At 46.6% G+C, this 71,457-nt stretch overlaps 1 long non-coding RNA gene across 1 annotated transcript; it reads right to left on the minus strand.

The window, feature by feature from the left end:
• Window positions 1–35,993: 35,993 nt before the first annotated feature.
• On the minus strand, window positions 35,994–54,866 carry LOC146768849 (uncharacterized). Its single transcript, XR_014950100.1, has 2 exons — window positions 47,324–54,866; window positions 35,994–46,463 (listed from the first exon to the last, which is right to left on the minus strand). It is a non-coding gene; the product is annotated as an uncharacterized LOC146768849 (long non-coding RNA).
• Between the last annotated feature and the right edge of the window lie 16,591 nt (window positions 54,867–71,457).

Consider the following 71,457-nt stretch of genomic DNA (forward strand, 5'->3'; position numbering starts at 1 on the left):
GTGGGCAAAGCCCAGTCCCCGGCTGTTGGCCGGTCCCGCCGTGGCTGCCGGAGCGCACAGAGCCAGCCCGGGTTCCGGGGGCTCGGGCAGGAGCCGGCCGGGAGCATCCCCGGAGCGGTGTCCTGGCGGGCCCTGCTGTGCCCCGAGCCCTGCGAGGCTTTGGCCCCGCTGGCCCACGGCAGCCCGGCCCCGCAGTGCCGAGCCCTGGCCGTGCGGGCTGCGCTGCCCAGGGCACGAGGAATTGGCCGTGGGCAGCTCCATCTCTGCCCTCCTGCTGAACTCGGCTCCCCCGGCTTTGTCCCAGCTGTGGAACCAGGAGAGCACGGGAAGGACTCGTGTTTCTCATCCCCTTCCCCACCACAACCCCCAGGTTTCAGGCGGAGATAATTCGGAGGGGTTATCAGTGTTCGGCAATAAAGGAAGCAGGGACTGACCTGCCTTTACCAAAGTCAGCCTGTCTGGGGTCAAGAGTGCAAAAGACTCATTTGCACTTGTGTCCAACAATACAAAAATTGATTTGCCCGTCCAGTGGATTCCATTTATCTTTTTGTCCAGGGGAAAAGCACCTCTGAAGATTTAAGAGGGATTTCTGCTCTGGGTAATGCTCCTTCCACAAACGATCCTGTTAAAATATATGATTATTGCCCATGATTTTTGAGTACTTAACTTAAACAGCAGGATTTTTACCATACAGGCTGTTTTGCAGGATGCCAAGCTTTTAAAATGTCTCTCCTTTAACTGGAAATAGAACTTTCTAAAAGACCACATTCAAAAAGAATTGGATCAGCACCTCTGTGTTTGCAGCCAAATCTGAATCAGCAAGATCCCTGTTTTCTTTGGTGACCTGATGTGTCTTTCCATGTTTCAGCCTCAGAAGATTTTATGGTGGCAGTTCAAAATCAGAGAGTTTTCCCTTTTGTTTCTCTGTAACTTGGGGAAAAACTGACTTGGAGTTCTCAACCTGTGTTTCTTGGAAAATGAGACATGAACTCCACTACCAACTCACCCTGATGGAGCACTTTGAGAAGAGCTGTAGTGAAACCTTTAGATTTGATCAGGAACTCCTTGAGTTTATATCTGGTCCTGCACAGATTGAGAAGAGCAGATGAAATAATCAATTCAGACACATTTCTTTAGCAATTGAAGATGCTTTTGCCACTGACATTTGAGACTTCAAGAAATCAGTTTCAAAATGGAAAATGCACTTTTCTTTTCCAAATGGGAGAGGTGTGGCTGCATCAAATCCATTCTCCAGTGATAACATAGAAATTAGCTTTTAGTAGAATCATCTCTGCAGCACTCCCCACCCTTTTCTTTCCTTCTCTCTGTCTGAAATGACCACAATATCCTAAATTAATACTGAACTCAGTCAAACCACACATTTAGCTGTTATCTTGCCTTCAGTTTTCTTCTCTCATTCCCATCCTGCTGCCACTTCTTAACTCTTAGAAATTATTGGACTCTCAGTTGGCTCTGGAGCAGCACTTCAGAAAGAAAGTCGTCTGGCATACATTTTATTATGATGTTTTCTCTTAGATTTTCCATCAAATCACAGAAGTTTTAGGTTGGAAGGGATCTTAAAAATCATCCAGTTCCACCTGGACACCTTCCACTATCCCAGGTTGCTCCAAGCCCCATCCAACCTGGCTTTGAAGGTTTTGGATGAGGAATAGCAACAGTTCTCTGCACCTGTGACAGCTCCACATCCCCCACCAGCACCCAAAGGCAGGGCAGAAAAGGAGGAAAACTCATATCAACAGCAATTAAATAAACATGGAATCCTGCACCAAAATGCTGGCCATGAACTCCACCTCCAGTTTCATGCCTGAGGTTTGTTTGCCTGATTAGCCAATATGGAAGTTTGGCTTTTTCGTGCTTCCCCTTGGGAGAAGTTTGGCTTTAAGTCCAAACCTTGTGGTCACTCTCACTGTATTTCCCCTAGAGCTGTGCTGCTGTGGTTGTCTTAAAATAAATGGAGTTTTAAAGGAAAAAAAAAAAAACCATAAAACAACTGATTTTCTTTTTTATCATGGAAGGAGAGAATTTTTTTTCCCAAAATCCTCCTTGGAAAGGCTTGAATGGGGTTGTGTGTTTACAATTATATCTGAATGTTCTTGTGACTATTTAGAAGGGACCTCGTGGGATAAGTAAGAAGTGGAAAATATGATCTTAAACCAGGAAAAATCAAGGAAAATCTGCAATGTTGCCCAGAGAAGTTGTGGATTTCCCATCCCTAGAAGTGTCCAAGGCCAGCATGGACAGGGCTTGGAGCAACCTGGGATAGTGGCAGACGGAATGGGATGGGCTTTAAGGTCTCTTCCAACCCAAACCTTTCTGGGATTCTATGGATGCTCCTCCTGCAGCATCCTGAACTTGTCCCCACTCTTCAGCACACATATTTCCAGTCCTACCCCCTTAAAACAACTCATTTCCCTGTGTTTATCTTGGCCTGGGTGGCTCAGAAACATCCTCTGTTTTTCCCTAATAATAAAAAAATGACAGCGCACAAAACGTGTGACAGAACATTTGTCTTCAAAACTCTCTCAGAGTTCCAGCACGAGCTGTTTACTCTCTTTACCGCAGTGAAAAACAGCAGCTGGTTGGTTTGATTTTTTTTTGGTGTTTTTTTTTTTTTTTTAATTTTGTTTGTTTGGTTTTTTTTGAGGGGGGGGTGTTGTGGGTTTTTGTCTTCGTCAGGCATTTAACAGTATTTTATCTGCAACAGGAAACCAGGGTTACGATTAGGTCAGGTTGTAGGGTCTCCCAGATCACCGAGGAAAACAATAAACATGCAGACAGCAAACCCTTGGAAAAGGAGAAGGGAAACATCCCTCCGTAAAGAATAAATCAAGGGCTTTTCCAGGAAAGAGCAAAGGGAATGTGTGGGGATGCCAGAGGGATTTCAGGCATGACAGGGAGCAAGGATCTGAGCTCGTGTGCAGCTCCACGAGGGATGCTGTGAATCATCAAATCAGGGAATCGTGGAATGGTTTGGGCTAGAGGAACCTTGAACGGTCCCACGTTGCTCCAAGCCCCATCAAACACCTCCAGAGATCGTTTGGGAAAAGGGGAGAGGAAAAGGTGGGAGACAGAGAATTGTTGGCAAAGCCCAGATTCCTCCCCAGCACCCTCTGAAATCCAGGAAGGTTCCTTCCTCCTTCAAAGTTGGGGTGAATCCAGCATCCTGAGGAGGGAGCCAAGGCTCCGTCGGTTCGGAGTTTAGGCATTTAATCCCTTACAATTGTTGGGAAAAGGAAAAAGGAATGGAAAAAGGGGAAAGGAAAGGGGAAAGGAGAGGAAAGGGGAAAGGAGAGGAAAGGAGAAAGGAGAAAGGAGAGGAAAGGAGAAAGGAGAGGAAAGGAGAAAGGAGAAAGGAGAGGAAAGGAGAAAGGAGAAAGGAGAAAGGGGAAAGGGGAAAGGGGAAAGAGGAAAAAGAAAAGAAAAAGAAAAATAAAAAGAAGAAAAAGAAAAAGAAAAGAAAAAGAAAAAAAGAAAAAGAAAAAAAAGAAAAAAGAAAAAAAGAAAAAGAAAAAAAAGAAAAAGAAAAAAAAAGAAAAAGAAAAAAAAGAAAAAGAAAAAAGAAAAAAGAAAAAATATAAAGAAAAAAAAAAGAAAAAAAAAATGAAAAAGGAAAAAAAAATAAAAAGAAAAAAAAGAAAAAGAAAAAAAAAGAAAAAGAAAAAAAAAGAAAAAGAAAAAAAAAGAAAAAGAAAAAAGAAAAAAGAAAAAAAGAAAAAGAAAAAAAAAAGAAAAAAAAGAAAAAGGAAAAAAAAATAAAAATAAGAAGCTGTTCCGTTCCGTGCCTATCCCGCCTCCCTAAAACCAGGATGGGACAGGGATGCTGTGCCCGGAGAGGGAAAAACCGACTCAAACAACACCTTAAAGAAAAGCTGTCAGTGCTGAAGGAGGAGGGGGCAGCGTTTTGGTGCTGAATAACCCCGAGAGCAGCCTGGCTCATCAATCCCGGAGTTAATCACCCTGCTAATGAGGTGAAGATGTGGCCCAGCTGATAACGGCCCTGATAAAGGAGCCAACAAGGGAAAGTATTGATAGCTTATCTAAAGCTGCTGAGCTGCCGCGGCTGCCTGGGACAGCTGACTGACGCTTTATCCCATAAAAACACAGTTTGAACGTTCCCTTTCGTAGAGATTCCCCCCAGGAGCGGGGAATTCCTTTAAGAATGAGCACAAATTTAGCCCCCTTTCCTTGCTCTGGGTGAGTGCCATCAGTGTCTACACAATAATTGGTATATTAATTTAATTAATCGTTATATTAATTTAATCGCTTCAATATAGTGCAATCTGTCAGTAGCTACCGTTACTACTCTGCAGTAAATAATTCTGATTAAGGTTTTTAATCTAATAATTTTCATGATATTTTTATATTAATATATTTGGATTGCCATTCTTAATCTGGAGGGACAAAGTTGTATAAAAGTTCAATTACATCTATATAATCATTTAAATATAAACTGTTTATTATTCTGGGGCTAAGATTGGGTCCATGTTCACCCAGCTTCCTCTCTGAGAAGGAGTTTAGAAAGTCAGGGGCTGCTTTCTGCACCTCGTAATTCTAAAAACTTTGTCTGAAGTTCCCATTCTGCCTGTGTCATCAATTGTGATATTCGATTTTGGTTGGTAAAAATAACATAAAGAAATGCCACTCGCACCAAACCAAGCATGGTATGTCCCAAAGCTGATGTTTTCAGGCTGTTTCCATGTCAAGGATTTGTGGAGAGCAGTGAAGCCCCCCCGTGCTCCTCTTCTCCAGACTGAACCCCCTCAGTGACACCTCAGGAAAGTTGGAATGTCAGGACTGAGGAGCCCTTCAAGGCTGGGCTGCATAAACATGGAATAAAACAATGATTTATTTTGATTTTTATCCTTATGTGCTTGGCCTGTGGATTTATCAACCCAAATTCTCAGTTTCTCCATTGCCACGGTATAATCACAGGTGTTCATTGGAGTTAATTCCATGTATTCATGAGGAATTGTAGTGATATGTCCTGAATTTTATTGAATAATGGCTTAAAACCCACTAATAACTTGTTGTTTTTCACCAGAAGATGACAACTTCCTCAGGAACCCAATCTTGTAAAGAAGAAGCTGATTTACTTCTCCAAAATATCCCAAATTTTACACGACTATCAGAGTTTGTACATTTCCAAACCCACCAGGATGGTCCTCAAACTTCCCAGATCCTGTTTTTCCTTGCAGCTGGGGCCGAAATTGCTTGAGGCACTTGATTTTCCTCATGGAAATTCTTCATTTCTGTGGAATGCTCTCATTTCATGAGAACTTCTGTGGAATTTTCTCATTTCATGGGAAGTTCTGTGGAAATTTCTCGTTTCATTCTGTGCTACAGAGCCCACAACATTCCTGATGGTTTTCTTGGTTCAGGCCACAAGGAAAAAAGAAAACAGAGCTGGGCTTCATCTCTTTGCAATAGGGAGCATTTGGTTGCAGGACACAAATTATTTTCCACCTGCTCATTGCATGGGTCAAACACCTGGAAAATAATTTTGAATCATTAGTAAATATTTATAATTTAAAAATAATTTTAAGGGTTTCCTTCTAAGATTGTTTTTGGAGTTTCATGAACATTCATGGAATGCCGGAATGGTTTGGATGGGAAGGGATCTTAAAGTCCATCTTGTTCCAAGCCACTACCACAGGCAGGGACCTCTTCCATTATCCCAGGTTGCTCAGGGAGTATTTGGAGCTGGAATTATTTCCAGAGGGAGCCAACCCTTAGTCCATGAGCTCCATTCCAGGTGTGCAAGGATGGAGGGAGGGATGCTTTGCCTGCACATCTGGGGCTGCTTCAGGTGCCCCAGGGTCCCTTCCTGGATTTTTCTGGATCTGAGCTGTTCCTCCAAATTCTCTCTCCAGCTCCTGCCAGGAGAGGACAGTGAGGGGGGTCGGGCTCTGCTGCCGTGTCCCAAAGGAAAGGAGGAGAGGAAATGGCCTCAAATGGCACCAGGGGAGGCTCAGGTTGGAGATTGGGAAAGAAAATTTCCTTGGCAGAGTGGTCAGGCCTTGGGATGAGCTCCCAGGGAGGTTTGGAGTCACTGGAATTGTCCCAGAGGAGTCTGGATGTGGCCTTGGGGACAGGGTTGGGGTGATGCTGGTGGGGCTGGGTGATCCCAAAGGGCTTTTCCAGCCTTGATGTTTCTGGAATTCTGTGACCTGAAGCCTGGTTGGGCTCTCACAGAGCCCTCAGTTCCTGGGGTGGCAGAGCAAGGGCTCAGCTCCTGATGCTGATCCCCTGGACTTTTGGAAATCCTCTTGCCAGAGCACCAAGGCAGGTGGAATTTGCTTTCTCAGGGGTGCCAAAGCTCCTGAAAGTCAGAAAACTGCTAAAACCTGCAGGTTATTTGTGCTAAATCGAATGAGGCAGTTCCACAGGCACTGGAACCACTGGGAATCCCTGCTGCCACATCCTCGGGGAAATGCCCTGATCTGACCAGGATCTGGGGCTGATGGGGCACCTCTTGTCCTGTCACTGCATCACAACTGGGATTTAAAGATGCAAAAATGTCTGGAAGGAATTATAGGCACGATTTGGAAAGGGCTTTGGGGTATCCAACCCCTACAAAAACACATTGCAAAATACAATATTAAAGCTTAAAAACAGAAGTGGGTTTGAAGTGTAGCTCAGCTCAATAGAGCCCATTTAATATCCCATATCCTCAGTTACCTTATCCCAATTTCATGCTGGTATTCCCTGCTCTGTGAGTGTCTGGCTGTGAATCCCTTGAGCCTTTTCCCACTCAGTGTTTATTCCAGACAGAGACTCATGAGGTCCTGATGGGATTCCCGATAGCTCCAGGGATGGAGCTGCTGGATTTCCATGTTGGCAAGATAGATTTGTGACACCTCACCCATTTGGGAGAGAGGAATTTGCCTTATTATCCATGAAAAGCGCTTTAATGAGGATTAGTAAAATTGATTGACAAGTTTTCTCTCTAACTAACCTGGGAAGCCACAAGATTTATTTATAAATTCCCACCAAAACCAAGTATTTTCTGTCTGTCTTTAACTGGGAGCAAAGTAACACTAGGTATTCAGAATATCCAATTTGGGGATGTGATTTAGGGTGATGATGATGGCACTGGCAGAGCTTGGAGATCTTTTCCACCCTTGATAATTCTGGGATGAGCTGAGAGAAAGGGCAGATTTTCTCTGTCACCAGTTTAAATACACTTTAAAACCATCCAACGGATGATTTTTCTCCCACAAAACACGAGGATTTAGGAGATGGATACAGCATTTCCCAGCTCCAGAGGGCTGTGGGTTTTCCAAGCCCATGTGGAAAAGCTGTTGCTCATCCTGGTTATCCAAAGGTGTTCCCACAAGAGCTGCACACTTTGACCATTTGAACACTCGATCCTCACACCTGGACAGGAAATTACTTGTGGAGAAATGGAGTTTGTGGGAATTACAGAAGCTTCATGGAATCATGGAATGGCTTGGCCTGGAATGGACCTTCAAGATGATCTCATTCCAATCCCTGGGACACCTTCCACTGTCCCAGGTTGTTCCAACCTGGGCTTGGACTCTTCCAGGGATGGGGCAGCCACAACCTGTGCCTGGTTTGGAGGTGAGGGAGGATCCCCTTGGATTTGCCTTCCAGCAGATCCTCCTGATCCATGACTCTGCCCTGGCTGTGGGGCACTCGCCCTGAGTTTGCATAGAAGGCTCTTCAAACCAAACTCAAACCAAACTCTTTGCTGTTTCAAAGAATCAAGATTTTTTTTTTTTTAAATTTGGGCAGGATACAAGATCTCTTTCTTATCTCTGTAGGCAGCTCCTCTGACTTGTGAAGCAGGACAAAAAAAACAAAAACAAAAACGAAAACCCTCTGGGAATTATTCTCCCTGTTATTCCAGAGCAGGAATTAATGTTTCACTTTAGTGGAACACGACAGCTCTTGTTCTTCCTGCCATCCCACAAACAATTTTACTCCTGGCTAATTAGGGAGCCAACACGGAGTGAAACACCTGTGTGCTGGAAGAGTTTCCCTGGAGATCCATCCCCACTCCTCATGGACAACTGGAAGGGGAATCCATTAAAAAGAATAAGGAGTGGGGGGGGGGGGGAGGGGAAATCAATAATCTAATTAGAAAACATTATCTGAGGTAATGATGCCAATTAAAGAGCGCTGCAGCCATTTCCAGGGCTTGGAGTGTCTGATGAGCGTGGGCCCAGGAGGGCACAAATCCTGCTCCCCTGGCATGGGGCTGGCACTGAGCCCTGGCATTCCTTGGGGCTGTGCCGGGAACTGATGGGTGCCCAGGAGGGGAAATCCTCTCTCCTGGTCTTGGAAGGTCCAGCTGGGCACAGGGACTGAAGGAGAAGAGGGAGAGGTTTTCAATGCAAGTAAAGAGCAACGCCCCCCAAAACCTTCCCAGAAACAGAGGAGAGCCCAGGGAGAAGTGAGGAGAGGTTTGGGAGCAGAGCTGCTGGCTGGGAAGGGCCTGGAGCAAGGATTTAGGAATTTTTGGTGGTGGCTGATCTGTTTGGTGCTCAGAATTGGAGGCAGTTTTCCTGCTCTCCTTCCAGGACCAGAGCTGCACGGAAGAAATTAATTTTCCTTTTCTTCCAGCACCTCCACACAATCCCAAGATCCCAAGGAGCTGGAACATCCTTGGGAAAATGTCAGTTTTATCCCACACTAAAAACACCTTCACATTTTTAAATGTCTTTAATGTTTGAGGTGTCCCTGCCCACAAGAAGATGATTTTTAAGGTTCCTCTTCGAAGCAGGAACACCTTTCCCTATCCCAGGAGGCTCCAAGCCCTGTCCAACCTGGCCTTGGACATTTCCAGGGATCCAGGGGCAGATCCTCTGGGAGATCCTATTCAGGAGTGATTAAATACAACTGGAATTGTGTAAAATTTGATTATTTGTTATCAATCAGGAGTTTTTTACATTTTGAGCATTTTTCATTTTATTGATGCCACTTTTCTTGTGCTTTTTTTTTTTCTCCTTCTTTCCTTCGGTGGGAGAAGAGGGCTGGAACAAATAATGGGAATTTGGTTTGTGACTCTGGGGCTGCTCTTGCTTTTTCACCCACTCTGCAAGGAAAGCTGCTGTAATTGGGAGTGTTTCATGTGAAATCCCAGACTCATCAAGGTGGGAAGGGACCTCCAGGATCACCCAGCCCCACCAGCATCACCCAAACCCTGTCCCCAGGGGCACATCCAGACTCCTTGGGGACAATTCCAAACCTCCCTGGGAGCTCATCCCAAGGCCTGGCCACTCTGCCAGGGAAATTTTCTTTCCCCATCTCCAACCTGAGCCTCCCCTGGTGCCACTTGAGGCCATTTCCTCTCCTCCTTTCCCTTGGGACAAGGCAGAAACCTGAGCTAACCTGGCTGCACTCAGGAGGTGAAGCTGATCAATAAATCCATGTTTTCAGGCTTAAAATCTTCATTTTGACTTGTGGATAAGTTTCTTTTTTCCTTCACTATTTTTAATGGAATATTGTCAGGAGCTGGAAGCATTGAGAGGGTGAACCCCATCTGTTGTGTTGCTCTATTCTTGTTTAAGTTACTTCTTCATTTTTATGGTAGTTTTGGTCATAACTGAAGTTAAAAGCAACTCCCAGCATTCCAATGCCAAATCCCAGTTTTCCCTCCACCTATTCCTATAAATTGTGTCTTTTCAACTGAAGTTTTCCCCTTGATTTTGAGCTTGAACACGCCGGTAAACATTCACAAACACAGCAGAGAGATTTGGTTCAAGGAAATACATCCCTTGCTTGTGTTGTACAAAAAAAACAGGAATGTGGGGCTTTTCCTTGCTTCCAGATGTTTCTTCTTCTCTCTCCATCCCTCCTTGCAGCTCCTGAGCTCCAGGGAAAGCAGCACTTTATCCTTTGTTTCTCTGAAGCTGCTGCTCCTCTCTCCTTTTCCTCTCTGTGATGCTCATGGGGGAGGAAAGCACTTAAGGGTCTCTTTTGGGGCTGAGTTTCCATCCCTTTAATTTCCCTCTAAATTCTCCAGGATGCTGAAGGAGACCTGAGGGGGCTTCCCATAAATTAAAGGTGTTTTAGTGTTCATTAGACACCTCCTGTCCCCTCCTCTCTCTCTTCATCTCGTGTTCTCATCAAACGAGGATTTGCAGCTGCTCCAGTGATGGTGTTTGGAGTCTTTTCTGCTGAGGAAAAACACACAGAATTCCACAATCAGATGGAATTTCCCCATGGAAAGGGTGCTCAGGCCCTGGCAGGGGCTGCCCAGGGAGCTTTGCAGTGCCCATCCCTGCAGGTGTCCCCTGGAGGTGGCACTGAGTGCTCTGGGCTGGGGACAAGGTGGGCATGGGGCCCAGCTGGGACTCCCTGGGCTGGGAGGGCTTTGCCAGCCCCGGGGATCCTGGGAACAAAAAGCAAGTTTGCCTTTGTCACCACAAAGTTTAGGGAAAAACGACAGGAAAGAAAGAGCAAAGGAAAAGTGAACAAAAGGGAATCCCCAAAAAAGCTGCAGGAGGACTTTTCACCAGGGCAAGGAGTGACAGGAAAAGGGGGAATGGCCTTAAGCTGAAGGGTTAGATGGGATATTGGGAATTGGGAATTGTTCCCTGGCAGGGTGGGCAGGGCTGGGATGGAATTCCCAGATTCCCCTGGATCCCTGGCAGTGCCCAAGGCCAGGTTGGACATTGGCACAGTGGGAGCTGTCCCGGCCTGGAACAAAATGACCTCTAAGGTCCCTTCCATCCCAAACCCATCCATGATTCCATGCCAATATTCCCATTTATCACAGTGGCAGGACTCTTGCCCTGCCATTAAACACAGCCCTTCCACCAGACCAGGCTGACCCAGGTGTGATCCTGGCCTTTTCCTCCCTGCAATCCTCATTTTCAGCTGCACCTCAGCTGAAAGATGTCCTGAATTTCTCCTCTTTGTGTTGTCCAGCCCAAACCCAGCTCTGCTGAGCTTCCTCACCGAGCCCAGCTTGGCAGGATTGCTTTGAAAATCAGATTTTGTTGATTGTGCTGCACTAATAAAGTTCCCTCTCACATCAGATTGCTCTGCCAGGAAAACACAGGGATCCTGGGAGTTCTCTGTGCTCCTCTTCTGAATTTTCTTTAAAAGGTCTGACTGAAAATTCAGATTTCATTCCCAGTTTTCCCTGGCTGCTCTTTGCCATGCCAGCAATGGGAATCAAGCACAGACTCCAGGAGCTGGGGAAATCAGGTGTAAAGTTGTTTTAAGTCTAAATAAATGTGAAAGATGTCAGGGAGTGTGGCTGGGTTAGTCCCTGAAATTCTTACAAGAGATTTAATCTCATAATTAAAGTCACTCTCTGATAATACCAAAGCTCCAGGCTTAAAATATGATTTAAAACCAATTCTGACATCAAGTTCTTGAAGAGTCATTAAGAATGTTTGGCTTGGAGTCAGCCTGTCCCCTTGCCTCCCTGCAGAATGTCACTTTATAATTTCCTGTTTTATTTCACACCCAATCCTCCTCTACTTAATGATTTTATCAGGCAGAGAGGGGGAAATGAAGTGCTGGAAACCACCAGGAAAAAAGTTCCTGCCTGATGGAACAGCGTTGAAATCACTGACTTAACACCAGGTGGAAAATGGGATTTACAAGGCTGCAGGACAATTCCTAAGGGTCATGAAATCCTCATTTTTTGAACGCACAGGTTATGGATTATGGAATATTAAGTGTTATTTTCAAAATACTTCATAAACACTGGCTAATCCTTCTCTACAGCTCCTCTGTGAGCTCCATCTGTTGTAGGACTTCAATTCTTCAGTAAAATTCTCATTTATAACAGCCCTGATAATTTATTTGTATGATTTTTTCTTCAAAGAATATTCATTTGGAAGAGAAAAATGAAACTTGAGGCAAAGGACAGCAGCAGCAGAATTTTGTGGAAAGCCTTGGGAAAGCAGAGAAAACTGAAGGGTAAGGTGAAACCTTTACCTGCAGCCAAATTCTGCCCAAAAATTGAGTTTTCCTGACTTGAACACATCCAAGTGAGTCAATTTTTCTCCTTCTTTATTCCCCTCTTTAGTATTTTTTTTAAATTTTTTTGTCCCTAATCAGAACAAAACGTTGCAAAGCTTTGTTTAACATTTTGAATCAGGGCGGGAAAAGAAATAAAAAACCCAAAAAAATGTTTTGCAAGATGGGAAAAGCCTTTCCCAGACAGCTTTAACAACATCTCCCAGGATTTCCAGAGAGCTGGGAAGCACCAGCGCCCCTCATCCCAATCCACCTGGGCCAACTCCAGTGAAACGAGTCCTTGCAAATACGAGCTCACGACTTCATTAAATCCCACAAAACTATTTTCGCCAGGAAATCACTTGGAGCCAAGTGGATTCTGACTACCTGCAGCATCCCATGACCCCTGGATAATCAAGATTCAGGGATGAAATCATTCTGGCCGTTGTGTTGCTCCTTCCCTGTGCTCCCAACCTGTCACGGGGGCAATTGGAACAAATCCCTCCGGGCTCTGCTCATTTCTTCTTTTCTTCCCTCATTTCCTTTGGCAGTCCCGGGAGCTGCCCAGGACACTTCGTCTTCCTTAAGAGCATTCCAGTTGTGGCCCTTTTTTTCATTTCTCTCTGCTCCTAATCTGTCTCCTCCTGTCACCCCCGGAAATGGGATCCCTCTGTTAAACACTTCATTTGCTGGGGGATTTTCCAACAAACCTGCAAGGTATTGCTGCTTTTTATTCCACTCTCCATTTTTTTTTTTTTTCCTTTTATCTTCTTTTTTTTTTTTTTTAATTGTGAAGAGTATTTCATCTCTTCTAAATAATTAAACTGTCCTTGTGAAGGTGCTCCTGGAGTGGATCTTTGGCTGGAGGAAGCTGCCACAGGCAGCAGAGCAACCTGGATTTGTGGCACTGGATGATTTGCTCTTCCCTCTCTGATTTTGATTAAAACTCCAACCTTCATGGTTTGTTTTCTACTTGCATGGTTTGGGATGAAAAAAAAAAAAATTGGAATGAAGAGAAAAACTTGACTTTATTTCTTTGTCTTTGTCCTGAATCTCCTTGGAACTCCATGTCCAGGCTGGAAGGTGACCCTAGCCATGGCAGTGGTGGAATGAGATGATTTGAGGTTCCCTTCAACCCAAACCATTCCTGATCCCTCATCCTGTGATTCCACCTGCAGAGCTGTCCCAGCCCAGGAGGAGCTGGAGCTGCTGCAGAGAGCCCAGAGGAGGCTCCAGAATGAGCAGAGGGATGGAGCAGCTCTGCTGGCAGGAAAGGCTGGCACAGCTGGGATTGTTCACCTGCACAGGAGAAGCTTTGGGCTGAGCTCAGGGTGGCCTGGCAGGGCCTGGAGGAGCCCCAGGAAAGCTGGAGAGAGACAATTTCCAGGGATGGAGGGACAGCACACAGGGAATGGCTCCCACTGCCAGAGGGCAGGGCTGGGTGGGATATTAAGAAGAAATCATTCCCTGGGAGGATGGTGAAGCACTGGAACTGATGCCTCAGGTTGTAGCTTTTATATTTTTCAGTTTATTATAAGTTTCTCCATGTCCCAGCAGGAGGAAAAGGAAGATGTGGTCACTAACATGAAACATGGAAAAATTGCCTGAGATGGGGGTGGACCAGCAGGGGAACAACTCAACAATTTTCCAGGGTGTGATGTTCCCTGTTACACCATCCTGGATTTCACTGTTGCATCTGATGCCTCAGGTTTGAGCTTTTCTATTTTTCAGGTTCTGTGCTGATTTAGTGTGTGGGTCTGGGCTTCACATGATGGGATGCTGAGCTCTGTGCACAGAGCAGAGACAAAACAATTCCTGCTCCAGCTGGGCACCAAGGACAAATGATCCAAACCTCAGTCCAGGAGCACAAACAGCGTGGGCTGGAGAGAGAAAAACAAGCAGGGTGGGACTGATGGGCTGGAGCTGGAATGGGACAATGAACTCCAAGGTGCCAATGGAGCAGAACTGATCCCAGGGAGAGCCCCGGGAGCGCTCGTGCATTTTGGGACCATTTTGGGTCATTTGGGTGCAGCCCTGGCTGGGCTCTGGTGCTGCCCAAGGTGGATCCATGGAGGAGATCCTTGAATAAATCTCTGATTTATTCTGTAGCTCTGCCAGCTCTGCTCCAGCTCAGCCTTCACAAGGCATCAGAACCAGTTGCCCATGGAAGCTGTGGCTGCCCCTGGATCCCTGGAATTGTCACCTGCCTGATAATCCCTGGTTATGTCTATCAGCAAACACCAGAAATGCCTGAAAAACCTGGGACATGCTCTGCACTTCAGAGGTAAAAACAACACAAAACCACACTCCTGGAAAACAAAAAAGGCAACAAATCCCTCCCTCCTTCCTCAAGCTGTCAAGTACGCTTTCCCCAGGATTACTTTTTTCTGTTCTTTGGTTAGGCTTGGTTTAAAGCATGAAGGTGCTGCTGACAAAGCAGCCACGGAGCCTGAGAATAAGAGAGAGTCCCAAAGTCAGGGTTTTTGGGTCTGGCTGCAGTTTGAATTATCTTTGCATCATCCCAGCAAAGCCATTTTTATGGTGATCCTGCAAGTAAAGGGAAAGAGCCTGGATCTTTTTTACTTAATTTCATAGAATCGTGGAATGGTTTGGGTTGGAGGGACTCCAAATCCCACCCAGTGCCACCCCTGCCATGGCAGGGACACCTCCCACTGTGCCAGGCTGCTCCAGCCCCAGTGTCCAACCTGGCCTTGGGCACTGCCAGGGATCCAGGGGAATCTGGGAATTCCATCCCAGCCCTGCCCACCCTGCCAGGGAACAATTCCCAATTCCCAATCTCCCATCCGGCCCTGCCCTCTTTCAGTTTAAAGCCATTCCATGTCACTCCAAGTCCCCCTAAAAACTTGTCCTTTCCACAGGGATGCCCTGCAACGTCCCAGATTTCTAATGGATTTCCCCAAGCTCTTTAAAAGTGGGATTTCAGCAGCTCTGTGACCCAGGTGCTTCTGGAAACCACAGCCCAAGGCTATTGTTGAACTTAATTGGATTTCAGGGAAATAAAAGGATAAAGTTTACGAAAGTGCCAAATGATTTCGGATCAAAAGTGAGAGACACAAAACATTTCCAAGCAAAACAGTGATATTTTTTATTTAGTCTTGTTCTTTTATCCTACATTAGGAGCAGCTTTTTTCATTTCCAGCCTCAGACCAACACAAACCTCTGTGTCTGACCCCAGTTCACAGCACTTGTTTTGCATGGGAGACTTGTGGAATAAACTCCCATCCCTGGCAGTGCCCAGGGCCAGGTTGGACCCTGGGGCTGGAGCAGCCTGGGACAGTGGGAGGTGTCCCTGCCATGGCAGGGGTGGCACTGGATGATTTTAGGTCCCTCCCAACCCATTCTGTGATTTCTTGACTCTGTTAAATCCCTTCATGCTGAGAAGCTGACTCAGGATGCTGTTTATGCATCTGATTTTCCAATACAAAGACTGTTTTCCTTTTTTCCATAAATTATATGGGAAAAAAAATATCCCTGTGCCTTTATTAGAGGAAAACAGGACAAAGAGAAAGAAATTATTTGTGTTGCTAGAAGGTTTAGATATTTTATTTTTGCGAAGAAGTAATAAGATCTATCAGGGTCTATTATTTATATCTGACCAGAAAGTCACGTGTAGAATTCAATCTGTTTTTAGAACAAGGAAAACTATTCTATCCCAAATTTTCCAACATGTATTTTAGAACCAGCCTGTAAAACTTTGGAGCTACACACTTTTAGTTGTGCTATCAATTTAATTCCTTCTCCAGGCAATATTCCCTGGTTTCTAAATAGTACAAAACTGATTTAATTTTATCTCTAGCCATTATCTACAATAAAATTTCACTCTACTGTGCATTGAATCCCCCAAGTGCAGTGTAAGACATGGGACAATCCTTGAAAAATGGGAGGAGAACCTTTAAAAAGTGATGCGAAAGGGTGGAGGGTTATTTTTTTTTTCCAGAGCAGCTGTGGCTGCCTTTGGTCCCTGGCAGTGCCCAAGGCCAGGTTGGACACTGGGACAGTGGGAGGTGTCCCTGCCATGGCAGGGGTGGCACAGGGTGGGATTTAATGTCCCTTCCAACCCAAACCACTCCATGATTTCCCTGTTTATGGAAAACCTAAATTAACAAGGCCCCAGCCTGAGCTCACACCCATTAAAACCAGTGCTGCTCTTACTGGTCAGCCTTTCACCAGCACCAAACCTCCCCCCTGGCGTGGCTCCTACTTTATTTGTGACTAATTTAACCCTGCCCTAGAGCAGAGCCACCCCAAACAACCCCAGGCCTGATGTCTGAGCCCTTCCACCGGGCAGCACTGGCAGAACAAGAGGACACAGCCTCAGCTTCGTCAGGAAGGTGCAGGTTGGATATTAGGAAAAAGATTTTCACTGAAAGAATAATAAAATACTGGAATTGTCTTCCTAGGGAGGTGGTGGAATCACCATCTCTGGGTGGGTTTAAAAAAAGGCTGGACTTGGCACTTGGTGCTATAGTCTGGTTGTGGTGTTAGGGCATGGGCTGGACTTGATCTTAGAGGTCTCTTCCAACCTCATTATTCTGGGATTCTGTGAAGAAGAAGCAACGGCTCCTCCTGGGCCTGAGCCAGGGCTCTGGGGGTGGCCCACAACCAACAGGAGCTGAATTTTGGCTCTGTGCCCTGTGGTGACACCTGTGCCTAAGGACATTTAGGGTTTGGGCTGGTTTAGGCTCCCAGTCTCTCCGAATCTGTGACTTCCTCGCCGTGTCCGTTGGCTCAGGTGGCCTCACGCTCGGAGCGGCGGCTGAATTTCTGTGGGAAAAGCTGGAAGAGATGAGTTTCCCTCAACACAGAGGAAAACTCCCACTCTGTTTATAGTCTGGAGTGGCTTCCTGAAGCCACAAATTCTCCCAGAGCTGTTGCACCACTCCAGGATAAATGTGAACCGTGGGCGTACAAAGAATTTGTGTGCGAAGAAAATCAAGGTTTCAAAGATGCAGCTCATCGATAGCTTGTACATAAAAGGGCTCCGAGAGCAAGCAGGACAACAAAAACAATCCCCACTCTCTTCCAGCTTCTTGCCATGTGGAATGAATCACCAGGATTCCTGTTGGGAGTGTTGGAAATCGGGATTTTGGCGTGGGATGGAGGGTCAGGTGCAGATCCAAATCAATCCCGTGGGCACCAACTTAATTGTGCTGCCAGGGCAGGCTCAGCTGGGCCAGCAGCAGCAATTTCCCCATGGAAAGGGTGCTCAGGCCCTGGCAGGGGCTGCCCAGGGAGCTTTGCAGTGCCCATCCCTGCAGGTGTCCCCTGGAGGTGGCACTGAGTGCTCTGGGCTGGGGACAAGGTGGGCATGGGGCCCAGCTGGGACTCCCTGGGCTGGGAGGGCTTTGCCAGCCCCAGGGATTCTGAAAAATGTTGGACTGAAAATTCTATCAACTCAGTCCAGTGTTTGTGTGAAAATTTGGTTCCTGCTGTTCATATTTCTCATGTCTTTAAGCTGCACTTACTTTTTTTTAGGCATTTTTATGTGTCACTAAAGCAAAGCTACTCCAGTGAGAGGGGGGAAAATACAAAAATCCAATCAAGCTGAATATTCCTAAATTATTCCAAACATCAAAACAGGCCCTGGTTGGCAGAGACCATAAAGAAACTTTAACGTGAATTAATTATAAAAAAATTGAATACTTGATCCCATATCTTATCAATAACTGGTGAATGCTCTGGGGATCACTGTCAACATGATAAGGACATGAATTAGGGGTGGTGATTGTGGGATTGGATGATCCTGAAGATTTCTTCCAACCTTGATGGGTTTGGGATGTTTGGATGAGTTTGCTCCATCTCTCCTTGCAAAAAGGGGAAAAAGAACAGAGTAGAGGCCAAAGAGGGAATTCATTATATGTAAAAAAAGAGAAAGTGAAATTCCATCTATCTTGGAGATTTAAGGAATTGTGAGAGTGATATCACATTTGTGGGCTCTGTTGCTGTCACTCATTAACCACTTCATTATTCCCAATAAATCCGGCCCCAAGGAAGTGGGGATTTAACCCCAATCCCCATCCAGGGTAAGACACAACCTCAGTTTTTCCCCAAAGACTGAGATTTTCTTAAAATTTGGGAACTTGGCAAAGGTAAAGGGGTGAGGAGCATGAGCTTGGCTGAAAACCAGACAGGGAATTCTGAATTGTTTAGGTCTCCTAAAGTTGACAGGAGAAGTCCCTTGATCCTCTCTAACCACAGCAATCCAAACATTTTCCAACTACAGGAAAAAGTGACAACAATTTTATCAGGTGATGTAGAACAGGAATTTCCTGGGAAGGTTCAGTTTAGATTTTAGAATTTTTTTTTCCCTGCCAGAGTGGTTGGGGAGGTGGTGGAGTCACTCTGGAAGTGTCCCAGAGGAGTCTGGATGTGGCCCTTGGGGACAGAGTTTAGGGATGAGAACCCCAGGAGATCAAAATATTCCCACAGGCTGCCTGATTTTGAGGAATTGCTCTTTATTTATTTATTTCATGTGTAGTAAATGCTTATTCCGGTGATTTTCCTGTATTTTTTACATATTCTTAATTCCATTTTCAAGCTCTCCATCAAACACAAATGCTGGCAGGAGAAAATCACCTTCCACTGGGGAAGAAAGAACAAAGCTGCCCTCAATTCCTCTGGAAAAACCCTTGAAATCCTTTATTTTACAGAAAAATGTGTGGTTACAGTAGTGGTGCTCATCAGTATAAAACTATTGGGCTGACAAATCCCGAGGAGCAGAAAAATCTGTGCTCAGAGGAGAGAAATTTCCGTGCGTGGCCTCGGTGCAATTGTGCCAAATATTCCCTGAGTGTCCCTGTGATCCTACAAAAGCTCCAAAACTGGGGCAGAGGCTGAAGCCCGACCCCGTGCTGCAGCCTGCCAGAGCCTTCAATGGGATCAGGTTTTCATCCCGTGCCTTTTTCCTCCTTTTTTTTGGTGCTCCTGTTGACCCAGCTGAATGCTAAAAGTGCTTTTTCCGAGCTGGAAGGATCCTGCTGGGGCCGCATCCGAGCGGACAAAGACATCCACGGATGGATGTCACAAGTGCCAGGGCTGCAGTGGTTTGAATCAAACCCTGGGTGCCCTTTCAAGGGCTCTGTGGCTGCATCAAACACTTGCTCAAAGCGCTGCCAGAACCCCAATTTACTGACAATTAGAGAAATATAAAAATATCTATAAATGTCAGGTATTGTAAATGCAGGTGAACCCAATGGGAAGAAATGCTGATGTCTGGCTCAATTCAGAAGGCTGAATGATTTCTTTATTACAACTATGCTAAAATACATCAATATACTATATAAAAGGAGGATACTAAAACTACATACTACTTTCTCTGACTCTAACCCAACTCGTGCCCCTCTCTGAGCCCACCCCCAGGTGGGTTGGATTGGCCACCAGGTCCAAACCATCCTCACCAGAATCCAACCAAGCAACACCCCAGGGAAACAATTCTCCAAACACATTCCACATGGGAAAAACAAGGAGCAGAAATAGAAATTGTTTTCTCTTTCATTTCTCTCTGTTTACCTTTATGAAAAATCCTGAGAGTGAGAGAAATGTGCTTGCCACAGTCAGGGAGAGAAGAGGGATGAGGAATGTTCATTTTCTTTTCTCAACAGTGTTTTCTTATCAGAGAACAAATGTTGATTGCAGAAGAGTGAAAGAGGCTGTGAATGTTCACCTGGAGAGGAGAAGCTCCAGGGAGAGCTCAGAGCCCTGCCAGGACCTAAAGGATCTCCAGGAGAGCTGGAGATGGACTGGAGACAAGGATGGAAGGACAGGAGCCGGGGAATGGCTCCCACTGCCAGAGGGCAGGGCTGGGTGGGATTTTGGGAATTGGGAATTGGCTGGATGGGGAGGCCACAGATTCCCACAGAAGCTGTGGCTGCCCCATCCCTGCAGGATTTGGGAGCAACCTGGTTTAGTGATGCCATCCCTGTCCCTGGCTGAGGGTCAGCCCTGGATGATTTTAAAGCCCTTTCCAATCCAAACCAATCTGTAATTTTATGCAAAGCAGTGTTTACAAAGGAAAAAAAAAATAAAGTGGATACAACCCTTACTCCTTAATTGCTCAGAACTCGAGTTTCTCACTGCCAGCCAGTTCTGGCATCAATTCCTCCTCTCCGTTCCCTCAGAGATCAGATTGCAAACCTAACACACTTGGGCCCTTTCCAGTTGGAAATTCCCCATGGCTCATTCTGCCCCAGAGTGGCTGCATCCCTCTCCAGAGAGGCTGGAACAGGAATTTCAACTTGTTTTATGTGGGCACTCCAGTGGCTCCGGAGCCAGGAGAGGCTGAACCTGCCTCAGGAGGGATCCACAGCCTGAGAGGGGCAGAGCTGACAGAAAACTCTGGGAAGGACAGGAAAAAGTGGCCAGGATTTAGGCTTTTAGGCATGAAAACAAGCTGCTGTTTAATTCCCAGCTCAGCAACTTGGGTTGAAAACTGGAACAACCATAATTATCCACAACTTTCTGAGCCAGACAATTGAATCACTCTGCTGAGCAGATGCCTCTGGGGATTTGCAATAGAGTTGCATTGGTTTTTTTTTTTCCTTCTTGTAGCACATGTAGAGGCTGTGTGGGAGCATAAAACCCTTCATGGGGTGGCCCTGTCATTGCTGGCAGAGCTGTCACTTCCTACCACTTGTTAGAGTTTGGATAAACCAGGAGATAAACCAGGAGTTAAGCCAGGAGGTAAAGCAGGAGTTAAAGCAGGAGATAAACTAGGAGTTAAAGCAGGAGGTAAACAAGGAGTTAAGGCAGGATTTAAATCAGGAGGTAAACCAGGAATTAAAGCATGAAGTAAACCAGGAGTTAAGGCAGGATTTAAACCAGGAGATAAACCAGGAGTTAAAGCAAGAAGTAAAGCAGGAGTTCAAGCAAGAGTTAAAGCAAGGAGATAAACCAGAAGTTAAACCAGGAGATAAACCAGGAGTTAAAGCAGGAGATAAACCAGGAGTTAAAGCAGGAGATAAATCTGGAGTTAAAGCAGGGGTTACAGCAGGAGATAAACCAGGAGATAAACCTGGAGTTAAACCAGGTGGTAAATCAGGAGTTAAAGCAGGAGGTAAACCAGGAGTTAAAGAAGGAGATAAACCAGGAGTTAAAGCAGGAGGTAAACCAGGAGTTAAAGCAGGAATTAAACCAGGAGATAAACCAGGAGTAAACCAGGAGTTAAAGCAGGAATTAAAGCCGGAGTTAAACCAGGATATAAACCATGAGTTAAAGCAGGAGTTGAACCAGAGCTGCTCCCCCTCAGTGCTGCCAGAGGGGGATGATCCCAGCCCTGCTGAGCAGGAGGAGTGGGAGCTGTGGGGTGTCCCACGGTGGGACCCCAACCTCTCAGGCCACAGCTGTGCCCTCAATTGCAGAATTCCAGAACCCCTGAGGCTGGAAAAGCCCTCCCAGCCCATGGAGTGCCAGCTGTGCCCATGCCCAGAGCACTCAGTGCCACCTCCAGGCCTTCCTTGGACACCTCCAGACCTCCCTGGGCAGCTCCTTCCAAGGCCTGAGCATCCTTCTGTGAGGAATTCTTCCTTCAGGTGTGTTTCACAGCCAGTAAATGCTGTGAGGTGGCACACGTGGGTTTCTAAGCACATCTAAACAACAAAAAAACCCCACTCTGTTATAATACAAGATCTCTTAGGCTGAGTGCATCACTTAAAGAGCAGCTTCACTGCAGTATTTTTGGTGAGCCAGCCCAGGTTTGTTGTAGGGTTGGAAGTTCACTGAAATTCCTGGTGGAAACTCCCCTCATGCTCCTCTTCCACGCTGCAGGCAGAGAGGATTAGCTGCAGGCAGAGGACACACAGATTCCCAGGGGAAAAACTCTCCTGCTTTTGTTCACAGCCTGTTGCAAAGCTGCCTCTTTTCCACGAGAACTCCTCCAGCTCCAGAAGAAAACCACAGTGGGACTGAAACACCAGAAGCCTCCCCTGCTCATTTTAGTTTTTTTTCCTCCCAAACCTGGGTCATTTCCTCCACGTGAGCCTCGAGCTCCCTTTCTAGACCCTGGCAGAAGGGAGGTCAGCCCGTTAAAGATCTCAGTGCTGTGTGCCTGAGCTGATGTCCCACTGTGGATATTCCAGTTTTAAAAGTGAGCTGAGCCCTGATAGTGATACCACATTAAACACATCTCCTATTGATCCTTTCTAACCTTGCAGAAGAGCTGCTCTGCATTAAGTACCTTTTACTCCAGGGCTGCTGCTGGGAGCACAGATGTTAAATGCCAGGCTAAATATCCTCAAAGGTCAGCAGAGAGGGCAGCTGGGAGGTCACCAAGTAGGGATTTTCTGGGATAATGGGAATGTTTCTCTCTCTGCCCTCCAACTCAGCCCGAGGACATGCCAGCAGCTCGTTCTGAAGGGTGGTTGCAATATTTATAAATAAAAGGGAATTCATAAAAGCTCTGCTTCCCGCCACATAGAATTTGGGATGTGTCAGGGAGCAGCTTGATGTGTCAAATGGTTGCACCGACACAAGAAGGCTTTGAACAGAACAAAAGTTGGGTTTCTAAAGGTGGATTTTCAGCTCCGTCCTCCCCACTACTAAAGGCCACCTGCTCTACACAAAGACCTGAAAGGAAATCACCTGCTCCAAACTGAGGGGCAAAAAAAAAATCATCTGTAGCTAATGAGAGACAAAAATCCATCCTGCTTTTCACACCTGTCTTTTGGCTCTCTGCTGCCTCTGGACAGATGGGGCCGGTGTCTTCCTTTCCCCTGGAATTTCCTCTGGATCTGCTCTGGGTTGGATTTCCAGCCCCACTGAGGATGTGGCATTGCTGCAGAGAGGACAGAGGGGCTTTGCTCAGCCAGCTTCAGCTTCCCAACAGCCACTGAAAGGAATAATTAATATTTTTAGCTGGAACGTGACAAATTTTCCCAAATGAGGAACTGCTCTGCCAGCTCAGCCAGGAATTTGTAAGAGTTTGCTTTTGCAGGAGCATGGAGTGACAGAACAAAGGGATTTAAACTGGCAGAGGGCAGGGATGGATGGGATTTTGGGAAGGAATTCCTGGCTGTGAGGGTGGGCAGGCCCTGGAATAGAATTCCTTGAGCAGCTGAATTGTTCCTTGGCAGGGTGGGCAGGTGCTGGGATGGAATTCCAAGATTCCCCTGGATCCCTGGCAGTGCCCAAGGCCGGGTTGGACACTGGGGCTGGAGCAGCCTGGGACGGTGGGAGGTGTTCCTGCCATGGCTGGATGAATTTTAATGTCCCTTCCAACCCAAACCATTCTGGGATATTCCATGAATCCTTTAAATTTGCTGTTTTACTGCTTGCATTGGGAAAGGAAATGTCCAGTTTTCCTCATTTATGTTCCTCATTTAGGAAAAGATCCAGTGCATAACTTCTGGTAGCTGTTTTTTGCCTGTTTTTTTTTTTTGTTTTGTTTTGTTTTGTTTTGTTTTTAGCTTTGCTTGGTTTGATCTTTCCCCTCCTTTCTCTCCACCAAGATTTTGTAAACAAACATCCCCAAAGAACCAACAAAGGAGAGAAACAACAAGGCTGGGTTTGGTGCAAGCAGCAGCTTGAAATGAGGTGAGGGTGAAGTGGAGATGTGAGAATCCTGGTGCCTGCCAAAATTCCCATGTGAGAGAGGAAAATTAAACCAATAAACTCCTGCCAGGCACCTCGGAGGTTCTTTGTGGGAACCAAGGGGGTGGACATTCCCTGGCTGGAATATTCTCTGTGTGTGTGTGAGTAATTCCCCCCGTGAATTTTGAGTAAAGCCTCAGGAAGCTGCTCTGGTTTGGGTCAGGGAATGTTCTGGCTGGTGGAGTCAGAGATATTCCTTGGCATTAAGTCTTTAGGTAAAATTATTCCCAAATATTACCTGGTTTTGGTGCAAGTATCAGATGGAGGGAGGCAGTAAATTTTGGAGGATGGAAATATTCCCTTCCTTGAACGGGGAGGAAAATGCAAACTTCAACTATCCCCAAGGCAATTATCTAAATGATAATTTCAAAATTAAATGTCTCAGCAGAGGGGTTTTATTTGAACCATTCTCATTTTTAATGTCATTTTGAGTCTGCTCCTGTGAGCCACTGATAAGCTGAGTTTTCCTTCAGACCAGGAGCTGATTCTGTCACACAGATGGAGAAACAATGCAGGGAATTATAGATGTGTCTGCTCTGGAAGGAAACTGCTTTGTTTTCTTACTCTTTTGATTCTCTTAAATAGCATTTTTCAGGCAAAATCAACTTCTCCAGCTTCACCACTGACTTCCCTAGATTTGTTTCTAGAGGGGTTTTCTACCCTGAGTTTTTCTTCCTTTTGGATAGATTTGAATGTAGCATTGCTCTTTATCATGTGCTTGTTTTTCTCCATGATCTCTTCTGCTGCAGCTGATAAAAAACCTTTGGAACAGACAAGCAGATGATGCCCATCACATCCTTTCACCTTTTTATTATATTCCCTTTTTTTTCCCCCTAAAGCACCAACTCTTTTTGCAGCACTGCAGGCTTTGACCCTTGGAGATTTTTCTTGTCCAAGTGCTGCCCTTAATTAGAGTTTCACTCTGCTCTCCAAGTGCTGAGGGGAGCTCGGCTGGTCTCTCATTCCTCTCATCACTCTTGGCTCCTTTTATTGAGTCAAAGCTGCTGAAGCCACTTCCCAGCCTCCAAGAACTGCTGCCCTTTTAAATCTCCAGTTTATCCCCCTTATCAGGATCTTTGCTTTTCACACTTAATTTAAGCAGATTGCAAGTCCAGGCCTCTTTGAGGCAAAGAAAATCTCCTTTAACCTTTCTACACTCACTGTCTTCAGCTCTAACCCTGCTGGGCTTGGGGCTGAGCTCTCACTCGGGGTTTATCTGCTTGAAAAGGGATTTGTGTAAGGATAAAAAAGGGATTTGTGTAGGGATATCTCGCTGATAAGAGGGAGATTTGCAGAAAAAACATCCCAGCAGCACGACAAAGAGGGATTATCTTAATAATTACCCTAATAAGTATCCTAATCATGTATCACTGCAGCGCCATGGGGTTTATTTATCTTTTTTTTTCCTCACAGATGCAGAAACTTTGGCAGAGGCAGGAGCGGGAAACAGGAGAGGCAGAAAGGTTGGGTTATGCTGGGGAGCTCCTTTTTCCCTTATTTTCCCTTTTCCCCTATCTTTGCACTGGGAACAGCAAAGGATCCCCAAAATACCCCAGTGCAGCCCCTCTGTCAGCCTGGGCAAGCACAGCTTCCCCAAGGAGAGAGGAAAACCCTTCAAGGAATTCCAGGATGGTTTGGGTTGGAAGAAACCTTAAAAAAAAAAAAAAAAAAAAAAAAAAAAAAAAAAAAAAAAAAAAAAGTGAAACATCTCAATGTAAATGAACTTCTACTGTATTGACTTTGAGAAAGCCACTCCCTTATGGAGTGGATTCTTCATGGGATCAAGGAATTCCAGAATGCTTTAGGTTGGAAGGGACCTTAAGGATCACCGAGTGCCACCCCTGTGGGAATCCAGGGCTTCCCTCTGGCTGCCCTGGGACCCTGGCAGGGGTCAGGAACCCCCTGGACAGAGCCCCCAGAGACACTGGCTGTGATCTCTGGCCATGGAAAAGAGTTTTCAATCTTACAGGATCAATTACCAGCTCTGAGTGTTTGATATAAGTAATAATTAAGTGTGGCACGGGTGCAAAGGTAAAATTTTAGGATTCTAGATGAGGGGTCCAAAGGGGACAAGCTGGAGGAAATTGGGTGTGCCTTGTCCTTTTTCTCCTTCTTCATGCCCTCCATGTCTCACTGTGGTGTTGGCATTTTTCTGTTGGTTCAGGCTGGGGACACACTGTCCAACGTAGGTGACAGATATTGGCACGTTCTTGTAAATGCAGCCCAGGGAGTCTCTGGTATTTAATGTTTGTCACATCCCACTGAGGGCAGAGCCCCACACGCTGCCCTGCAGGACAGAGCTGGGCAGGGCAGCAGAACATGTGAGAGATCAACAGAATAAACAACCTGGAAACCAGCACAGACCAATTATGGCTTCTGCTTTGGCAGCGGGGCTGACAGACAGAGACTTTCTACAATCCTGGAATCATCAATACCTCAGATTCTGACAACCCCTGCCATGGCAGGGACACTTTCCACTGCCCCAGGCTGCTCAAACCCTGTCCAGCCTGGCCTTGGGCAGTGCCAGGGATGGGAAATCCACAACTTCTGAGGATCCTGGAGATGCCTGAGCCTGGCTCTCCAATGAGCCCTGGAATTGAAGTCAAACTCTTTGTGGAACCTCACAGGGTGGTTTTCTGCCTCCTGCTGCTGTGAAACACAAAATGTTTCACCTTCTTTGTGCCCTGTGGTGGCCACACAGCTCCTGTGGGAATCTCACGTGCTTGGAGAGCTTCTGTGTCCTCCAGCAGAGACTTTAATGTGCTGGAAGTGAAACCTTCCCAATTTGTCACCTTGATTGAATTCATTCATTCTTTTCTCTGCCGGCACTTCGTGTCTCTCCACTGAGGGATCAAAGAGGAAGCTCAGGAGAAATATTTCCCAGAGAGAAATCTTTTTGACTAAAGCCACTCAATGCCCACTGATCAAGGCTTTAGGGGTTTGCACAGAGTTTTCAAAAGAAATGCATTTGCAACAACAAACAGAGCCCTTATTTCCCTTAATTCACTAATTCCTTTCCTCCTCATTAATCCCAACTGGGCACTGATGAGTTATAGGCATCTTTTGTGTCTTCCTGGAAGTCAGAATGGTTTAAACTCTGCCCACTGTGCTGTGACTGTCCCCAGCAGTGGTGGCACAGCTCCGAGTGCCCGGAATTCCTCGGGGTGCAGCCTGGCTTTTGTGTCCCAGGGGAAGCAGGCAGGGGGAAAAGGAAGCGCAGGTCATGAAGAGAAAGCAGCAGGGAAGAGCAGCAAGAGGAATTTGCTGAGCAAAGCACTGAGGGTTGAATTTCCAGGCTAAAAAGAGCATTTCAGGAAATTAAGCAGGGAAATCAAGCATTTTCCTCAGGGATGACCAAATTCCTCTGAACAAACTGATTCTGGCGTGTTCAGCCCAAAGCAATTCAAAGTTATGAGTCAGAGTGAAAAAATCCATCCGATTTTTTTTCCCCCTAAAACCAAAATTAATAAATGCTAGATGTTTTCTTTCTAATTATATTTTCCTGGTGGAGCACTAAGATTGTTGATCCACATTTTAAAGGCTTTTCCATGTCTCCTTTTGTGCTGATCCTGGAAAAGTCCTGGGCCTTGATGGCAAATATCAATTACTGCGAAATTCCTGACCATCTCACGAGAGGTGGTGACATTGCAATTCCTTTGCAGGCATTTGAAGCCTTCTCTTGCAGCACTGAAAAAGCCAATTTTGCTGCTTTTCCAAGGCAGTGTTTTCCAAGGAGTGTGGCTGTTCAGAGTTAGGCCCTGATACCATTCCAGTGCCTAAAGGGGGCTTAAAGGAAAGCAGGAGAGGAACTTTTCACCCAGGACAGGAAAAGTGGGATTGGTTTTAAACTGAAGGAAGGCAGGGTTAGGTGGGACATTGGGCAGGAATTGTTCCCTGGCACAGGGTACCCAGAGCATCTGTGGCTGCCCCTGGATCCCTGGCAGTCCCCAAGGCCAGGTTGGACACTGGGGCTGGAGCAGCCTGACACAGTGGGAGGTGTCCCTGCCATGTCAAGCCTTAACTTCTTTTTTGCTAAAATCAGGATTAAATGTGTGAGAGGGAATTTCTTGTTGGGACTCAGGTGTTTCTCAGTTCTTGTCTCTGTCACGGCCTCACAAACCCTGAGTTCTGCAGCACTTCACTCCAACAAACTCAAAATGGAGCCCATCTCTCTCTCTGCAAGGCCTTTTAAGGATCAACTGTCCAATTAAGAAATGGCACCTCAATTAGTTTCACTTTTAACCCAATACCCAACCACCCGTGCCCACAATGGGACTTTTTTATCCAATTGCACAAAACCACCCAAACCCCTGGAGAAGGAGGAGAAGGAGAAGGAGCAGCCTCCACCCCAAAACCTCCATCTTGCTTTATATCTATTCCTGCATTCTAAACCCTTCAACTCTGAGTTCCCACCCTGTGCTATCACACACTTCCATTCCAACTCCACACCTGTAATCTCAGTTTTATTATTGAATTTTGGAAGCTTCTCCATGGCCTCAGGTCAGTGCAGTGTTCTCCTGGGGGTCAGTGCCTGGCAGCACAGAAAATCTGAAATTCTCATCAGCCAGGGTCCCAACACCTGAATGAGTTTTAAGGTCCCTTCCAAACCAAACCATTCCATCATTCTGTCACTTTTCCCCCTGTCTTCCTGTCATGCACTCATAATTTGGGACACTTTTTAAACTTTAAGTGGGCTCAGAGCACGCATTTGCCAGCAATTGCTTTGTGCAGGTGTCAAAGCTGGTTAGTGAGCAAACTTTGGGGGGATCCTGCCTGGAAAATGAGTGCAAAAATCAAGCTGCTTCCTGAGAAATAGAAAAGCTTGTCCTTGGCATAACTCCTGCTCTGCTGGCATTGTGTTTTCAGAGAGCTTCTGCTGAAATATCTCAAGTGTTTGCTCAGAGGTTGAGTTTCAGCTTTGGATTCTGTAGAATCAGAGCTCAGCCATTTCCTGGGAAGTCGGGAATAAACTTCCTGCTGCTTTCAGAGCAGGGTTAACTATTTAGGGTTGAAGGAGGGCTGGGCACTGGAGGCACTGAACTATTGGTGCTGCCAGTCCCTTCTGGGGAACCAAAAATACTCTGCTTTTGGCTGTGGCAAAGGGATTTTCAAAAGACTCTCTTGGTAAGGAGATCAGTGAAGAATTGTGTGCCGTGTTCAGTGAGTGGTTGTGGAATCTGCATGTCTGGAAGTGTCCAAGGAAAGTTTAGACAGGGCTTGGATCAACCTGAGATAGTTAAATGGAGCCCATAAAATCAGTTTTAAATAAGAAGAGCAACAATAAAAGGAGCAAAATCAAGCAAATATAATGATTGGAACTTTAAAAGGTGTGCAGGTGATTCGGCTTCAATGGCAAACTTAACCAAAGTCATTTCCTCAAGTCTGTGCTGTCAGGAATAATATCCTGATGACCTAACCCTGGGCTAGAAGAAATCCTCCTTCTTTAAAGAGTTAATTGGAAAAAGATATATGGCTCAAATGTCTTTGTTTTGTAGATCTGGAGTAACTTTGATCTCTTTGTTCTGAGATCAGCATTAAAACTGGTCTGAGAACAGCTTCTCTGTCTGGTTAAATTCTCTTGCAAAACAGCCAATGTGATAAATAATCACTGTGGCACTTCCACAAGCCAAAACACAGGGGGGAAATGGTAAATAATTTTAAATAATCTCCGTGGTTCTTTGCCATTTAGTTTTATTTCTTTGTGGAAGACACGAGGCCAGCGGTGACTGCGGGCCTCAGTCTGAGGCCTGAGGTGGCTCGGAGAGAGGGAAAAGAAGGGAGGGGGGAAATTAGAGGATCTTGGTGCATTAAAAATCACTTTCTGTGGAAACAATTAGTGCTGTAAGTGGATTCTTGAGGCTGGGCAGGGAGATCACTTACAAGCACCAGCTCTGCTAAAACGCCCATAAAGAGTTCCGCACTTCTCAGAAGTCGGCGCGGAGACGCCGCTTATTGGAAGTCACAGGCCCATTTCACGCCGTTCTCCTTGGAAATTAGCTCATCTTTGGGTCATGCTCAGCCTCCCAAATTGCCAAAAGCCCCCGGGGTTTGCTGGGGGGGAACCTGCTGCAGAGGAGACACCGCAAACGGGGCGCGGGCAGCGCCTGCAGGGGCTCTGCGGGGCGGGTTGAGGTTTGGGGTGACCTGTGTGGGGTCACAGGCGGCTTCCACCTCCTCTGAAGCCTTTCCAGAGCCGTGGCTTAGATAAAAGCCTGGGTTTCCCTTCCCTTCCCTTCCCTTCCCTTCCCTTCCCTTCCCTTCCCTTCCCTTCCCTTCCCTTCCCTTCCCTTCCCTTCCCTTCCCTTCCCTTCCCTTCCCTTCCCTTCCCTTCCCTTCCCTTCCCTTCCCTTCCCTTCCCTTCCCTTCCCTTCCTTTCCCAGGGTCTGTAATGGGTAATTTGGGACAGCTGGGCTTTGTAAAACCTCAGGAGTTTGAGTTTTGGCCCTGGGAAACCAAACAAAGCCGTGTGTGGCTTGAATGAGGCTCTGTGTTTTCATTTGTTTCCTGTTTTTCACTTTGCCCCATATTTAGACAGGGAAACATCACCTAGCAAATGCCAGTTAAAAAGAAGCTTTACCTATTCTCAATTATCTAATTATTGCCCACTGCAGAAACCCTTCCAGAGAATCCTGGCTGAGCTGGTTTACATTTTAGGCCTCAATCCCCATCCTTTTGGGCTTGAACCATCAACAACTGAGAAGGGTTTTAGGCCAGACCTGTCAGTTCTTGCAGCAAGGAGAAGAGTCAGGGAATTCTTCTCACACCCAAGAAGAGCTCCAGTAAATTTCTGAGCTGAGCTGATTCTCCATCACTGAAATTGTTTAGGAACAGGGTTAAACGGTGCTGCCAGTCCAGTTTTTTTTTTCCCTTTATATAATTTGCAAATGAACTTTAACATCATTTTTTTGGTGGTGAGCAATTCCATTTTCTCACTTCTTGAGGGCTCTGCCCAAAAGCTGATGCTGCTCTTTAAAGCAACTGTTCAAATTCCTTCCTTCATGGGAATTCTTGGATTTTTATTATCATTTTAATCAAATCATGACTCATTCCAGGTGGTTTGGGCCTTCCTGCTGAGTCTGTCCCTCCTACTCAGCAGCACAGGGCTGTTACAAGGAATTCCACATTTATGGACGTGAGTTGTGCAAAAACAGGCAAAAATGTTGGCTTTTGAGCAAATTTTTCTGCTCTAAGACTGGAAGGGACCTTAAATCTCATCTCATTTTAATCCCCCTGTGGTGGGCAGAGAACCTTCCACTATCCCAGGTTGCTCCAAGCCCCTTCCAAGCTGGCATGGAACACTTCCAGGGATGGGGCAGCTTCTCTGGGCACCCTGTGCCAGGGCTGCCCACCCTCCCAGGGAGGAATTCCTTCCCAAAATCCCATCCAGCCCTGCCCTCCGGAAGTCTGGAACAATTCCCCCCACCACAACCTCTCATAAATAACCTCTCTCCATCTTCATTCTCTTTCTTCTTGTTCCCATTCCACTTCTTACCCTGATCTCCTCCTTCACCTGCATGGTCCAAATCTGCCTCTTCATTCCTGAGGTGGAAAATCTGAATTTTGAGAAGGTCTGCACCAGTTTTTCTCCCTTCTGGGTTCTCCTGCTGTTCCACAGCCAGGAGAAGTCCCAAGGGTAGAGTAAATTTCTGCACAAATCCCACCCCTCTCCTCTCTTAACCTGGGCTTAGCTAATGCAGAGAAGCAGCCCAAGCAACTGGGTTCAAACCAGGCCAAGCCCAACTCCATTTTGCAATTAGATGGAAAGAATTTTGCCGCACATTTGGCCTAAAAATAATTTGTAAATTGACCAGAGCCTCGTACACGGAATGGTTGCAGATATTTCAGGGATTGATTTTGCATGAATAATTCAAGTGGAGTGCAGAGACAAAAGTCTCTTTTAAATACGTGGGGTTTTGAGATACATTTCAAAACAGGGAGAGGAACAGCTTCATTCTGATCAGTTTTTGGGCTGGTTCTTCTCAGGACTCAGTGATACCCTTGAATAAAGAAGGAACAGGATCAAATCTTACTTTTTGTTTTGAATTGACCCTCTGGAGTTATGAACCTTTATGGGATTTTTTTTGTGCGTCTGCTGTTTCTGGGTTTATACAAAAATACTCTTGACCTGCAGGATTTTGTGTTTCCTGAAAATTCCAGGTATTAATGGATGTCACTCCACTGCCTTCGATGCTTTCACTGGCATTAGGAAAGCTAATTTTGAGCAGGACACACTGAAAGGTGCTGCCCAAAATTACACCATGATGCAAAATCTCAGGAGAAACAGAAAAGTCCCCTTAAAATCCTTTAAAAGATAGATCTACGCTGATATTCCATGGAACAGAAGACTGAATTTTACACTGGTGTAAAATAAGTCAAAAATCACTCTAAGAACAGCCCTGGTGAGTGTGAGACCACCTTGATGCCAGGCAGAGCAGAGCACCTGAATTCCTTCCCCTGTTCCATTGGGAGGAGATGGAAACTGGGCCAAAATTTAGGGAAGAAGCCACAAGTTTCCAGCTGGAATCTTGGAAAGTAGAGACACTCATCATAGCATCAGCTTTTGGGTTGATTTTTAATAAAACCAAGGCCTTTATGCCATCATTTAGAGTGTTCTGTTCCTCAGAGCATAAAAGCTAAAATTCCTGAGAATGGCATTTGCTGCGAATTTTCTGTCAGATTTTAATGCTCTCCAATACCCAGAGTACAATTAACATTATGCCTAATGGATCGTGGGTATCTGTGGTACCCTGCCCCCCTCTCCCTGCTCTGCAATTCCATGGAAACTCCTCTGGGATGCTCCTGGGAATGATGATTTTAATTGCCTTGCCTGGGACTGGCAGAGGGGTGGGATGGCATTACACAGACGAGATGTGCTGCTCATTTTCTTTCAGCATTTACACTCTCAAACTGATTTTAACTGCAGGCTTTTGACATTTCCTGTTCTTCCCTCAGACTGGTTTGTAGCTCATTCCCTTTTTTTTCTACAATAAAAAATGGTTTTCCATGAAGCAGGTGAAAGCACAGAGCTCCTGCATCTACCACATGTATCCCTCAGCTGACACAAAAATTAAGATTTTAGGGTGCAACACATATCTTGGTTTATTCAGAGATCATTTTAGTCCATTTTACCTCTGTTTTCCAAATTAGTTTTCAAGTAATTGCTGATGAGATTTGATGACTGGGGATCATCTTGTTCAAACCCTGTTTTTGGGTAATTTTAGTGCTGGGAACCTACAGGAAGTAGAACTTCCTGTATTTCGGTTCATTGCCTTTCTGTCCTCCTCCTCTCCCTGGGATTTCTTTACCTTCCTGTACCAAAACCAGATTGTCCCCGAACTTCACTATTGGGACTGAGCCATCCCATCTCTCTCAGCCTGGAATATCATGGAATCATGGAATATCCTGTGTGGGAAAGTGTTGTGGTTTTTATTTTCTGTTTCTGCCTTGGTCAGGGTTGGGATTAAATGTGTGAGAGGGAATTTCTTGTTGGGACTCAGGTGTTTATCAGTTCTTGTCTCTGCCACAGCCTCACAAACCCTGAGTTCTGCAGCACTTCACTCCAACAAACTCAAAATGGAGCCCATCTCCCTCTCTGCAAGGCTTTTGAAGGATCAACTGTCCAATTGAGAAATGACACCTCAATTATTTTCACTTTTAACCCAATACCCAACCACCCGTGCCCGCAATGGGACTTTTTTATCCAATTGCACAAAACCACCCAAACCCATGGAGAAGGAGAAGGAGAAGGAGCAGCCTCCACCCCAAAACCTCCATCTTGCTTTATATCTATTCCTGCATTCTAAACCTTCAACTCTGAGTTTCCACCCTGTGCTATCACACACTTCCATTCCAACTCCACACCTGTAATCTCAGTTTTATTATTGAATTTTGGAAGTTTCTCCACGGCCTCAGGTCAGTGCAGTGTTCTCCTGGGGGTCAGTGCTGGCAGCACAGAAAGTCCCAAATTCTCATCAGCCAGGGCTCCCATAGCAAGATTTTACATTTTTTTAGACAACTTGAATTTAAAATAAACTTTAAAATAACTGATTTAGAAACATTTAAAGTCCAATTTATTACTGTGAGCATGGGCAGGCCCTGGCACAGGGTGCCCAGAGCAGCTGTGGCTGCCCCTGGATCCCTGGCAGTGCCCAGGGCCAGGTTGGACACGGGGGCTTGGAACAGCCTGGGACAGTGGGAGGTGTCCCTGCCCATGGGATGGGATGATATTTCATAGATTTATGGAATATCCTGAGTTGGGAAAGATCCACAGGGATAATCCAGTGCCAGCCCTGCCCTGCCCAGACCCCACCAACCCCACCCTGGGCATCCCTGGCAGCGCTGCCCAAAGGCTCCTGCAGCTCTGGCAGCCTCGTGGCCGTGCCCATTCCCTGGGCAGTGCCAGCACCTCTGGGGAAGAACCTTTCCCTAAAATCCACCCTAAATCCCTCCTGGGCCAGCTCCAGCTGCTCCCCCAGGTCCTGATGTGTCACAGGGAGCAGAGATCAGAGCTGTTGCTCTTCCAGTGTCCCATTAATGTCCTGGGAGGTGCAGGGATTTCTTTTGTGCTGCTCAGTGGCATTGCTGATATCTGGATATATTTCCAAATAGGTCTTCTGCTCTTCAGTGTCCTGCCTGGGAGGTGCAGGAAGGCGTTGGAGTGAAAATTCCTCAGCCTCAGTTTCCCCTGACAGCAAAGGCAGGATTTTTATCACCTAAAACCTCATTCAGATCTGACTTCTGGTGATTTTAGTGCTCTAAAAATCATATTAAAATCATCCAAACAGCTGCAGATTTAACTCAGTTTGCTCTTTCCTCCAGGCTGAATAAAATTGCCAACATTTTCTGTTTCCTTTGTTTCTCATTCCTCTTGATTAGAGCCAAGCTCTCATCCCAACACCAGGTCAAGGATCTAACGCTGGAAGTTTGATTTGCAGAAAGAGACTTATCAAATTTTCCACTGAATTCTGCCTGTGAGCTGTTAAATTTAGGATAACTTTATTCACAAAATTGATAGGAAATCTGAGTGTTTTCTCAGAGTAAAACCTTTGCCCAGCTGTTCCATGTTCTGTAGGCCAAACTCAGTCTGACCTCAGGGTAAAACTTTATTTTTGGGAAGTTTTTCAAGGTTTTATCATTTGAAATGTATTTTGAGTTCCTGCTGGAATGAAAATAACATTTTTGGAGCATGTTTAGAAAACCAGAATATGTCAAAATATCCCTTCTGAGCTTGGTCTTTATATTTTCTACTGTGCAAACCTACTTATTTTCCATGTAATCCTGGAAAATTGATGTTTCTCTGTTTGAGTTTGAGAAATTTTTCATTCTGTGTGGCTTTGAAAGAGATAAAGCCAAGTCTTAAATTAGTTTAGAAATGGTTTGGGTTGGGAGGGACCTTAAACTCATCCAGTGCCACCCCTGCCATGGGGACACCTCCCACTGTCCAGGCTGCTCCAGCCCCAGTGTCCAACCTGGCCTTGGGCACTGCCAGGGATCCAGGGGCAGCCACAGCTGCTCTGGGAATTCCATCCCATCACTGGAGAAAAATCAATATTTTATTGTCCACTCACAACTCTCAGAGGCCTCAATCAGAGTCTGATTCTCTCCTTAATTTTCTCCATTTTGAATAAATCTCCCACTGAGCTCCATAAAAGCCTTGGAACTCAACCCTGTGCTCAATGTGGCTCTGGCAGAAATTATATCCAGATATTCCTTTTGTTTATGTGGGGAGAACGAGAGGAAGCCACTGCTCCATTTTTATTAATCACTGATAGCCATTCTTATTAATATTGAAAAATATTGGTTTTCCTAGGTTTTGGGGTTGTTTTTAGTTTTGGTTGCTTTTCTTGGATTTTTTTAAGATACAGGAAGGATTCTGATGTTGTTCAGACCTCTGAATATTGAGTTTGCTGTGCCTGACCCTTTTAAAATCAACGTGAAATAAAATATTGTGATTTTATTCTTATATAAATATTATATTCTTATATAAAATCTCTTCTATTTTGAAATTAAAACAACAATAGCCAGTCTTAATATTGAGAAATAAACATTAATAAATATATTCCTTAAGGAATTACCACTGATCTTTGGACAAGACCTGCCTTTCCCTCTTTTCCCACATGGATTAGGGGAGGGACTGGGGTTCCTCATCGTGCTGGAAGCTCAGGGGAACCCCCCAATTCTCCTGCTGGGGTTCCCAAAAGGAACCCCCTCGCTCAGGCCCCTTTGGAATCCATCCTGCCCATCCACATCCCGCATTCCCTGCCTTGGAGCGCTCAACATTGCACCAGCAGCTTGTAGCAATTAGTGCTGCTCGTGTGATGCAGATGCTGTGTTGACTGAGCCAATTAAGAGATCAATTAGTGCAGAGAGAGAGGAGCTCTGGGCTGACTTTGGATTTAAACCCAGGCTGCTTGCAGAGGGAAAATCAGTTTTGTGCTGTTTTTTTTTTTTTTTTTTTTTTTTTCACAGCAGCTCTCCAGAAGCAGAATCATGGAATTCAAGTGATAAAATAAAATTAAAGTTGGAGAAGATCTCCAAGATCAAGGCCAATCTTTGATCAATCAATTCCTTGAATACCCCCAGGGATGGTGATTTGATGGCACTAAAAAGGGATTTCCAGGAATTGGAATTGCCAGCAAGCTCCAATGCCTGGCTTTCTTTTTGTGTCCTTAATCCGGAATAAAATTTGCATAAAATCAAATATTCTAACCAAGTTCATAATAAGCTAAAGACATCCCTATTTTCAACAAGTCCAAGTCACTTTTCAATGGGAATGGGGCTCTAATGCTTCATTAAATAATTATTTTTTGCCTGTTATTTCCTGGCCAGAAGTTTCTGGATGAAAATACCAAGTGGACATAATCCCAGCAGCTTGGTTGGGTTTCTTGGGGAAAAAAACAGATTTTTGGGAAAACTCCTGTGCTCTGCTGGAGCTGAGTCACTGCAGCAGGAACTTGGAATTTCTGGAGAGGCCAGCAGAGGTGAAACCCATAAGAAAGTCTCAGGAAATGATAAATTTCAGGAACACCATTCCTGCTTCCTTTGAGGAACTGTGTCTGGGGAGTTCTGGGTCACCAGGAGGGCTTGAAAATAATGGATGGAGGTCCTGACCGAGCAAAACCACATTAGAAAAAAGGTGAAAATTAATTATTAACCCTAAATCCCATATTTCAGACACTTTCAATCTTGTTCCACTTGGAAATTTAATTATGTTCTTACAGAAACATTCAAAAATCAAGAAATAAATAATTTTTCATCCATCTCTGTTTTTACTTCACAAATAAACTGGGGTTTGGTTTTGTTTCCTTGGTTGGTTGCTTTTGGGTTTTGTTGTTGTTGGTTTTAAATTAATTTTATTGCTTTAATGTTCAAGATTTAAGAGAATACCACAAGATTTTATTTCACTTCAATTTTAAAAGGGTCAGGCACAGCAAACTCAATATTCAGAGGTCTGAACAACATCAGAATCCGTCTTGTATCTTAAAAAAATCCAAGAAAAGCAACCAAAACTAAAAAACAACCCCAAAACCTGTGAAAACCAATCTTTTTCAGTATTAATAAGAATGGCTATCAGTGATTAATAAAAATGGAGCAGTGGCTTCCTCTCGTTCTCCCCACATAAACTGAAGGAATATCTGGATATAATTTCTGCCAGAGCCACATTGAGCACAAGGTTGAGTTTCAAGGCTTTTATGGAGCTCAGTGGGAGATTTATTCAAAATGGAGAAAATTAAGGAGAGAATCAGACTCTGATTGAGGCCTCTGAGAGTTGTGAGTGGACAATAAAATATTGATTTTTCTCCAGGGATGGCAACACCACTTTAGGCCACATGGATCAGGCTCCCACTTATTTTAGGGGGGGATCTTTGAAAAATTATTTGTCTGAACATCACATCCCCAGATTTAAGAGTTTGAGTTGAATCTTCCCACCCCTGACTCCCTTTAAAGCCACCACAAAGTTGGCTAAAAATATGGAATGCAAGTCTGAAGCGCTGGACTGCTGATCCTTTCTCATCTTAAATTGGGATTTGTTCCGTAAGTTTCTTAAAATCCACTTCCCTACCCCATTTTGGGTAATTCTGAGGAGTTGTTTGGAGGATAAATTGGTTATTGAGGAGGTTCAGGGGGCTCACCTGGAGAGGAGAAGCTCCAGGGAGAGCTCAGAGCCCTGCCAGGGCCTGGAGGGGCTCCAGGAGAGCTGCAGAGGGACTGGGGACAAGGATGGAGGGACAGTAGCCAGGGAATGGCTTCAAAGTAGGATTTGATGGAATATTTAGGAATTGGGAATTGTTCCCTGGCAGGGTGGGCAGGGGCTGGGATGGAATTCCCAGATTCCCCTGGATCCCTGGCAGTGCCCAAGGCCAGGTTGGACACTGGGGCTGGAGCAGCCTGGGACAGTGGGAGGTGTCCCTGCCATGTCCAACGAGTGAGATGATTTCTAAGGTCCCTTCCATCCCAAACCACTCTGGAATTCCATGGTTTTATCACCCTGTGGTGTGGAATCAGCATCCCAGGAGCCAAAATGCCAATTCCTGTGCAGTGGTGCTGATCCATCTCCCTCTGGATTTGGCATTTCTGTCTGGAGTGACCAGGAATGTTTCACTCTCTATCACAAAGCAATTCAGTAAAACAAATAAAATTCCTGACCTTTCACATCCTGGGAATTTTAAGATCACAAATCCCAGCTTTGGGAAGAAAGTTTGGATTGGCTGCCTCCGGAAAAACAAACCAACCCTTCCAGGACACAATTCCAGGTTTTTCCTGCCCTCTCACAAATCAGGGAACAGCCACAGGAGGCATTTCTGAGTGACCCTGGCCAAAAGCTGCTCTCATTTTTACCCTGGTACAGCTTTTGGCCTAAAAGAAAGCTGGGAATAGGAATGGGAATACGGGCTCGGGAGTTTGAACACCAATAGGTGGCAGGCAGAGCTCAGACGTGTCGGGAATCGCCGATTCCGGCTGGCTCCAGGCTGGGATGAGAGGTTTGGGTGCTGCTGGAGCTGGGCAGGCCCTGGCACGTTCTGGGTGATGGCAGCACCCCCCAAATTCCACCTTCCTTGGGGGAATTCTGATGGATTGGGAGCCAGAGGGACCAAGGAGGGGAATGGTTGGGGTTTAGCCGCTGCAGGGACGGGACACACTTGGAATGTTTGGTGGGTTGAAGGTGTCAACCTGGGCTGTTTGAAATCCAAACATCTCCTGGTACTCCAAAAAACCGGAGCAGTCACCAACCACCTGTGTCAGGCCCAGAATTCCAGAATTATCAAGGTGGGAAGAGCCCTCCAAGATCACCCAGTGACACCAGCATCACCCCAACCCTGTCCCCAAGGCCACATCCAGACTCCTCTGGGACAATTCCAGTGACTCCAAAGCTCCCTGGGCAGCTCATCCCAAGGCCTGACCACTCTGCCATGGATTTTTTTTCCCTAATATCCAATTAGGAATGAAATTTGAGGCCGTTTCCTCTCATTTTTTCCCTGCCCCTCCTGCCAGGAGCTGTGCAGAGCCACGAGGTCCCTCCTGAACCTCCTTTTCTCCAGGCTGAGCCCCCCCAGTTCAGCTGCTCCTCCCAGGATTTGTTTTCCATCCCCTTCCCAGCTCCATTCCCTTCTCTAGACATTCTCCAGCCCCTCAATGTCCTTTTGAAGTATTCCCACAATTTTAAAAAGACCAAAAAAAACCCATCCCAATTCAATTTTTTTTTTTTTTCAAAAAGGCAGTAGGGAAAGTACTGTAAACTTAAGATTGTAATATTTTAAACTCCCCAATTTCACCCAAAATTCATGATTCTGAAGGAATACAATGTTTATTGACTCTTCTCCAGTCCTTCCCTCCCAGATCTCTCGTGTGAACACAACTTTAAGGCAGGACTGAGCAAATGTCGTGACCACAACGGGAGCACAGCTTTAGGCAGGGCCAAATCAGGGTGAAGTGGAAATTAGGAAAAATCCCACATGTTTTTTCCAGCCAATTAGAGCTCCAGGGAAAGTTTGTTAACTAATTAAACATTTCACATACATTGAGAAAAAAAGGGGGATAATTTTAGGTTTTTAGTGCCTTCTTAAGGATACTTTTGCTGTTAAGAAACTTAAATAAATTGTTTTCCCAAGGACCTGGGAAAGGATGAGTTTTATGCAATCATTGAAAAGTGGCTCCACAGAAAGGGTGGGAATTATTATCCCTTTATTGCAGGGATGGGAGCATGGAGAAACAAATGAAGAGCTGAAGGACACCCAGCAAGCCAGGAAATGTTCAGGTGGAGAAAACAAGTTTTTTCTTCCTACCAGGACCTGAATGCAAGAAATGCCCCCACAAAGCCCAGATGTGTCAATCATGGAATTCCAGAATGGTTTGGGATGGAAGAGACCTCAAAACCCAACTCTGGATTCATGGAATCATGGAATGGTTTGGGATGGAAGAGATCTTAAAGATCATTTTGTTCCACCCCTGCCATGGCAGGGACACCTCCCACTGTCCCAGGCTGCTCCAGCCGCAGTGTCCAACCTGGCCTTGGGCACTGCCAGGCTGGCATGGAAAAGAGCATAATGGAAAACCAGGAATGAAATCTGAATTTTCAGTCAGATCTTCCAAATAAACTCCGAAGGGGAGCACAGAGAACTCCCAGGATCCCTGTGTTTTCCTGGCAGAGCAATCTGATGTGAGAGGGAACTTTATTAGTGCAGAACAATCAACAAAACCTGATTTTCAAAGCAATCCTGCCAAGCTGGGCTCGGTGAGGAAGCTCAGCAGAGCTGGGCTTGGGCTGGACAACACAAAGAGGAGAAATTCAGGACATCTTTCAGCTGAGGTGCAGCTGAAAATGAGGATTGCAGGGAGGAAAAGGCCAGGATCACACCTGGGTCAGCCTGGTCTGGTGGAAGGGCTGTGTTTAATGGCAGGGCAAGAGTCCTGCCAGTGTGATAAATGGGAATATTGGCATGGAATCATGGAAGGGTGTGGGATGGAAGGGACCTTAGAGGTCATTTTATTCCAGGCAGGGACAGCTCCGACTGTGCCAATGTCCAACCTGGCCTTGGGCACTGCCAGGGATCCAGGGGAATCTGGGAATTCCATCCCAGCCCTGCCCACCCTGCCAGGGAACAATTCCCAATTCCCAATCTCCCATCCAGCCCTGCCCTCTGGCAGTGGGAGCCATTCCCTGTGCCCTGTCCGTCCAATTCCTGACGAAAAGTCCCTTTCCATGTTCCCTGGAGCCCCTTCAGACCCTGAATTTGCTGTGAGGTCTCCACACACCCTCCTCCTCTCCAGGCTGAACATTCCCAGCTCTCCCATCCTGTCTCCAGTCCCCTAAGGAGCTTTGTGGCCTCCTCTGAACTTCTCCCAACATTTCCATGTCCTTCCCATGCTGGGGACACCAGACTGGTGCAGAGCATTCCAGGTAGGATCTTAGAAATCTGTAGCTTTTGCAGAGTATAAAATCCAGCCCAAAACTGGCTGAAAACCAAATATTGTGCAATTCTCAGCATTTGTCTGTGCAGAGTGGAGAAGCACATGGAAAAACCAGGAGGACTGAGATCCCCTGGGTGTTTACTTGAGGGCTGGGACTAGTGGGGAGTCAAGAAGAAATGCTTGGAAAGAGGAACTTGTGAGTGGTCTGAGCTGGGCTGAGGGTGATTTTTATATCTCCTTTATTGTTCGCATCAAGAGCAGACACAGTGAATGCCACTCAGTGGGAAAAAATTGATTGAATTTCTCTTTCTTTGGTGGCAGCAACAGCACCCAGGGAGCAGCTGGGGCTGGCCCAGGAGGGATTTAGGGTGGATTTTAGGGAAAGGCTCTTCCCCAGAGGTGCTGGCACTGCCCAGGGAATGGGCACGGCCCCGAGGCTGCCAGAGCTGCCAGGGATGCCCAGGGTGGGGTTGGTGTGGTTTTGCTCGGTCAGGACCTCCATCCATTATTTTCAAGCCCTCCTGGTGACCCAGAACTCCCCAGACACAGTTCCTCAAAGGAAGCAGGAATGGTGTTCCTGAAATTTATCATTTCCTGAGACTTTCTTATGGGTTTCACCTCTGCTGGCCTCTCCACTTCCAGAAATTCCAAGTTGAAACTGCTGCAGTGACTCAGCTCCAGCAGAGCACAGGAGTATTCCCAAAAATCTGTTTAGGAAACCCAACCAAGCTGCTGGATTTATGTCCACTTGGTATTTTCATCCAGAAACTTCTGGCCAGGAAATAACAGGCAAATAATAATTATTTAATGAAGCATTAGAGCCCCATTCCCATTGAAAAGTGACTTGGACTTGTTGAAAATAGGGATGTGTTTGGCTCATTTTGAACTTGGTTTATAAATTCAAAATATGTCAGTGTGCTGGAATTTGGGAAAACCACCCTGTGTGAATCACGTGCAAAATCCTGCTGCATCCATTCCCAGCATTGGAAAAGCTGAAGTTGTGGCTGCCCCTGGATCCCTGGCAGTGCCCAAGGCCAGGTTGGACACTGGGGCTGGAGCAGCCTGGCACAGTGGGAGGTGTCCCTGCCACGGCAGGGGTGGCACTGGCTGGGATTTGAGGTCCCTCCCGACTCAAAGCCATGGTCCTTTGATTATCTGATTCCATCTGATGCAAAGTCCAATTTTCAAAGAACTTGAATTACCACAGTGCCTTTTTTCTACATTTCCAAAATTTAAAAATGATCCTGACCTGGGAAAGAAACATTTACCCTGAACTGGGGCAAATCTGGGCGTGGATTTTGCAAATCTGGGCGTGGATTTTACGAATCTGTACAAGTTTTATAAAAAGGTGGTGGAAATGCCAGCTCTCCTCCCTGAGCTGTTCCAAAACCAGTGCAAATTCCTGCATGTGGGGCTTTCTCCAGCTGGAAAAGAGTCTCGGAGATTTGGTGCAACCCTCTCTTAGTGCCTGAAATGAAATAAAACTCGGTGTTATGTAATTCCAAACATGTTCCATCAGGCAGGTGAAGTGAGGGCTGAGAGTTCAGCAGCAGTTTACCTTCAGAGAGGGAGGAACAATTCCCTCTGTCTCACCTTCCTGGGGATAAATCCTGCTGAAAGATGCCTCTAATTAAGGCAGAGTGTTCCTCCAAGAGCTTGGGAAGTGCAGCCCGGGCTGGGAGAAGCCAAACATTTCTTTGTGTCATCCCCACGGGGCAAAAAAAACATCTTCAGACCTTTGGATGTGAGCATGGAGCAGGGAAGAGGAGTGGGGTGGGATGGGGCACCCACGAGGGAGCTCCTGGGGTCGCCCGGAGTTCCTGGAGGTGATTCCAGACTCTTTTCATCACCCTGGCTCGGAGTCTCCCTCAATCCTGGGCACGGAGCCGAGACAGAGCTGGGTTCCAGCCTGAGCCAGACTGAATGCTCCATTACCCTGCCCACCTCTGCACAGGAGAGCAGTTTGAACAGCAGAAATTAGCATTTTAAGCCCTCATCAATTATCCTGGGGCTGGAGTGTGTGGAAATATTTCCCGATGTGTGGCCTGTCCATCCCCTGCCCCACGAGGTGGGTGGGACACCAGGAATTGTTTCCTCCTCAGCCTTTCCCTGTCCGAATTCAGAGCCTCTGAAGGGGCTCTGGGAATTCCTGGGTGTTGGAACTCTGCATGTTGAGAATTTGGGACTTTCTGTGCTGCCAGGCACTGACCCCCAGGAGAACACTGCACTGACCTGAGGCCGTGGAGAAGCTTCCAAAATTCAACAATAAAACTGAGATTACAGGTGTGGAGTTGGAATGGAAGTGTGTGATAGCACAGGGTGGAAACTCAGAGTTGAAGGGTTTAGAGTGCAGGAATAGATATAAAGCAAGATGGAGGTTTTGGGGTGGAGGCTGCTCCTTCTCCTTCTCCTCCTTCTCCATGGGTTTGGGTGGTTTTGTGCAATTGGATAAAAAAGTCCCATTGCGGGCATGGGTGGTTGGGTATTGGGTTAAAAGTAAAAATAATTGAGGTGTCATTTCTTAATTGGACAGTTGATCCTTAAAAGGCTTTGCAGAGAGAGAGATGGGCTCCATTTTGAGTTTGTTGAAGTGCTGCAGAACTCAGGGTTTGTGAGGCTGTGACAGAGACAAGAACTGACAAACACCTGAGTCCCAACAAGAAATTCCCTCTCACCCATTTAATCCTGACCCTGGGCAAAAAAGAAGTTAAGACTGCACAGTTCAGGACAGTTCTTTTCCAGCTTACCCACTGCTGCTGTGGGTTTCCCATGGGATTTTCCTGTGATAACTGTCTGACAGCAACATCCAGAAGCCTGCTGGATGTGAGGGGCTCACGTGAAAATCCTGAGGCTCCAGACGAAACAGCTCCAAAGGAAAATCCTGAGGATGGAAGTGAATATTCCTCTAGTCAGAGAAGGCACAAATTCCCCTGAAACAAAGCCATTCCTGGGAATGCCAAGGGGCAATAGACACATTTTTTCTAGGAGAAAGGGAAGGGCGAGGAGCAGGTTTAGGATATACAAGGAGTTCAGAGGTGCTGCCAAGCCCACGCCCATGGAGGAGGGAGAGGCTGGGCCACCCTCCAGTTCAAGGGCAATTCCTGCTCTGCATCCCTGCAGGACTGTTGCAGCATTTCTGAGAGAGAGGGGGAAGATTTCTGTCTGGAATGAGATTTGAGCTACTCCAGTCCAGACCTCAGATCTGCGCCTTGTGACGCCTTCCAGCCTGGGACACAGTTAGAAATTAAGAGTTTGTGACACAGTTAGAAATTAAGAGTTTGTGCACAGTTAGAAATTAAGAGTTTGTGCACAGTTAGAAATTAAGAGTTTGTGGCACAGTTAGAAATTCTATCAAGGTGTGATGGGGAGCACTGGGCTGTCTGGGTGTGAAGGAGTACAGGTTTATAATGTGAAGTTTAGTTCACCTTAAGACAAAGACAAACAATATTAGCTTGCCAATGAGTGTGCCTTTGTAAACTGTAAACTATATAGAAGTGTATATAAAGTGCCATCTTCTCACTAATAAACAGAATGTTTAATTAACCAAATTGGTTGGATGTGCGTTCTGTCTTGTCCAGCTTTCCTGTCTTATCTGAGGTCCCTGGTCGCACAGGACCCCATTCCCAGCTCTGCATCCCTGCAGGATGGCATTCCCAGCTCATTTTGTTCCATACAAGGACACCTCCCACTGTCCCAGGATGCTCCAGCCCCAGTGTCCAACCTGGCCTTGGGCACTGCCAGGGATCCAGGGGATTCTCTGGGAATTCCATCCCAGCCCTGCCCACCCTGCCAGGGAACAATTCCCAATTCCCAATCTCTACATTCCATCCCTGCAGGATGGCATTCCCAGCTCCGGAGCCACCGATGAACCATGCCACATGAGATGTTCTGCCCCAAAAGCATCCTCAGGAGTTTTGTGACTCAGACATTTCATCTCCTTGCTCCGTCTCTTTTCAGGATAAGCAGCTTTTCAGGAGCACCTCACCTCTGGATTCCCTTCTGGAAAAACAAGAGGGAGGTGTCACCAATTTTTCCTTTAATTAACACACTTCTCCTCCAGTCACACACCTTTGCTCCACTGCCTGGAGGTTTCCCATGTCAATGGAGTGAAATTCCAAGTGGGAGAGCTTTGGTAAAAATGTCATTGTGCTCAGCTGTGGCCAGAGGGTTTTTGGCTGCTCCTGAGGTTTTATCTGGGTCTGGAAAAGTTCATAGTGGCAGGATAAATAAAGGGTAAAATAAAGTGTGAGGAGCAGGAAAGGGATTGGGATTGTGCCCCCCAGATGAGATCCCACCTGCAGAGCTGCCCCAGCCCAGGAGGAGCTGGAGCTGCTGCAGAGAGCCCAGAGGAGGCTCCAGGATGAGCAGAGGGATGGAGCAGCTCTGCTGGCAGGAAAGGCTGGCACAGCTGGGATTGTTCACCTGCACAGGAGAAGCTTTGGGCTGAGCTCAGGGTGGCCTGGCAGGGCCTGGAGGAGCCCCAGGAAAGCTGGAGAGAGACAATTTCCAGGGATGGAGGGACAGCACACAGGGAATGGCTCCCACTGCCAGAGGGCAGGGTTGGATGGGATTTTGGGAATTGGGAATTGTTCCCTGGCAGGGTGGGCAGGGCTGGGATGGAATTCCCAGATTCCCCTGGATCCCTGGCAGTGCCCAGGGCCAGGTTGGACACTGGGGCTGGAGCAGCCTGGGACAGTGGGAGGTGTCCCTGCCATGGCAGGGGTGGCACTGGGTGATTTTTAATATCCCTTCCATCCCAAACCATTCTGGAATTCCATGAAAAGCAGACTGTGAGGGTGAGAAGAAATCAAGGATGAAACCATCCCACAGCAGGAGGCACAGGGAGCACTGAATGCTCAGGGGGATGGAAGAAGAGATTCAGTAGAAAATCAGCTCTCAGAGGTGTGGGATGGTCAGAATTGCTGGGATTCCAAAGTGGGAAAAGCAAAACTTTTGGGAAGCACAATCAGCCTGGATGTTCTTGCTGGGCCATGACGACCCAAAAAACACAGCTTGGATTTCTCATTCCTTCGGGATTTTTGTCACTGACCATTTATTTTTGAGAGATTCACAACTCTGCACACTTGGCCCTTTGCTGGGCAGCCTCCAGCAGTGCTCAGGGAATGTTTTGGATTTCCTTTGGGAAAGAGGGATAACCAGCAGCTCTAACAAGTGCCCTGGCATCCTGGGAGAGTGACTCCATCAGGAATGGGAGGAAATAACCGTCTCCACATGGAACACGCTGCCTTGTAGAGAGAGAAGACTTCATTAAAACCAGGCTCACCAGAGCTTGCTTGAACAACTTTATAGCCCTTCAAATGTAAAACATATTTAACAACGGCCCTTTCGCAGTGTTATCAGCTTATTTATTACTCTGTGTGTGTTCATAAATCCTCCTGTTATCCTCCTTTCTGTTTTTCCAAATTAGCACTTTTGTGAGGAAGGGGATGATGAAGTGCCAGATTCCGTCTCCCGGATCTTTTGTGCTCCTAAAGGAAAAGAAAAATCATTAAAAACAAAGAGTGAATGGAGCAAACACCACAAGGCTTTTCTGCTGCTGGTGATCAGGGTGGTAAGGCTGCCTTGCTCCTACTCTTGTCCTCAACCTGTTTTGGGACCATATTCCAATATTCCAATATTTCAATATTTCAATATTCCAAACTCCCTGACAGGAGGGTGCAGCTGGGGGGGTCGGGCTCTGCTGCCAGGGAACAGGGACAGGAGGAGAGGGAACGGCCTTAAGGTTTATATTGGAAATATATTGGAATATATTTCCAATATATTATTTTGGATAAATTTCCCCATGGAAAGGGTGCTCATGCCCTGGCAGGGGCTGCCCAGGGAGCTTTGCAGTGCCCATCCCTGCAGGTGTCCCCTGGAGGTGGCACTGAGTGCTCTGGGCTGGGGACAAGGTGGGCATGGGGCCCAGCTGGGACTCCCTAGGCTGGGAGGGATTTTCCAACCCTAATCCTGGGATTCCAGAAAATTCCACTCCTGTGAATATCCTTGTCAAGCCTCTCTGCACAGCTCCTTGTGGGAATGGAGATCCTGGAGGCAATGTCTGATACTGGGACTGGCAGACTTTTCCATGATAATATTCTAGGTTTCTGCTGCTCATAATTCACTACCAATTTTCCAGCAGTAAACAGGGGACAGCAGCACCTTTTCATCTCAGTCTAAATGCCATGCTGAGACTGAGAGAGAAATCCAGCTCTGGGAGAAAAGCTGGATCATGGAATTTTGCAACCACGAGCCCAGCATGGAGATAAATCCAGCTGGATCTACGGCACGGAGCTGATGATGGATCAGGTGGAGTTTGGGAGAATCCGTGGATAAATCTCGCCCTTACAGGGTGGTGAGTGGTGAAGTTGAATTCCTGGGAGTCCCAGAGAAATGAGAAGTCTGGGAACACGTGAAGAAACTCCTGGATGGATTCTGGAACAAGCCTGGATGGGACAGATGAGGAAGGGATGGTGGGATTCTAAGGAACGTTAGCCAGGAATGTTCCCTGGGAGCTGAGGGAGCCAACCCTGTCCTGGGGAGCCCCAGGCACAGAATTCCCTGTTTTTCTGAGCATCCAATCCAGCCCTGTCCCACCTCACTTTAAACCCATTCCCACTGTCCTGTCCCACTCTGTCCCTATAAAAATCCCTCTCCCTCCTTTTCCCAAACCCCTGGAAGGGCTCTAAGGTCTCCCTTCTCACCCCCAACATAAACATTTACCTTTTTATTTGCTTTTTAAAATATTTCTGGTTATTTTTGTACTGCCTGAGAGAGAGAATTTGGGGAAAAGCTGCTGATTTAGTGGGAACAAGTGAAATATTAAGAAATGTTGGTTGTTTCTTTATTAACAGCACAAATCCCCTGATGAACCCAAAAACTATCAGTGTAGGTTTTGAGATGTTTGTGATTGATTATTGATAAATCTGGTCACTGATTAAGGTTGTTTTCATCCTCAAATAATCAAGGCTGCAAACCAAAACAAACCAGAACAAACCAGAGCAAAATAAAACAAAATAAATAAAACAAAAGCCCCCCTCTAAACCAAACCCACCCCCCTCAGCTTAATTAGAGCCACATTCCCCCAACTGGAAGCTGAGCATTTTTGAAATGGGGCTGCAGCTCCTTCCAATTATGCAGAGCAATTAGAGAAGCTCATCAAGACATTCTGAGGTCTCATTAGGGAGAGTGTTGGTTGCTGCAGACATCTTCAGAGACTTCAGCAGTGTCTGGGGCTCATCTCCCCCTCCCAGCCACATTCCCACTCTTTGGGAAGAGTCAGACCGTGACTCCCTTCTCTTTAAACACTGCTCAATGCTCTCAATTTATATTCAATATTATTCATTTATATTGGATGATTTAAAAATATATTGAAGAAAAAAATCTGATTTTTTTCATGCTGTCAGAGGTTTGAAATAGAAAAAACCCAAACCTCCACTGAATTTAGCTGGTTTTTTAGCTTTCATAACTCATCTTTCTCAGGGAGATAAATAGGCAGAATTGTTGGGTATTTCCTTATGGGAAAACAGTTAACAGCCTGTGTGTGCACGAATGGTGAGAAATATAAATTTATAAATATAAATTTGGGTGAAAGAAAGAGCTGGAATAAATAAAAATTATATTTTCTTAGAGCTTTCATTGGAGATTTTGAACTGGATGCTGAGGATTCTTCTGTTGGGGATCAAAGATAAAATAACAAACTTTGCTTAAGAAGTTGTTTTTTATGGACAAAAATTCACTGTATTTCCCTTTATTTGTGCTGGTCCATCCATCCCCTGCTGTTGTTTGGGCTCTGGCTGTGTTTTTTTTTTGCTGCTGCTCGTTGTCATGGAAAATGTTGCCCAAATCCAGACAGCCAAGAGATAAGAGCAGAGCTTTTCCGGGATATTTTGGTTTGTTTTGGAATGCTGCACTGAAGTTTAAGGAGAAAATTTATGGGAGAAGCCAAATAAATGATTTCAGGGAACGCTGCTTTTTAACTTCAGGAGGCAGAGGGATGGAGGAGTCATTCCAGAGGGTAAAGAAGATATTCCAGCTGGCAGGAGTGGCATTCCTCAGGAGCTCCACCTTGGATGGTCCCCAGGGATGAGGTTTCTGCCTCTCAGGATGTTGCAAGAAAATCAAGTTCAGAAATGTCATCACTGTCACTTTAATCCGCTCCCCTGGGGACACAGGGTGCTCTCAGCTGGTTATTCCCAAACTGGGATTTCTAAAATATCAGTGGCATGAATATTTAGTTGGTTTTGGGGGAGTCACAAGTGCAGATTTTGCCTTCAGAGATTCACAGGATGGGCTGGGTTGGGTTGGATTGGTTTGGTATGGTTTGGTTTGGTTTGGGTTGGGTTGGGTTGGGTTGGATTGAGTTGGGTTGGGTTGGGTTGGATTGGGTTGGGCTGATTTGGATTGGGTTGGGCTGATTTGGGATGGGTTGGGCTGATTTGGGTTGGGTTGGGTTGGGTTGGGTTGGGCTGAGTTGGGTTGGGTTGGGCTTTGGGTTGGGTTGGGTTGAGTTGGGTTGGGTTGGGTTGGGCTGACTTGGGTTGGGTTGGGTTGGGTTGGGTTGGGTTGGGTTGGGTTGGATTGGGTTGGGAGGGCCGTTAAAGCTCATCTCATCCCACCCTTGCCATGGTCCCCAATGTCCAACCTGGCCTTGGGCACTGCCAGGCTGGCATGGCAAAGAGCAGCCAGGGAAAACTGGGAACGAAATCTGAATTTTCAGTCAGACCTTTTAAAGAAAACTCCGAAGGGGAGCACAGAGAACTCCCAGGATCCCTGTGTTTTCCTGGCAGAGCAATCTGATGTGAGAGGGAACTTTATTAGTGCAGCACAATCAACAAAACCTGATTTTCAAAGCAATCCTGCCAAGCTGGGCTCGGTGAGGAAGCTCAGCAGAGCTGGGTTTGGGCTGGACAACACAAAGAGGAGAAATTCAGGAGATCTTTCAGCTGAGGGGTGCAGCTGAAAATGAGGATTGCAGGGAGGAAAAGGCCAGGATCACACCTGGGTCAGCCTGGTCTGGTGGAAGGGCTGTGTTTAATGGCAGGGCAAGAGTCCTGCCAGTGTGATAAATGGGAATATTGGCATGGAATCATGGAAGGGTTTGGGATGGAAGGGACCTTAGAGGTCATTTTGTTCCAGGCTGGGACAGCTCCCACTGTGCCAATGTCCAACCTGGCCTTGGGCACTGCCAGGGATCCAGGGGAAATCTGGGAATTCCATCCCAGCCCCTCATTTCCATCACAGGGAACAATTCCTTCCTAATATCCAAAATAAGTCTTCCTTCTATCAGTGGGAAACCATTCCCTGTGTGCTGTCCCTCCATCCCTGGAAATTGTCTCTCTCCAGCTTTCCTGGGGCTCCTCCAGGCCCTGCCAGGCCACCCTGAGCTCAGCCCAAAGCTTCTCCTGTGCAGGTGAACAATCCCAGCTGTGCCAGCCTTTCCTGCCAGCAGAGCTGCTCCATCCCTCTGCTCATCTCCTCACCTGCTCTGCTCCTCCTGAAAATCCTGGCATTCCCTAAAGGTGGTGGATGTTTTTCCCTGCAGGTGTTTGCTCGCTCCCAAGAAGGGAAAGGTGTTCCCATATTTCCCTGGGATTCTCCTGCATTTCAGCTACCATGCTGAGAACATTTGGATGTTATCCTAGAGAGCTCTGGATGCATAAATAGAAATAGAAGTTAAAAAATAAGTGGGAAATCTTAAATACTGAACCTGGAAGATGCCTCTTTGTTTGTCCCCTCATCCTCATTAATTTATGCACCAAAATTATCCTTCCTAATGAGGACATAGAAAGCTGAAGAGCACCAGGACACCAAAAATCACTGTAGAGATTTCTGGGATTTTAAAGATTTCAGGCTTGGGGAGGAGAGCAGCAAACCTTTTGGGAATGTGGAGCAATAGAATTCTTTAACGAAAAGTGAATAATTTTGATATGAATCATCTCCTTAGCTGAGACAAACCAGAGGTATTTTTGTTTTCCAGACTGGGATCTTTGAAAACTGTGCTCAGTTTTGGGTATTGATTCTGATCTGGGGAATTTTTTCTGTTCCTTCTTTCATCACAAGGCAGGAGTGAGTTACAATTGATTTCACCATGGATTAATTATATTTGAGCTGGATTAATCACTAATGGAAGTATGACTGCTTTGATAATTTACTCTAGCACCAAGTTTAGTCTAAATATGAGGAAAAAATTGGTTTAAGTAGTATAATCCACCAGTTTTATCATCAGTTTGTGCCATCCATTCCCACCTCAGCCTCTGCAGCTCCCAAAAATAGCTGTGGATTTGCTTTATAGATGCCTGAGAGTTTGGGGAAATTATTAACTATTAATTTTAAGGGGAATTGGATGACTCAGATCTCCTTTTCCAGCGTGCCAGGGCAACATTTTGGATATGGGAAGCAAACCTGGCTTTACTGAGCTCTCCTGGCTGTGCTGAGGTGACCCCATTAATCTGCAGCTCCCATGGGCTGAGCACGGGGAAGCCCCAGGATATCCTCTCCAGCTGATTTCCTCCTTTCCAAAGAGAGATTTTGCAGTAAAAAAGCACCACCCCACATCAGAACACATCAGTCTTCGTGGATTTTTTCCAGCTTAGGCCCAGCTTTAATGATAGTCTGCCCTCAACTATGTCAAGATCAATTGATCTCGAGTCTAACTCTTAGACAGTCACACTAGAATGGGTTTTGAGTGCAGCAAAAATGAAATTAGCTCATGCACATAATCCCAAACACCTTTGCTGCAGTATTTGTGTATTTAAAACAAGTTTTATTGCAGTTTCAGGTCCCAAAGCTCATCCCTGGATGGGACTGGAGCTGGCTTTTTTTACCCAGAAGAAATGCTGCTCCTCAGTTCACTTTTTATTTCAATTCCCTCACACAACTGACTCAATAAATCCCTTTTCAGCCTAGAAGTGAGAGCTGCCTCTCTGTCCTCACGTCCCAGGGAGTTTTGTTTGCCCCACAGAAGCTTTTGAAAGAGTTCCACCTCCCAAATGAAACCCCAGAGCAATGTAAACATTTTCTGTGTGTTGTCTGTGGGTTTTAGACATCTTAGTCTAGGGTTTCATCTTAGTCTGAGAACCCAAAGCTCATCCCTGGATGGGGCTGGAACCGGGTTTTTCATGGATTTAACAAAATCTCCTCTCTGAAGGCAGCAGGTCGAGGAACCTCTCTCAGCATTCCTGGAGTTGTGGTGGCCAAAAGCTCTTCTCTCCCGGGGAAATATGAGTAGGGCAACATTCCCAGCCAAAATCCAGGGAAGATGGAGGAGGAGGAGGAGAAGGAGGCCCAGCACCTCTTCCCTGGAGCTGTGGTGGTGGAACTTCACAGGAGTCACGGAACCCTCGAGATTCCCAATCCCATGGGTGAAACTGATGCCTTAAGTTTCAGCTGTCCTATTTTTCAGATTAGTGTGTGACTCTGAACTTCATGTGAAGTGTCAGCAAGGTCTCCTCACAGCTCAGTGACACAAAAATCCCTTTCCAGCCCAAAAAGCACAAACAACAGCAAATTGAAGAGGGCAACCTGGGAGGATGGGACTTCACAGCTTGCAGCTGGAATTGGACAATTAACCCCAATATGGAAATAGATGAAAACCTGTAAAAGTGTGAGAACTCGTGACCCAGAGTCCATCTTGGGTGTAGCCACAGCCACAATGCTCTTCCAGGCCCAAAAAGTGCAAACAAGAGAGAATTAAAGAGGAATCTGGGAGGATGGGACTTCATAGCCTGGAGCTGTAACTGGAAAATTAACCCCAATATGGAAATAGATGAAAACCTGTAAAAGTGTGAAAAATCATGACAAAGGATCCATCTTGGGTGTAGCCACAGCCACAATGCTTTTCCAGGCCCCAAAAGCACAAACAAAAATGAATTAAAGAGAGCAACCTGGGAGGATGGGACTTCACAGCCTGGAGCTGGAATTGGACAATTACCCCACTATGGAAATGACCAAAACATGTAAAAGTGTGAAAACTCGTGACCCAAGGTTCATTTTGAGTCCATTTTGGGTCCATTTTAGGTCCATTTTGGGTCCCTACTTTATTCTTTAATTCTGCCCAGCCTCTGTTCCAGGCAGCCTCTCACAGGCATGAAAACCACAGGATCATCCTTCTTTTTCAGGGATGAAAGTCCTCCCATGACGTGTGCAAGCAGCGTGTGGAATGCTGGAAATGAGAACCTTATCCGGCCAGGAAATGTTTTCCTGAAGTAATTTTTCTATTTTTAGGAAATAAACACCTCGCTGAGGGAGAGATGTTGTGCAAGGCCCTGGCTCTGATTATTGTACCTTTAATCTTCCAAATTCAGGGGGCACTTGTAGCTCTGCTCCACCAAACTTTGAACCAATAATGAGTTAAATTTTCCATTGGGAAACCCCAAACTGAAGAAAAGTGGGGAATTCTGGGGGAAGCACAGAAACCTGTGCTGCAATTCCAAGAGACCATCCCTGACTGCCATGGGACAGCAGGAAATCCACAGGGATGAAAAACAGGATCAGGGGGATATTTGTATATTTTTCCCAAGCTGGACAAGACCAAGGAGTTGAATTCATGGAGGCAAATCCAGGTTTTACTCACCTGATGTTATTCCCAGCAGGATTAAACTCCACTCAAGAATAAAAGTCCTCAAATTGCACCAGGGGAGTTTCAGATTGGATATTGGGGGAAAAAAATTCCCTGCAAGAGTGGGCAGGCATTGGAATGAGCTGCCCAGGGAGGTGGTTTGGGGATTAAGGTGATGGTGGGACTGGATGATGCTCAAGATCTCCTCCAGCCTTGATAATTTCCTAATTATTATAAATGTATTTGTGTGTTTCCTTCAAATAACCCCAAATCCCAGGGATAACAGCAATAAAAAAATCCCAGTGGCGCTCCCCAGAAGAAAAAAAACCAAATAAAGAGTGTGATAGATGTTAACAGGGAATATTTTGACAAGGAACAGCAGGGGAAAGCAAAGAAAGGTGTGCATTTCACTTTTGCTCTCTGGTTTTGGCAGCAGGGAAAATGTTTACATTGCTCTAGGGTTTCATTTGGGAGGTGGAACTCTTTCAAAAGCTTCTGTGGGGCAAACAAAACTCCCTGGGACGTGACAGAGAGGCAGCTCTCACTTCTGGGCTGAAAAGGGATTAATTGAATGAATTGAATTATTGATTTATTGAGGTTTTTATATATTCTCTATATATAAATACTTTATTGGCTATTTTATTGAATTAATGAATTGAATTGAGTTGTGTGAGGGGAATTGAAATAAAAAGTGAACTGAGGAGCAGCGTTTCTTCTGGGTAAAAAAAAAAAAAAACAGCTCCAGTCCTATCCAGGGATGAGCTTTGGGATCTCAAACTAAAATAAAACTGGTCTTAAATACACAGATACTGCAGCAAAGGTGTTTGGAATTATGTGCATGAACTAATTTAATTTTTGCTTCACTCAAAACCCTTTCTAGTGATAAAACCTGTCTAAAATCCACTGAAACACACAGGAAACTGAACTGAGGAACAGCATTTATTCTGGGAAAAACTCCTTAAGATTGTCCATAGCTGAGGAGGGTTTCTGTGGAGGGGAGGTGGAATTATCCTGTCAGGAGAAACCTCTGGATCACAGAATGAGGGGAAAAATGTGACAAGTGGCTGGCAAGGAAAAAAAAAAAATCTGTTTGGGTGAATATCAGAGTTTATTTAGAAATTTAATTTTTTCTCTCAATATTTGGGTTGTGTTGGAAAGATTTTTAAAGTTCATCTTGTTCCAACCGTGGTCACCTTCCACTATCCCAGGTTCTCCAAGCCCCATCCAGCCTTGGGCATTTCCAGGGATCCAGGGCAGCCACAGCTGCTCTGGTTTCTAAAACCCAAACCACATTTTTAAAAAATACATACATACATACATATATATATATATATATATATATATATATATATATATATATATATACATACACACACACACACATATATATATATATATATATATATATATATATAAGAAAATATACAGAGAAAAATCCAATGTCCTCATGGTGAGAGCAGCTCCAAGGGTCTGAAACCACTGAAACCAAGCAACTCCAGGCAGGAAATTCCCTCCATAAATCCAATTTTTTATGTCAAATTTATTGTTGATGTGTTTTATTTTTGTCCTCATTTTTACCCTTCATTGTTGAAATGAAGGTAAATATTTGTTGTGCACTGCAGTTTGACTTCACCTTATCCAAACAACTTCTGGCACTAATTTTGGAAAATTTATTCCATGAATCTACCAATACATTGATTTTAGTGCAATTGACATTTACTCTAAAATAGTGTGTATTTTCCTGTTTTTTTGTTCATTTCTGCCTCCTGCTCTTTTCCCCAGTATTCCAATTAAAAAACGAAAAAGGCCAGGGAAGGGTCAACCTTAAAAAAATCTCCTCTGCTCTTTGAAACAGAGGGAGAGAACCACAAAATAAACCACAGCAGAAAACGGCTGATGAGATGAGCATGCCTTTACATCCATGGGAGGGACAAACCAGTCCCCAACCTGTCCCAAACCAATTCCAAACTAATCCCAAACATGTCCTAAATCAATCCCAAACCAGTCCCAAACCAATCCCAATCCAGTCCCAAACCTGTCTCAAACCAGTCCCAAACCTGTCTCAAGCCAATTCTAGTCCAGTCCCAATCCAGTCCCAAACTAATCCCAAACCAATCCCAAACATGTCCAAAGCGAATCCTAATCCAGTCCTAATCCAGTACCAAACCAATGCCAAACCAATCCCAAATCCAGTCCCAAACCAATCCCAAACCAGTCCCAAACCAATCCAAATCCAATCCCAATCCAATCCCAAACCGTCCCAAACCAATACCAATTCAGTCCCAAACCAATTCCAAACCAATCCCAAACCCGTCACAAACCAGTCCAGTCCCAAACCAATCCTAAACCTGTCCAAAACCAATCCTAGTCCAGTGCCAAACCAATCCAAATCCAGTCCCAAACCAATCCCAAACCAATCCCAAACCAGTCCCAAACCAATCCCAAACCAGTCCCAAACCAGTTCCAAACCAATCCCAATCCCATCCCAAACCAGTCCTAAACCAATCCCAAACCAGTTCCAAACCAATCCAAATCCAGTCCCAAACTCATCCCAAACCAATTCCAAATCAGTTCCAAACCAAACCCAATTCAGTCCCAAACCAATTCCAAACCAATCCCAAATCCAATCCCAAACCAGTCCCAAACCAGTCTAGGCAGGAAGTGCTCGTGCCAGACACTTCCCACAGTTTGGAGCAAACTGGGTTCAGGGACTTTTGCTTCCTTCCACTGGGATTTCCTCCCTGGGGAGCTCCTTCCCCCCTTGCTCAGCAATGCAAAGACATCAAATATGTGGAAAAATGTCCTTATTTTAGGTAAAAAGTGGCTTGTTGGAGTTTTGAGCTGAGTTGCTCAGGTATGGAGCTCCAACGTGGCACAGTTTTACCCCAGGGAGATGAGGGAACACAAATTATTTCCCTGCCTGGATGTTGTGGGGAGAAACCTGGACTGGGAAAATGTTAAAGGCCCCTCCTGGGAGCCCCATCCCCATCATCAATGGGGAAAAGGGGGTTTGGAAGGCAAAACCCCAGGAAAGGAAAGGGTGTGAGCAGCAAATCCCCTCCTCCAGCCTCCCCATCCAGGCAGAAACCAGATCCCAGGCCCGGAGCCACGGGGCCACACAGACACCGAGTCAAAATTTCATGTACTTCCCTTAAATGATGATGTAATTCCAAACTTCTCCGGAGTTCAGGAAAATTAATGACTCAGCGTCTTGTTTCAGCTCCCTCCAGCCGTGCTTTCAGCTTTGGTCAGCATCAAGCAGGGAATTTTTGGGGGCTGGGAGGGGGGGATCAGGGAGGCACCGTCTCTGGCTGTTGTTCCCATCAAATCCGTGTCACTGATCCCCTCCAAGCTCCGTTTTGGGAACAGCACACGTGGCTTTGGTATCGAGTAACAGCCTTTGCATCCTGGAGGAGAGAGGGAAATAGCAAAGGAAAAAAGGGAAATGAAAACAGGCAGAGGAAAAAAAAATATCCCACATAAAAATAGGGAAAATGTGAGTGAAATGGAGATTATGATTCAGTTTTCTAACCACAGCTTCACGGTACTGATTTGTGAACAGGGTGTGACTTCAGGCTCTTGTGGGGACCAGGAACCAAAATGGGTGAGCAAATCATTCTGATACTTCAGGTCTAATTCTGTTTGGGAAAGAAAAATCCCCAAATCCTTTCCATTGGTGTATTTGGAGTGAATTCTCAGGAGAATCTCTCTCAACTCCTTCCCTGTTCTACCACTTCTGGCAGCCTCCAGAGCCAGGGGGAAGCTGCTCCTTCACAGGAAGGAAGGAATTGCTCCTTTAGGAGTTGTTGATTCTTTATCTTCTTTTTCTGCCTCTGTAAGGGGCAGGGTTGAAAGTGCTTGAGATGGTATTTTGTGTTCAGGCTCAAATGTTTCTTATTTCTTATCCATATTACATCTCACAAGTTGTGACTTCTACAGCATTCTACTAACAAGCTACACCATGGCTAACGATCTTCCTCTCCTAGGTCTTCTAAGGCTAAACTATCCAATTAAGTAAGGACACGTAAATTATTTTTATTTTTAACCCAATAACCAACCACTCAAAGTCTGCAATGGGGACTTTTTTATCCAATTGCACAAAACCACCCAAACCCATGGAGAAGGAGGTGAAGGAGAAGGAGCAGCCTCCACCCTAAAACCTCCATCTTGCTTTATATCTATTCCTGCATTCTAAACCCTTCAACTCTGAGTTTCCACCCTGTGCTATCACACACTTCCATTCCAACTCCGCACCTGTAATCTCAGTTTTATTATGGAATTTTGGAAGCTTCTCCACGGCCTCAGGTCAGTGCAGTGTTCTCCTGGGGGTCAGTGCCTGGCAGCACAGAAAGTCCCAAATTCTCAGCAGCCAGGGTTCCAACAAGGAATGATGAAAGAACAAATGGTGCCAGCTGGAAACCATTTTCCAAGCTGGAAACCTTCCTGCCTGGCAGCTGCCAGGTCACGGTGTGACACTGCCACTGCAGCACTGGGGACATGAGGACTTCAGCTCCTGGAACCTCAGCTGGCAGGAGTCGCTCACTCAGCCTCTGCCACAGGGTTTAAAGTGCTGTCAAAGAGGTGAACCCCACGTGGCCCCATCTTTGCAGCCCAAATTTTGGCTGAGGAGGCCAGTGGCACCTGGCTGGGATCAGGAATAGTGTGGCCAGCAGGAGCAGGGCAGGGGATTGTCCCCTGTGCTGGGCCCTGGGTTTGGGGCCCTCGCTTCCAAATGACCTTGAGGGGTTGGAGGATGTCCAAAGGGCAATGGAGATGGGGAAGGGGATGGAAAACAAATCCTGGGAGGAGCAGCTGAACTGGGGGGGCTCACTCTGGGGAAAAGGAGGTTCGGGGGGGACCTTGTGGCCCTGCACAGCTCCTGCCAGGATGTCGGGTTGTCGGGCTCTGCTGCCGTGTCCCAAGGGAAAGGAGGAGAGGAAATGGCCTCAAATGGCACCAGGGGAGGCTCAGGTTGGAGATTGAGAAAGAAAAATTCCCTGGCAGAGTGGTCAGGCCTTGGGATGAGCTCCCAGGGAGCTTTGGAGTCACTGGAATTGTCCCAGAGGAGACTGGACATGGCCTTGGGGACAGGGTTGGGGTGATGCTGGTGGGGCTGGGGTGATCCTGGAGGGCTCTTCCCACCCTGATGATTCCATGATGCTGTGATCCCCTAATTCTGCCCACTCAGATTTGCAGGTGCTGCCTTGAGGCCTCCAGCCCTTCCTTTCAGCACAGGGAGCAAAGCAGTGAAGGTTTGGGAATGTGATGGTGCTTCTGACGGTGCTGCCATGGCCTGAGAGCAGATTTCCTCCTGTCCAACTGAAAGAGCCTTGGGAAGGCTGAGCTGGAGCAGAGGCTGGGCAGAGCTGCAGAATAAATCAGGGATTTATCCAAGGATCTCCTCCATGGATCCACCTTGGGCAGCACCAGAGCCCAGCCAGGGCTGCACCCAAATGACCCAAAATGGTCCCAAAATGCACGAGCGCTCCCGGGGCTCTCCCTGGGATCAGTTCTGCTCCATTGGCACCTTGGAGTTCATTGTCCCATTCCAGCTCCAGCCCATCAGTCCCACCCTGCTTGTTTTTCTCTCTCCAGCCCACGCTGTTTGTGCTCCTGGGCTGAGGTTTGGATCATTTGTCCTTGGTGCCCAGCTGGAGCAGGAATTGTTTTGTCTCTGCTCTGTGCACAGAGCTCAGCATCCCATCATGTGAAGCCCAGACCCACACACTAAAGCAGCACGGAATCTGAAAAATAAAGCTCAAACCTGAGGCATCAAAACCTTCCCCAGGCTGAGGCTGCTCAGGAGTGGTGATCCAAAGGTGTGGCAAGATGCTGTGCCAGGAGTTGGGGTAAAACAACTCCAACACCCCTAAATTTGCAAAGCTGTCAGTGAATGGCTGCTTTTGGGCTTGGAAACCAACCCCGAGCTGAAACCAGCCTGACTCATCAATCCCAAAGTTCAAGTTGCTGGTAGAAACTGGAACTAGGGAGGATTTGACAGGCAGAGCACCTGATAAATGACCCAGCAAGGGTAAAGCACTGATGACTTATCTCGAGCTGCTGAGCTGACACAGCTGGCACAGCTGACTGACACTTTATCCCATAAAAACCCAATCCCACTTTTTAACTGGAGGGTCTCCCATCAGAATTTTTCTTTGGGAGTGTCTGAAGATTCCTCCCTGGAATGGGGATACCCCTTGAGGTCACTCCTTGAGGCTGAGTGAGATTTGCCTCCTTTCCTTGCTCTGGGTGAGTAACATCAAACTCTACTTAATAATTATTTTTCCTAATTTTAATATAATTGCTTTGAAATAGTGAACTCTACCTGCAGTTTTATCTACCTGTGCTGCATGGTAAATAACCCTGATTAAGGTGTTTTATTATAAATATCATAATAAATTATTTATATATATAAATATCAATCCTGTATCTTTAATCCTGTGGGACAAAGCTGCAGAAATGATATTAATTACAGCTCTGTAAGGTTTTAGACACAACTTCTGCAGACTCTGCTGTGTTTTTCAGGGCATTCATTCCTTTCCTGGGGTACCAGAGGGTGTCTCAGGAAATCCTGGGATCTGAACTGAGCTTTGGAATGTGAGGGACAAGGATGGGATGGGAGGAGGCACTCGGGATCCCAGACCTGACACGGGGAGCCTGGATTATTTCTTAGTCCTGTGTGAGGTGTCCTCGTTCCTCTTCACCCTTCCCAGAGTCACGTTTCTGCCCCATGGGATGATTCCAGCAATTCCATCCTTTTTTACCCCTGAAAACCACCCTGGATGGCCACCACACACTCAAAAGTCATTTTTAAGGCCCCACAAGGTGTTTTGCATTTCCTTTTCTCACCTCCCCAAATGTGGACAGCCCATGATGAGTACAAACCTGGGACAAGCGAGCTTTGGACCAGATCCCATTGTCCTCCACACCCAAATCTCCCAATTTTTTCTCCTCCCAGCTCAACCCCATCCAACTCTTCCTCCTTTCCTTCTCCCTCAACTCGAGCCCACGAGACATTTCCAACATTAGCAATGGTTCAGTGCATAATGGTTTTCAAAGCCTCGCAGTATCTCCTCTAAATGAGAAAAATAAATATCTGGGGAGCTCTTGCACATGTCAACAGTGAAGCAATTTGTGTAGGCAGCTCTGGAAACAGTGACAGAGTGAGGAGCTGTGCATAGCTTGGTAATAATATCATCACTGTCTAGACAACTCCACAATTAACAGCCAGACAGACCCAGGCCTTCTTTAAGGAGCCTCCAACAATAAAAAATATTCCTCCACAGGGAAGAAAGCCACAGCTCTCTCTCCCTGCTACCTTGCACAGGCACATTGGAATTAATTCTGCTTAAGAGGCTTTCTAAGAGGAGCTGCTTTTCTCAAGTGTTTGCAGAAAAATTGCCTTTGGTGAGGATCTTCCTGTTAAAACATCTGGTTTAATATTGTCTGAAATGGTCATTCTGGGCTGCTTCTCTTCTTTTATTCACTTCAAAAATGTTACTTTTAAAGCTGTAGCAATATTGGGGAAAACTCTAGATGAATAAAGGGTTTCTGCACAAAACTTCCAAGGAGATTCATAATCCCAAATTTTCATAGGCCCAAGGCTGCTCTCACTTCCTGATTTTTGTCTGATCCCCAACCACAGCCACGTTCCACAGGGATAAACCCAGGGCAAAGGGAGAGTGCTGCCCTCAGACTTTACTCTTTAATATACAACAACTTTATTCATTATTCTATGTCCTGTAGATTTTTTCCTGGAAGGCTGCAGGTAGGAATGGCAGTAGATCCTTCTTATCCAAAAAACTGCCTACAGAAAGAGGGAAAAAACTCTCCAAATTCCCAGTTTTCCAATGGAAGTCAAGGTTTATCCCTTCTGTCCTGACTCAGCCTCACCAAGGGTCACATCCAGGGAGTGACAGTGGAATAAGATGACTTTTAAGGTCCTTTCCATGACAAAACATTCCATGAGTTTCTGCCTTTTGTAGGAACCCAGTTCTGGCTTCAGGCACCACGAGGGTTTGGGAATGGGCACCATGGAAAATTCGTGCCTTGGAAAAGAAAACCTCCCAAATCCTTTCCAGTGAGGACGTTTCCCATTCGGAGCTGATGTTGGTGGCATCAGCAGCACCTCCAGGGCAGGGATGGGAAGTGATGTCAGCTCAGGAATGTTTTCCCTCAGGGCTTGGGGAGTTATCCCATGCCTGCCTTCCCACCCCAGGTCAGCTGAGCTGTGTGAGGAAACACATCCCGAGGTGCCTTTTCCCCCTGGGAGCTTGCAGGATGATTGTGGGGTTGGCTTTTCGTCCTTCCCTGCCTTGAGGAGCAGCCCCAAAGCTGTGAGTGCTGCCACCATGACTCAGCTGCTGCTGCTCTGAGCTCAGCTGGAGCCTCCTCGGCTGCTTTTCCAGTGAGGAATTTGAGCAACACCCCAAAGATGTGGGAAGGTCATCAGAACGTGACAGGGGGGTAGAATAAAGACATTTTTGTCCATGCTTCCCACACTGACATAAAAGACGAGCAGGGTGATGTGGTTCAAAACCAGGAGTTGTCTCTGCAGATTTTGGAAGAAGAGGAAACCAAATCCCACTTTTTTTTTTTCTTTTTTTTTTTTTTTAAACCATCAGCAAAACCTCTTTGTTCTTAGCACTGGCAACATCTCCAAGGAATACAGGGCTGGGAAAATGTGTCTTTTCCTTGGACATCTGCAACATCCATGGGAATGTTCCACTCCTGAAATCAGGAGGGTCAAGAGTTGAGCTGAGCATGTCAAAGTTTGTTCATGACCAGGACCAAACCCATTCCAGAGAAACTCCCACCCCGAGTTCTGGGGATGACAGGAACGTTTTGTGGCGATGTCTCTCCACACCCAGAGCTAAGGAAAGAATCTCTGGTCAATATTGCAAAGGCTCAGGCTGGGGAGGGGATGGGGCTCAGCAGCACTGGCTGTGCTCCAGCCTGGAGCCAAGTTCAGATGTGGACAACAGAGCGTGGTGCAATAAAAACCTGCTCCTTCCCACTGCCCCTGCTTTCACAGGATCGTGGAATCATCAGGGTGGGAAGAGCCCCTCAGGATCACCCAGTGCCACCCCAGCCCCACCAGCATCACCCCAACCCTGTCCCCAAGGCCACATCCAGACTCCTCTGGGACAATTCCAGTGACTCCAAACCTCCCTGGGCAGCTCATCCCAAGGCCTGACCACTCTGCCAGGGAAATTTTCTTTCCCAGTCTCCAACCTGAGCCTCCCCTGGTGCCACTTGAGGCCATTTCCTCTCCTCCTTTCCCTTGGGACATGGCAGCAGAGCCCGACCCCCCACTGCCCCTCCTGTCAGGAGCTGTGCAGAGCCACGAGGTCCCCCCTGAGCTTTAATTTAGGCTTTAATATTTGCACCAACTCTGACAGTCCTTGATTTCCCTGCTCCTCATTTTACTCAGCAATGTCAGCCTGCAAACTGCAAGGCAGGAATTACACAGCAACCAGCTCCTGTCCTATTAAAAAGCTCATTTTCCTGATGGATTTGGATGGTGGTGGCTCCAGTTCTGCTCCCCATGTATGAGCAGGTTCTTTCCTGGGTGATCTTCAACAAATCAGTTCAGGATTCACTCTGGAAATCAATTCTGTGGCAGATTTGATTGTTCCTGTGCTCAGTGTTTAGGAAATGAAGCAATTCCTGGTCAGGCATCAGGAAGAAGGCAACCTGTGCTCCTGATTTTCCCAAGGAACCGCATGTGAAGCTTTCTCACGGAGAAGAGTTCTCCTTTACCTCAAGAAGTGCAAAAACCTTAGAACTCCATTTTCCCTGGTGTCCCTGAGATGTTCCTTGGGATGTGGGCTAAGCCAGAGTGAATTCCAAGCCCAGCTGACCTCATTCCAGGTTTGTACAGAGCGTGGAAGTGGGAGAAGAAGGCAGTGGGATGAGCTGTGTGTCTGGGGCAGCAGGTGAGACCATCCCGCTGTGCCAGAGCTGCCTTTGGATGCTGGAGCAGGCCGGGAATGCTTTCCCTGATGTCTTGGCCACTGATCTGAAATCTCTCCTAAGGGAAGTGCTCGAGTCTGGAAAATTATTGTGCTGCTTCACAGACATACTTGGGAAATCAGAACATCCTCACAGAGGACATGAGTTCATCCCTACCCTCAGACTTTTCCCCCCGGAACATTTGGGGAGCAGTTTGGACAATGCAGGAGCCTCTGAGGAGACCAAAAGGAGGCAGAGAACTCCACCAAATTGTGGTCCTATTCCAATCCACCTATTGGCCTGAAGAGAAAAAAAAAAAAAAAAAAAAGGAAGGAGTAGCTGAGTTTGAAGCCTTTTCCCCACTCCTGGGTAGGGAGCAGCCAGATTTTGGGGAATGCTTGAATTCCTCAGCGTCTGCTCCTCTGGGACATCAGGTTGGGAATAGGGAGGGGAGCAATGAAGCAACTCCCAGGCCAAATTTCCAAACAATCAAAGCACAGAGACGTCCTTGAAAAGCTCCTCTTTAAAGAGGTATTGGAAACTTGTCCATGGAAGCAAAGGCTGGAAAACTCTTTACCAATTCAAACCCCCTCGTGTTCCTTTATAGGGGTTTCCTATCAAATCCCGGCTGCTGAAGGCAGCAGATTCCAGCAAAACTCCTTTCACCAATGGATACAATTCATTCTATTTAAAAAAAAAAGGAGCAATCCTGGCTGTCCTGGCTGTGTAGGTGGGTGAGAAAATGTGAACAGCTGCTCTTGCTGCAGGAGCAGCCTGCCAAAAATCCTTGTGCTGTGAACAACTGTGCTAAATTTGGTTCCCTGCTTTGGATTACTCAGTAGCCAGGCGCTCTCCCTGCTCTCATCCCAAACACAAGCCCCTCTCTGTCACAGGCAGATGATTCCAGAGGCTGTCATCAGGCACCTGGGAACGGCAGAGCTTCCCACAAAATCCAGCTCTGACAGATGAGGAGGAAAAAACTCATTTTTGGCAAGTGAGGAGGGAGATGCTCCTGGGGACAGCTGAGCCTCAGGGAACTGGCCCTGGTGTCCAGCAAGGAGAGGCAGGGATGACACATTCCATGCTCCAGAGCCTGGAGTGCCAGGAGAGAGAGGTTGGGATGATACATGCAGGGGGATGCAGAGACACCCCCCTCATGCTCCTTGTGTCCCTCTGTGATGGATGGTCCATGTCCAAATGGGATGGAGAATGTCCAGGGCAGGGAATGGAGCTGGGAAGGGCTGGAGAGTTCCTGAGGGAGCTGGGAAGGGGCTGGAGAGTTCCTGAGGGAGCTGGGAAGGGGCTGAGCCTGGAGAAAAGGAGGCTCAGGGGGGACCTTGTGTCTCTGCACAGCTCCTGACAGGAGGGCCAGGGAAAGGAGGAGAAGGAATGGCTTCAAATTGCACCAGGGGAGGCTCAGGTTGGAGATTGGGAAAGAAAATTTCCCTGGCAGAGTGGTCAGGCCTTGGGATGAGCTGCCCAGGGAGGTTTGGAGTCACTGGAATTGTCCCAGAGGAGTCTGGATGTGGCCTTGGGGACAGGGTTTGGGGTGATGCTGGTGGGGCTGGGGTGGCTCTGGGTGATCCTGAGGGGCTCTTCCCACCTTGGTGATTCCATGACTATGGAATGCACCCCTTGGGGCTGAACAGATCTCCATGAGAAGAGTCTGGTGGAGTTAAAGGACATCTGTCCCTTATCCCCACGGAAAGGTGGAAGTCGCTCTCCCTGTCATTGCCCAGAGCATTTCCCCTTCTCTGCTGCCCAGTGAGCCCAGTGTGAAACCAGGGTTTCCACCACAGCCATCCCCAAACCCCTGCAGCACAGCCAGCCTGGAACGGGGGTGTCTGCAGAGCTCCTGGGGTGCTGTGCCAGAAAATCCTCACGGAATCATGGAATCCCCAAAGCTGGAAGAGCCCTTCAGGATCATCCAGTCCCACCACCAGCCCAGCACCACCCTCATCACCCTAAGCCACGTCCCCATCTCTGCCATCACCCTCAGCAATCCCAGACTCTGAAGGCATTGTGAACCTCCTGTGAGCCACAACTTTTTCCCATTTTTGAGAAAAACGACTCCACGAGCAATCGATGCTCTTATGATTCACATCTCTATCCTGTTATTTTCCTTCATCCTGCAATTTTCTGGATGAAATGCTCGGCTCTCAATTAACTGGAGATTTAACGAGGAGGCCAAGCGGTGATGGCGAGGCACAAAACCAACATCAGGAATGTGCAGGGTTAGTGGCTCAGTGAAGACCCTTTAATTAAGATGAGGTCATTCCAGCCTCCCTCCCCTCTCTGAGGAAATGATGGATGTTCCATCCTGATGTGGTATTGGGATCACATCAGCTGCCTGCGGAGCAGCAGGGAAATTGTGGCTTTGGTGTGTCAGGTACCTAATGAAGATGAAATTCTGAGAGCATGTGGGAATCTGTGGTATTGATGATTCCAGGATTGTAGAAAGTCTCTGTCTGTCAGCCCCCTGCCAAAGCAGAAGCCATAATTGGTCTGTGCAGGTTTCCAGGTTGTTTATTCTGTTGATCTCTCACATGTTCTGCTGCCCTGCCCAGCTCTGTCCTGCAGGGCAGCGTGTGGGGCTCTGCCCTCAGTGGGATGTGACAAACATTCAATACCAGAAACTCCCTGGGCTGCATTTACAATAACGTGCCAATATCTGTCACCTACGTTGGACAGTGTGTCCCCAGCCTGAACCAACAGAAAAATGCCAACACCACAGTGAGACATGGAGGGCACGAAGAAGGAGAAAAAGGACAAGGCACACCCAATTTCCTCCAGCTTGTCCCCTTTGAACCCCTCATCTAGAATCCTAAAATTTTACTTTTGCACCCGTGCCACACTTAATTATTACTTATATCAAACACTCAGAGCTGGTAATTCATGCTGTAGGATTGAAAACTCTTTTCCATGGACAGAGATCACAGCCAGTGTCTCTGGGGGCTCTGTCCAGGGGGTTCCTGACCCCTGCCAGGGTCCCAGGGCAGCCAGAGGGAAGCTCTGGATTCCCACAGGAGCAGATCTTTCTGCAGGCTTTGCTCAGCCTTTCCTACAAAATCCCAGCAAAACCTCCAGGCTTCAAACTCCTCCAGAGGAGCAGGAGCTGCTCAGTGTCCATCCTTTCCAGCTTGAGGGATGATTTTCTCCCAGTCCTTTGGTCTGCACACCTCTAAAGGCTTTGGTCTTATTAACTCATCACCCTGTCAAGATCCTGTGAGAAATCATGTTCCCATTATCCATCCAAAATGGATTAGAGGGAGGATGAAAAGGGCTTGCAAAGGTAAAGCCAGATCTAAGTTTAGTTTCCTAAATGTCAGCACCAGGCAGCTTCTGGCTTCTGTCATGATGCTGAAGAAAAATGTTACTCCCATGGTTTAATTCATTAAAACTATTTATTGTCCACGAGACAGGAATTGTCTTGCTTGGTCTTGAAGTGATCCTTAACCCCAGAGGGAAGAGGAATTAAAGGAATGAAGAATTAAAAGGAAATACATCTTTTTTATTAGTCAAAAAATGTGTTGGAAAAAATGCATCTCTGGGCGCTTTCATTGCTTGTGCAGGATAAGAAATATTTAGGAATGAAGGAAGGGATTAAAAAACTTAAAAAAAAAAAAAAAAGGGGGGAAAAAATTTCAAGAAAAATCAAATTTTTGCTCCAGCACAAAAATCCTCCCTTGAAAATGTGTTTGCACCTCAGCAAGCCTTTTATGGGATCTTGGATGCTCGGGGATGTTTGTGTAATTGCTTCTTGTAAATGAGCTTCTCCTCTGCAACACTTTACAGGAAAGCACTTTCCTTCGCCATCTGTTATCCAGTTGTTTTAACTGGCTTTCCAGTTATTTGGAGCAGTCATTTACAAGAACCTTTTTAACCTCCAGAAAATGAAATCATTGAGGCCTCACTCAACTCCCCGTGCCTAAAAACTGAGGGGCTGAGGGTTAAAATTCCTGAGAGAGGAGCAGGAATGTGGAAATTAGTGGTGGGCAACCTAAAATTGCTGATTTTTTTTTTTTTTTAAAGTTCTGAGTGGATTTGTTTATCTGGAGAAAGTAGTTTGGGGGATCTGGGGATGATTTTTCACCTCCAGGTCACTTTTGGGATTTGTGCCATTATCAGGCCAGGGGCTGGTCAGTGGAAATGAACTTTGGGACTAGAAATGGCTTTGTTAAACAGAAAAATCGTGGAATTATGGAATAGTTTGGGCTGGAAGGGACCTCAAAGCTCACCCCTGCCATGAGCGGGGACTCCTTCCACTGTCCCAGGCTGCTTCAGCCTGACCTTGGACACTTCCAGGGCAGATTTTCTTTTCCAGCCCCTCCCCACCCTTCCAGGGAACAATTCAGTCCCAAAATCCCATCTAACCCTGCCCTCTTTCTCTTTGAAATCATTCTTCCTCATCCTGCCACTCTTCACCCATAAAAAAATGTCATTTTTCCTTCTTTTTAGAACCCCTTTAATCACAGCTCCTGGGGTCCTTCCCTTCTCCAGGTGAACACTCCCAGCTCTCCCAGCCTGTCAGATATTCCCAGCTTTTCCAGAAGGACAATTCAGTGGAAGTTCAGCTTCTGGAGCTTGGGAGGAGAAGGTTTCAGGTGTCCCTCACCTGCTGGGTCACCTGCAGGCTTTTCCCATGGAAGATGTCTTTGGGATCACACAGAGACCTCAGATAAAATCGATTTAAGAGGGTAAGAAAAGTTTGAGAATGAAGGAAGGGATTAAAAAGCTAAAAAAGAATGAGAGCTGGAAGAGAATTATTTTCCTCCACCCCCTTTTTCCGTTCTCTCCACAACACAAAACTCAGCTCCTTTTCCTGCATGTCGGGGACATTTGTGGCACAAACCTCCTCAGAGGTGGCAGCTCTGGCTGTGACACGGGCAAACATCCACCAAGCTCCTCCTGAGGTGCCAAAAACGGGAACCTGGGCATCTGGAAAGCGACAGCCACACGGGAAGATCCAGGATTTTGCCAGGTGCAGATGTTGGTGCTGCAGGAAAAGCCTGACCCTGCTCCGAGGTGCCGGAGCTGCCACACCTCTGTTTTCCTGGGAAATTGTGCTGGGCACAGAGCCCCTGGCGTGGTGTCAGGAGAGATCCTGCTGCTTTCCCACTGGGAAATGAGGGAGCTGCAGCTGGGAATGCTGTGGCTGCAGTGGCAGGGTCAAGGTGTGGCTCCCTGGTGTCCCAAGTCTCCTCTCCCAGCCTCCCTTGGCACCCCGAGGTGTATAAATCCTCCTGTGCACCCCCAAAGGTGCCCCCCTGCTTTCCCCGTTATCCCATGGGATGGAGATGGGTCCTGTCAGCCCTGCCTGGTTCCCATGTCCCAGCAGGGAGGTTCCAAAGGGAATTTAGGTTGGCTTTTAGGGAAAGGTCCTTCCCCAGAGGCTGGCCAGGGAATGGGCACGGCCCCGAGGCTGCCAGAGCTGCAGGAGCCTTTGGGCAGCGCTGCCAGGGATGCCCAGGGTGGGGTTGGTGGGGTCTGGGTTTGGATAATCCTTGAGGGTCCCTTCAAACTCAGGATATTCCAAGATTTCAGGGTGCAGTGGTTTAGGATCACCAGTTCTGGATTTCCCAGGATTTCTCGTTTTTCACATGGGTGTTCACAGAGGTGTGTCAGCTTTCTCTTTGCATCACTTCCATGAGTGCCTTGTGTGGAATTTTATCTTCCTTTTTGCCAAGGTCAGGATTAAATGTGTGAGAGGGGATTTCTTGTTGGGACTCAGGTGTTTATCAGTTCTTGTCTCTGTCACAGCCTCACAAACCCTGAGTTCTGCAGCACTTCACTCCAACAAACTCAAAATGGAGCCCATCTCTCTCTCTGCAAGGCCTTTTAAGGATCAACTGTCCAGTTAAGAAATGGCACCTCAATTATTTTCACTTTTAACCCAATACCCAACCACCCGTGCCCGCAATGGGACTTTTTTATCCAATGGCACAAAACCACCCAAACCCCTGGAGAAGGAGGTGAAGGAGAAGGAGCAGCCTCCACCCTAAAACCTCCATCTTGCTTTATATCTATTCCTGCATTCTAAACCCTTCAACTCTGAGTTTCCACCCTGTGCTATCACACACTTCCATTCCAACTCCGCACCTGTAATCTCAGTTTTATTATTGAATTTTGGAAGCTTCTCCACGGCCTCAGGTCAGTGCAGTGTTCTCCTGGGGGTCAGTGCCTGGCAGCACAGAAAGTCTGAAATTCTCAATAACCAGGGTTCCAACACCTCCCATATAAAAATACCAGACTGGGGGAGCAGAGGGAGCCAAGCTTCTCCTGCCCTGCTGGAAGTGCAGTGGCATAGGTAAGTGGGAATATTTATATTTGGATTTGTGCTGGAGAAGGAAAAAAATAGGCCAGTGGGAAGGAGAGACAGAAATCCTGGAATTAACAGGAATTAACAGGTGGCAAGAGGGAAAAATCAATATGAGGACAGTGCTAGAAAACAGGAGACTAAAAAGGGAAAATGGATTTAATAAGAAATTAAATATGGTGCCTATCTGAGTCCTGGGAGGGGGGCCTGGGTCAGTAATTCATGGAGCAGGTTTCCTTCCAGCTGGAAAAACAGATTCCTTCCTTTTTAAATGGAGGAACAGCTTCAAAAACATGGATGGGAGTTACAGGCCAGATCCAAAATGTTCACAAATTACAACTTGTTCTGTGGGATGTGGGGAGGCTCAGCCACAGAGACCTCCAGGCTGGTGCTGTGGGAGCTCTCCAGGGCTGGCAGCCACCAGCACTTCCCTGGAAAACACAGAATCCAGGTGGGAAGAGCCCCTCAGGATCACCCAGTGCCACCCCAGCCCCACCAACATCACCCCAACCCTGTCCCCAAGGCCACATCCAGACTCCTCGGGGACAATTCCAGTGACTCCAAAGCTCCCTGGGAGCTCATCCCAAGGCCTGACCACTCTGTGAGGGACAGAAATGTTCCAAAGCTCTACAGAAACCCCAACAGCGACTCTCAGGTGTTCCTGTCTCCCAGAGATCCAGAGGACAGCCAGGAAAAGATCCACCAGAGGAATCTGGGTGACCATTTTTTGTTCAGTTTCACAGGAGCTGTTTTAAAAACCTGAGCCTCCCCTGGTGCCACCTGAGGCCATTTCCTCTCCTCCTGTCCCTGCCCCTCCTGGCAGGAGCTGTGCAGAGCAATGAGGGACCCTGAGCCTCCTTTGCTCCAGGCTGAGCACCAGAGACTTTGACTTGTCCAACCTGCCCTGAAGGTGGAGTTTAGGAAGTGCTGGATCTTCTCAGAATCCCAGAATCAAGCTGGGAAAACCCTTCAGGATCACCCAGCCCCACCAGCATCACCCCAACCCTGTCCCCAAGGCCACATCCAGACTCCTCGGGGACAATTCCAGTGACTCCAAACCTCCCTGGGAGCTCATCCCAAGGCCTGGCCACTCTGCCAGGGAAATTTTCTTTCCCAGTCTCCAACCTGAGCCTCCCCTGGTGCCATTTGAGGCCATTTCCTCTCATTTTTTATGTGCCCCCCCTGAACCTCCTCTTCTCCCCCAAACAGCCCCAAATCCCTCAGCTGCTCCTCCCAGGATGTATTTTCCTGTCCCTGGACAATCCCAGCCATCCTCAGGATGAGGAGACATCTCCCCAGTTGTGTTTCACTTCAGCCAGAGTATCAAATAAAAAAAAAAAAATAAATCAGTTTTTCTAAATGCTCTGAGTTTTCTGAGTATTTATAAAGACAAATTTTGAATGTAAAAGAAACATTGGGCTTTTTCATGATTATATTTACCCTCCTCTCCAAACCTTTATCAGATTATTTTGAGCTTTACAATCAATGACAAATCACACAAGGAAAATGGGGTGTCCCAGTGCCATCATTGGGTGTCCTTACAGAGTCCCCAGAGGATGGATTCCCCATTTCTACAGCAAATCCAACACTTTTTAGGGAACTTCCAGACACCTGGAGTCCATGGAAGGCTGATTATTGACGTCAGTGCTGCAGG

This window comes from Lonchura striata, chromosome 1, assembly GCF_050655825.1.
Source record: "Lonchura striata isolate lonStrDom1 chromosome 1, ASM5065582v1, whole genome shotgun sequence".
Classification (NCBI taxonomy): domain Eukaryota; kingdom Metazoa; phylum Chordata; class Aves; order Passeriformes; family Estrildidae; genus Lonchura; species Lonchura striata.